The 72,089-nt window shown below is 39.4% G+C and overlaps 1 protein-coding gene across 3 annotated transcripts; it reads left to right on the plus strand.

The window, feature by feature from the left end:
• Positions 1–7,207: 7,207 nt before the first annotated feature.
• tdrd3 (tudor domain containing 3) lies at positions 7,208–42,575 on the plus strand. Of its 3 annotated transcripts, XM_007893449.2 has the most exons (14): positions 7,208–7,330; positions 11,129–11,213; positions 16,295–16,360; positions 18,517–18,677; positions 19,592–19,733; positions 20,393–20,464; positions 22,241–22,384; positions 23,305–23,451; positions 26,756–26,915; positions 28,923–29,048; positions 30,416–31,305; positions 32,473–32,598; positions 37,352–37,472; positions 42,353–42,575. In XM_007893449.2, exons 1-13 carry the CDS (start codon positions 7,293–7,295, stop codon positions 37,469–37,471), a joined length of 2,277 nt encoding a protein of 758 aa, XP_007891640.1. In that variant the 5' UTR covers positions 7,208–7,292; the 3' UTR covers position 37,472; positions 42,353–42,575. The 3 variants fall into 3 exon arrangements, with proteins under 3 accessions (XP_007891640.1, XP_007891642.1, XP_042190237.1); XM_007893451.1 differs by lacking the exons at positions 37,352–37,472; positions 42,353–42,575 and adding an exon at positions 33,550–33,743; XM_042334303.1 differs by lacking the exons at positions 7,208–7,330; positions 11,129–11,213 and adding an exon at positions 13,488–13,503 and having other exon boundaries at positions 42,353–42,574.
• Positions 42,576–72,089: the final 29,514 nt, after the last annotated feature.

The raw sequence follows: 72,089 nt of genomic DNA on the forward strand, positions 1-72,089 counted from the left end.
AGATCTAAGGTTTACAAATGATGTGTGAAACATTCAGAAGGCCCATTCATTTTATCAATTCAGAATCATTAACTGACTCTTGTTTGATGGCTTCCCTGGATTTATAAATTCCCGTAGAGAGAATAATAGATACCTGAGGGAGATTATAAAACACTAATTAACTGAGTTAATAAAATTAATCAATCAAATGGGACATGAATAAAGTTAAAACCTATAGGAGTGAAACTCAAGTAGTTTATAATTGTCAACTGAATGCCACATTAGATCATATCTGAAATCATTACTTAATATATGCCAAGATTTGTAAGAGATGCTGTTTAAAGTTCCTTAGAGGTCTCATTTTGTTTTTTTCTCACTATTTCTGCTCTAATGGGTATCCATAAAACAGGTACTGTTTGAAATTATGGTACTGTTAATTTAACAGTGTGAGCAGCATTGTGGTTGATTTTCGAGTACCAGATTTTGTATGATGCCAAACTCCATGCAGCTTGAACTTTGAAATATCAGCAGAAAAAAAACTACAGAAGTATTCAATTTCCCAAGAACATTTACACTACTCTCACAAATTTACATCTAAAATTAGCTTTACTCTATGCAATTCAGATCATACAATTGTCAGTATATTATTTGATGAATGATAGTATTGTGTATATTGCAGAATAATTAGTTTTGGCAATACGAAAATCACAAGTTTTGTTCAGATGAAGAAAATCTGGAAAACCATGAAAACATTTGATCTTATCTTTCCAGAATAGTACCCTAACCATCATGCCTTTCATTAAATATGTCCAGTATCCTGGCCTCAACAACCCTTCTTGGTAACTTATTCGGTCATTATTTACTCGTGGAGTCCTGTAGCTCAGTGGTTAGAGCACTCGCTTTGCAAGCGAGAGACCTGAGTTCAATTCCAGGCAGGGCGAAACCTTGGGCAAGTTTCCTTACTCCACACGCCTAATAATAATCCCTCCAAAACCAAAAACAATAATAAATTGGTCATTTTCAATCTACGACTGTTTGTGGGACATTGCTGTGCGCAATTGGCTGCCGCGTTCGCCCACAAATATACAGTCAATTCACTTTACAGTGTGTTCTGTGAAGCGCTTTGGGACGTCCCCCCGACGTGAAAAGCGCTATATCAAATGCAAGGATTATTATTATTATTATTATTATTACTCTCTGGGCAAATAAATATTTCTTGGTGTATGTCCTGAAAATGGCCTTTGCAATCCTAAGGCAGTGTCCTCTTGCTCTACTGCCTTGGTGAATCCAAAAACATCATTCTCGGTTCACTTTCTCTTTTTTCCTTTTAAAATTTTGCATAAGTTAAATACCCCATTTACATCCCCTCTGAATTATTTCCTTTCAAAACTGAAGAGCCCTAGCTTGTATAACCCTTGCTCATTCCTCTGGCAATGGAATCATTCTCGTTGCTCTTCTCTGCACTGCCTCTTGAGCCTATGAGCAGTCTGCAGATGTTGCAGAAACTAGAACTGTTTGTAGTGCTCTAAGTGTGGCCTGACCAGAGCAATCTATAGTTTAAGTATGATTTCTAGGGCTCTGAAATCAACTGATTTGGCAAAATAGCCTAGACTCATGTTTGCCTTATTTATTGCTGCCTTATGTTTTGACATAGTGAGTGATGAGTCAAGTAACACCGCTAGATATCTTTCAGTTTCTCTCTTGGTAAGTTCTATCCCATCCATAAATTTATTTATTTTTAATTCTTATTTCTTATTTTGAGAAACTTGCAATTAACTGAATTGAACTTCACAGCCAGTTATGAGCCCTTGTGTATACCATATCAAATGCACTTTGTAAAACCTCTGATTCCACAATTTCTCCCAACTTGGTGACACATACAAATTTAATTCCTTTACACTGTTTGTATATCAAGATATTTAATGTATACAAGGTATAGGAAAGGTACCAATACAAATGCACCCCACTTAAGACCCCATTGTGATCAATCTCATCTAACAACAAACGTCTCCTTCCTTCCCTTCAGCCAGTTCTGAATTCATGTTCATGTTTTACCTAAACTTCCCAGTGTCCTCTTTCATGTGGCACTTTGTCAGACATATTCTGGAACTTTAGATACACTACTACGTATGGCTTCCCATGGTCATTTTGGGCTGTCACCTCTTCAAATTAGCCGAAGAGCTGTCATTTAGTGGATAATTTTTACACCAGTAAAACTACAGATTTACCAAGAAAGTGTACAGTTGATCACAGTGATATTCTGTAGATTATAAATGAACCTCTTTACTCAATATATTTGTTCAACATGGAAAATAAAGCCACATTTTCCGTTACTTTTTAATTAACAGTGGCTGACAAAATTACCATTTACTTTAGTAGATTTTATTGCCAAGTGCTATTCGTTGAAACATTTGCAAGGTGACACGTTCCTAAATTAAGATTTGTGTGTCTGGGAGGTTATGGGAGGAGTGGGGAGCAGAGTTGGAAAGAAGGGGAAGCGGAGTTGGGGAGGAGGCGGTGTAGAGTCGAGCCAAGTTGGAATGGAGCAATTGTATGGAGCAGATTTAGAATTTCAGCCAAATCTGAAAGGAGGTGGGGAAGAAAGAAGATCTGACTCAGAATGGAGAAGCAGAGGGTTAAAGGTGAGGGGAATTAATGTTTCTGTAGAGCTGATTGGAGAAAAACTGAATTTCAAGAAAGCTGGAATCTGGCCATTGTAAAAAAAATCCTGAAATTACTTTAATATCTGAATTTATCTTGCTGCTTGAATCATTCCACCGTGTCACTCTAGTTTCTGTCAAATTGACATTTGAATGCAAGTACTGTGTATAATTTATCCCCTAAGGCTCCGCTCCTTGCTCTCTGGAGTGGGACTTATTCTGTGCAGTTGGCTGGGCTGCTGGTCTGAAGTGATTTTTAAGCAAATACTTTACTTATTTCCAATTGTGGACTGTAAATTTGGGAAATTTCCTGAGTGCCCCTGCAAATGGCTCCCGAATGACCCTTTGAAATTGCCTCCCAAGCCACCGACTGGCTAGGACTGGAAGGGACTCAGCCCCTCCAAATCAGAGTGAGTAGTAGGAGACTGAAAAGTGCTGTCAGCAGCAGCTAAGCCATCGTCGATCCCCAGGAATCGACTGACCAAGCGCTTACCCTTCACTCAGTCTCACATTGGCCTTTTTGGTTCTTTTGTCCGGCGCAGGCTCAGACGCTGCTACTTTCTTCTTTGTGCAGGTGCACTCTTCACCATGACTCGGCACATGGTTGGTTAGCCAGGGAGACTAAGGAGAAAAAAGTAGCCGCTGCTGTGGCCAGCAAGGTGATGGTGAATGCGAGAGCAATCTGCCACTATCCACCACCATGGAGTCTTGTAGCTCAGTGGTTAGAGCGCTCGCCTCATAATCAAGAGACCTCAGTTCAATTCCTGGCAGGGCTAAATATTGGGCAAGTTTCCTTACTCCACATGCCTATGTTTTACCTAGCAGTAGTTTGGAACCCGGTTGTTAGACGATTAGTGGATTGCTTTCCGGGATAATAATTCCTTCAAAAAAACCGAAGAAATTGATCACTCAATCCATGACTGTTTGTGGGACACTGCTGTGCCAATTGGCTGCCGCGTTTCGCCCAGAAAACATTCAGTTAATTCACTGCCTGCCTTACATTGAATACTCCAGACCTATAGACCTTTGTTGATGTTGATTCAATGCAACATGAATTTGATTTTAGGGATTTTGGACATGCTCCTGAAACAGGTTGAAGATTTATTCTTAAATTATATTGCTGTCAATTGAATAAAACTTTTCAGGTTAAAATCAATAGTTCAACATTTAACAATCCATTAGACCACTTAAGTTATTGAATGTTCCTGAAGATCTGGATGTGTGAACATATTTAAAATAATATTGATAAAAAAACATTTGATTTTGATTCGCAAATTTCTCCACATTTGCTCAATCATGTATCAGCTGGCTCAGCTGGCAACATTCGTACCTTTGTACTTCGGATGAGATATTAAATCAAGATTCCTGCGGAGTCCTGTAGCTCAGTGATTAGAAAACTTGCTTTGCAAGCAAGAGTCCTGGGTTTAATTCCCGGCAGGGTGAAACCTTGGGCAAGTTTCCTTACTCCATACCCCTGATAATAATCCCTCAAAAAAAAAAAAAATTGGTCATTTCCATCCACAACTGTTTGTGAGACACTGCTGTGCGCAATTGGCTGCCGCATTTCGCCCACAAATATACAGTCAATTCACTTTACAGTCTATTCTGTGAAGCGCTTTGGGACGTCCTCCCGACGTGAAAAGCGCTATATCAAATGCAAGGATTATTATTATTGTTATTCTGTAACATGAAATGTCCAGAAGACGTGAAAAACGCTATATCAAATGCAAGGATTATTATTATTATTAGAAGATTCTGGCTGCCTAATCAGGTGGATGTTAGAGATCCCATGACATATTTAAAAAGAGATGGGAGTTTCTCCCGGTGTCCTGGCCAACAATCTTTCAAATAATTGCTGTTTATGGGACACTGCTGTGTGCATTTGACTGCTGCATGTGCCTCCAAATTGCGTAGTCATTGCACTTTACAGCATATCTTGTGAAACACTTAGAGACTTCCTCCTAAGGTGAACGGCGCTATATCAAATGCAAGAATTATTATTGTAATTGCACATGAGGTGTATTCGACCCGTAGTGAAAGAGATTTTTCGAATGTCAGCATAAATCTGTTTCCTGCTCCTTGCCAATTCTTGGTGAATTGCTCCCAGAACACTAGCTAGAAATTCTGAGCATTGTCAAGTGTTGAGTAGAAAACGGAACATATGATGATGCAAATGAGAAAATGTGATTATTCTTTTCAATAGATGGGAATGAGCTCTGTCACATGTGTGAGAAATCCTATGTTCACTTTACTGTAAATAGTTAAGAGGAAGCCCTGTTCTGTAGCTCATCTGTCTGCTTATGTGTGATTCCCTAGTAGATCACATTGCATTTGCATCAATTTGAAGTAAGTGATTGAGAGATAATACAATATTTGGGATGTTTAAACTTCTGATCTGCATGCATTGGGACTACTGAAATATGTTTGACTCAGATTGGGAAGGTTTTAAAATATAATTAAGCTTTGAAATCTACCATGCTTAAGATCAAAGAAAGATTTTTAAACTATATAAGGTGCAGGTCTGATATTCCTGAATCTAACTTGTGGAACAGAAATCTGTATTGAATCTATTACATATAAAAGGTTAGTTCTTAGGTCATGAAGAACAACACTGCTGAAAGGTAAGAGTGAGAACTGCATATTTATGTATCATAAGAGATGCACAATTGCATTTCAAATTTTAACAAATGTGCTCCTTGTTCCTGAAGTCACAGGGTCTGCATGGAAGTGGAAGCAATACACATACCCACTTTTGAAGCGGATACAATACAATTTACAAATATAGAGCAACCTTCATGTTGGGATGTCACAAAACGCTCTCACAGTATGAGATAATTCCAGAATCTGTGATGGAAAAACTTTTACCTCAGCCATCTTCAATCTTTGCTTGTTACAAGAAATTTGGGCTATCTGCCCCAGGAATATATGCCTTTGTTTTGGAGGTATCTTATTTGAACCTATGTTGAGATTGACATAGAAGTCAAACATTGTCACTGTTTTAGGACTTGTGCTTCAAAAATTCTTGCTTTTGCTATTTACGCACTTTGAGATGACCTCCCGCTGTGAAAGGCCATAAATAAATGTACATTATATAGGATAGTAGTTTTATTGTCAAAATGCATTAACACTTGCATTCCTATCACTTTTCAATCAATTGGTTTATCCAGTGCAATGCTAAGAGTGTGCTGCATTTGTTGGAGGTGCCATCCTTCAGATGTCATACTAAACCGAGGTTGTCTGATTGTTCTAGTGGATGTTAAACATCCCATAGCAATATTTGAAAAGAGAAGTTTTATTTTTTTCCAGTGTCCTGGCCATCAACCCCCCACAAAATTGATGATTCACCTCATGCCTTTTTGTGGGACACTGCTGTGCACAACTTGGCTACCACATTAACTGACAAAACACAGCCACTTCACTATATAGTATATCCTGTGAAGCATTTTGGGTTGTCCTCCTGACAGCAAAAGGTGCTATACCAGATGTAAGAATTATTATTGTAAAATTGGTCATTCAATTGACTGTTTGTGGGACATTGCTGTGCACAAATGTGTTCACCTACAAATATACAGGCATTACACTTTTCACTTATCATTTGAAGTGCTTTGAGATGTCCTCCTGACATGGAAGGCCCTATTCCAAGTGCAAAGATTATTACCACAGATGGGTTAACCCTGCACTCTGGGTTAAGAAATTGGACATTTTGCCAGTTTTCCATTCCTGATCGCGAAGCATCAACTGGAAGCACACTTGTGTGGATATTTGGCAAGAGCAGTCCTGAGTGTTACAATCACACATCACCAGAGGTTTGGATGAAGAAGGTTGGCCCAGTTGATAATATTCTTCTAGAATTCCCTCCCTACTATCCTCACGTTATAGTATCAAGCATTTTTNAAATGTGTCTAGTATCTTGGCTTGAACCATTCTTCCTTAAGTGTTAAAAGCAGCAAGGAGGTCGAGCAAGCACAGGGAGCTCTAGTGGCACAGTGAGGATATTGCTTGTGACTGTTAACCAGAGCTTTGGTGGAAAACCCTTATTCACCGCGCATAGCACCTGGACACTTGATATCTGAGTCTTGGCTGCCACTGCAGTATGTGTGGCGGTGGGGCGGGTGTGGCGGGTGGTGGGTGGGGGGGGGGGGGGGTGCTGACTTGCCGAAGCTGTCGTTTCTCAAATGAGAGAAACTGAGGTCCAGTCTCCTGTGGTAGGGATACAAGGGAATCAAACCATAACTCTTGCACTTGGCATAGAATGTTTCATGTCAAGGGGGGCATTTCGGAGAGCTTCACGTGGTATACTGTAAATTGGAGTGACTGTATATTCGATGGGCGAAGCGCCTACACAAATGGCTTCAGAGAGTCGGTAGCAGTGTGTCACAGGGAGGCCTTGGCGTGTCTGTCAATCACAGCTTCAGGGCGCACAGGCTCCAGGAGGGGTGAAGCTGGCTGTCAATCAGCGCGTACGTCATCACGCCGTGGTTGTGCCGTGGGGTGTGACGTACGACGCGCCCGGGCCGGGCAGGCGGAGCCTTCGACTCTCCGGACGGAGCGCGGCGCCGGCATCACGTGCTCTCGGTCACTAGGCCCCTCCCCCTCCCGTGTGCGGGGCGATCGGCGGTGGCGCCGCGGTGGATTGCCCGCTTCGCTGGGAAGATGGCCGACGTGTCCTCGGCTCTGGCCCGAGAAGGCTGGTGAGTGACATGAGGGAGGGAGGGATATCAGCACCTGCCGGGCAGCCACTCACATGCCCCCGGGGGCCCCGCACCAGGCCTCGGCCGGACATTTTACTCGAGAGGCGGCTCACGCCTGGTGCCAGGCGGCCCCCGGCGCCCTGTAGGCCTCGCCCTCGCCCCCGCCCCCACTGATGCGTTGGCAACTTCTTGTCAGTCTCTCCGGACCCTCTGACTCTCCCGCTTGAAACTGTCCTTATTTGATCCTCACTCCTCCACCATCACCACCGCCACAGCAGTGGGGCGGTTCCTTCCTTTGCGAACTGCTCCAGTGGGAGAATCAATAGATACTTTTTTTTTGGTGCGCACAGGTGTTTAAGAAATGTGCTTAAACGCACATTATCTTCCACAACACGCAGTGTTGCCTACTCTCTCTTCTCCCACTCCCTTAGTCTTTCTTTTTTTTTTGAATGGGAACGTGTTAAAGGGTAAATTGGTTAAAAAAAAGAGCAGGACATTTCTGTCTTGAGATTGTTCATGTCAGCATCCTGCACCTGTTCTGGACAGTGGTTGGGGGGATGGTGAGAAGGAGGACAGTCAACAACAACAACAACAACAAGATTCCATTTATAGAGCGCCTTTCACGTCAGGAGGACGTCCCAAGGCGCTGCACAGTTGGGTCATGACCCGAGCAGGGGGGAAATGGTCAGGGTGAGGGGAGGGGAGGGAGCGAGGAGGGGGGAAATGGTCAGGGTGAGGGGAGGGAAGGGCGGGAGCGAGGAGGAGGAAGAGAGTCGAGAGGGGAGCTGAAGGCACAGTCAAAGAGAAGAGTCCTCCCCCAGATCCAGCTGTGTTCCTAAACTCAAGCACCGCTAAAGCGCTGAGGTTAATGCAACCAATCACCTTCGGAAATGCAGAACCACTTATAATTTAGTCTCCTTCTCTAAAATGGATGGAACTCGCAGTCTGGTCTCACACTCCTGTGCATTGTTGGGAGAGTGCTGCATTACCTGCGATACCCTGCTTTAAGATGAGGTGTTAAATTGGGGTCCTGTCTGCCTGTTCAGGTAGATGATAAAAGATCCCATGGCTAAACGCTCCGAGAAATTTTTTGGGGTCCAAAAGTTAAAGCCACAATTTGCTAAAGTTGCGTTTTTGGCGCATGAATAGTTTAAATGCTCTCAATCTTTGGCGCAAATCTAGAAAATCCAATCAATGTTGAGGTGACAAGTGGATTGGAACTGAAATGGGATGTAGCAACAGATACAAAGTATAATTGGTGGGGGTAATTTTCTTCTAATTCTACAACAGTTAAAGGCTAGCAATACTATAATAGGAAGAAGAGGTATTCAGGGAGGAAGTTATTGTAACACCATAAAGGACCATAAAATGAGAATGAATAAGAGAGAATAGTTCTTGAAGATTTTGTTTACCAGTGAGTAGACTGACTGAATTCTATCCATCATCCAATACATAAGGCGTCTGTTCTGGGATTTTGAGTCATTTTGAGGGAATTGATGAAACTATGAAGTTCCAGCATTCTGAAAAAAAATATGGCTCCCATATTCGGGAAGTAATGTGGCAATGATTGTCCTAATAGCCTGACCACAATAATAGGAAATCTATTGGGAACAAAAATATATGATAATAATCCTTGCATTTGATCTAGCGCTTTATCACGTCTTCGAAGCCGTCTCAAAGTGCTTCACACAATATACTGTAAAGTGAATTGACTGTATTTTGTGGGCGAAATGTGGCAGCCAATTGCACACACAGCAGTGTCCAACAGTCGTGGATTGAAGTGACCAATTCATTATTATAATTTTTTTGAAGGAATTATTTACCCCTGGAAATGCGTCCGCCAATCAACAAACATAGTCAGAATCAAAACAGAAGAACATTGATTTGAAATTTATCAAATAAATTGCAGTTTCAGAATGGACAGATCTTGCTTGGCAAACCTCAGATTTTTTCTCTGGAGATTATATCCCAAATTCACAATGAAAAGTGATGTAGGATCATTTCTGTAGAATTCTAAAAGACTTGTTCTGGATCCTCTCAAGAGCCTCTTTTGGGTCTAAAAGTTAATTTGGATTAATAACTTGTTGATGGGCCTTAGTTCAGATTTGGGGTAGGTTTTGGGTAAGGTATATATTGTCCAGATCTACACATTGGCAGTCCAAACCTGGAATTAGTAATAGTCAGTCTTTTAAAAAGAGAGCTTGGCAGGATATCCTGGACTGAATGCTGTAAAATTAAGTTTAGTATGGACAAATGCAGGACCTTTATATAGAAGTAAAATAGGAGATATGAGTGCTTCATAGATAGACACATTAGAACTTGCCAAAGTGAAGTTAAATGAAACTTGGGACTTTTTGTTGATTTTTTTAAATCCCTGTCCAAATGGTATGAGGGGGCAAAAGAAAGGTGAGCGTGATGCTGAGATATAAATTGAGTTGTAATCTGATGAAGCCACATGGTATGGATGCATTTATGTTAATCACCCACGACTGAATTGAGACTTTTATAAGAGGAGGATACTGTTGGAAAGTACCCTCTTTTCGGTTTGTTTTGCATTTCCTTCATGTTGGGGAAACAAATTTAATAGGTTTGTACAGCAGAATTAGCTTTCAGGTTGATTGATAAGTGCTTGATTAACATTAGTTTTACTCTGTGGTTTCATCAAAGTATATTTTTGTGTGGTGGGATGCCTGATGCTTGAAAAAGAACATTAATGTGGTGGAGGCATGAGTAGGGGAGTGGGATTAAATTAATTAACTCTGAGAAAAACATCAGTGCAGCTTTAATGGGTAGAACGGCCTTGTTTCAGTGCTGGAACTTTCTGTGATTATATTTCCAAAAAGTTACCAGACTGTTGCAAGTACCTTATTTTTGTGAATTGTGCTATATAAGAAAACAATTTGATACCTTAGCAATATTACTGTAAGTACAATCTGAATTTATTAAACTCCTTTCATATAATATTTCCAATGGGAGTGGTGCACACTGAGCAGTGATTTTTGAAGTGATTGATTTTGCCCACAAAATATACATTCAATTCACTTGACAGTATATTCTGTGAAGCGCTTTGAGACGTCTCGAAAACGTGATAAGGCGCTAAATCAAATGCAAGGATCATTATTATTATTGAAGTTATAGTTGAACAAACCAGTTGTTACGAGATTTCTTGAAAGCAGGGAGAGTTGTGGTAGTGTATTCGGTTCTGATCATGGAACAAAGGGAGTGGGGAACAATTGGTAAACAATTTGAGAATGGAAGATGCACTGAATCTACGGTTGGTGAATATATTACAAACAGGATATTGTACCTTCAAAATGGGGATGGGAATCTTAAATTTAGAGAGTGACAGGCAGTTTAGTAAGGATGAGGTGATTGGCATACAGAACCTTGTACAATAAGTTTTAGAAGAGTAAAGCTCTTATTGTGATTTTATTGTGAAGTGCAGTGACTTCATTTGCAAGTAAATGCCGAATGGTAAACTCAGAACAATGTTTTCAGTTTCATTAAGGCAATAAAAGACTCACTGGTTCAGAGCTATGAAAGGCAATCTTGGGACTGATAAAGTGTTATTTTTTTTATGAGCGGGATGATTAACAGGTGAAATGAGTTGCCAGCAAGGGGTGTTGTTGAAGCCAAGACACAAGACTGAATTCAGAAAGACGCTTCATGGGCGATGTTGGTATTTTGGAAGAATGAGATCAAATGCCAAAGGACCTTTCTTCATTCATGCCATTTATGATGTATGGTTTTGTCACTAAATCTATCTCTGATTCCAAGTATATGTTTTCCCTCTGCTAGGTGTCTTTCCCAAGAAGGAATTGAATCCTGCTCCAGTTCTTCCAGCAAGAGTGATGTAAAGGATATCATCCGCATCGCACTAAATGTAAGTTTGATTTGTTCTGTTCACTAAAAGAGTGATGGTTGTTCACCACTTCATTATATTCCAATGTCTGTTTATTTTAACAACTCCTGCAAGTCATGCTGTGAACAACTTTAGCCACATGATGTCACTGTCATAGGTATAACTTGTGTCAAGTGGCAAGTCTGAGAGTTTATGGGCACATACAATGTGACATTCAATTTATTTTCAGAGAAGTATTTGAGCAAGTATATTTTCTGTAACCTATTACTTAAACTTAGGATTCTTACAATTATTTTATAACATTACTAATTCTGAAGTAGTATTAATGAAGATCCATTTTTTGTCATTTGTTCTCATTCAGCTGACCATCTGATTCTGAAGTCCGATTTTACCAGACATTATTAATAGTAACTGAAACTCTTGTTCACCTCCAGGCTATGCAATCACCCTGCTTGTCAGCCTTCCCAACTCCTCCCTCCACAGCTGCAGATAATCCAGAACTCTGCAGCCCGTGTCCTCTCCCGCACCAAACTCCGTGACGCCATCTCCCCCACTCTCGCCCGACTCCACTGGCTCCCTATACTTCAGAGGATCCAGTTCCTGGTCCTCACATACAAAGCCCTCCACGGCCTCGCCCCACCCTACATCTGCAACCTCCTAACCCCCTACTAACCCGCCCGTTCCCTCCGCTCAGCCGGCTCTGGCCTGCTCCACGTCCCCCGACCTACCCACCCCACCATTGGCGGGAGAGCCTTCAGCCACTCTGCCTCTAACCTCTGGAATTCCATCCCCCAATCACTCCGCCTCGCCCCCTCCTTAGCCTCCTCAAGACCCTCCTCTTCGACCATGCCATCAGCCACCTCCCTTACCTTACCCCCCCAACCCCAGCTCGGTTCTGAAATGCTGTTCTCTGTCCAGCGCCTTGGGACGTCCTCCCGACGTGAAAGGCGTTATACAAATGTAATCTTGTTGTTGTTGTAGTACAAAAGAACATAAGAATTAGGGGCAGGAGTAGGCCATTCGGCCCCTCGAGCCTGCCCCGCCATTCGATAAGATCGTGGCTGATTTTTAGACCTAACTCTAATTACCTGCCCTATCCCCATATCCCCTCTGTTTTTTAAAAATCTATCAGTCTCAGCCTTGAGTAGATGAAGAGAATATATTTGCAGGCAAAATAATGTAATATTTTAGAAGTATTTTTAGCAGGTAATATAATATTTGTTTATACTTGGCATGACTTAGTAGATTTTATACTTTGGTTGTCAGGTTGTATTGTGCTTCCCATTTTCATTCATTGCACATCATTGGGTTCCACCTGGTTGTCAACAGCAAGAGTTATGGGAAGTGACAACAAGTGCGGAGATTAAACAGGACAACAAAGCTTCAAATAAAAAAGCACATGATACTGCCAGGTCCACTGGGATTTTTTTCCCTAGATGAAGTGAATCAAATTTGGTCCACCTCATTGGTTCAACTTTGCATTCAAATAGGAAATTAGTACCATATTACGAAATAAACATCAGGGCATTACGTTAATTTCAAAGTTCAATCCTGAATACTTTGGTTGCTCGTCCCATGCTTTCATATCAGAATGTTGTTGTTATCTGTGACAGTTTTTCACTCGGAATAATAGCAGAGATTTTAAATAATCTTATAATTGATACTTGCATTACTAATTAGAGAATACAGATTTATGGAGAAAGCATAGGAATGTAGTGTAAGCAACCAATAGTGCTGGTGGTCCAGAACTTGGTTTTACTCTGAATTGTCATGCATATTATTTTTGAGTTTCAGCTTATCTGTAACCTAAGCTGCTTGCCTGGAAATTGTTGATGCTGGTCAAGCGCTCTGGGATGCTACCCTACCTGAGGGGCTATATAAATGTAAATTGTTTTTTGAAGGAAAAAATACCAGGCCTTTCTACTTTGTAGTATATTATTGAAGCCCGAGCCCATATTACTCCTTCCAATAGCATCTGGAGTTCTGTACAACATACGTAGGTAGTTATTCCTTTCGTAACAACAACAACTTGGATTTATATAGTGCCCTCCACGCCGGACGGCGTCTCAGAGCGCTTCACAGTAACGGATCCCGGGACCGAGCCACGGGGAGGGGGAGGAAGGTGACCAAAGGCGCAGTCGAAAAGAAAGGTCTTCAGCAGAGACCTGAAAATAAGAAGGGAGAGAGCGAGGCGAAGGGAGTGAGGAAGGGAGTTCCAGAGCCTCGGGGCATAGTGACTGAAGCCACGGCCGCTGAGGGTGGAGTGGAGGACTCGGGGGATGAGGAGGAGGCCAGACCCGGAGGAACGAAGGTAACAGGTACTGTTTTGAGGAGAGAGGAAGTCAGAGAGGTAGGAGAGTGCAGAGGAGTGCAGGGACTTGAAGTCGATCCTTTCTGGGACAGGCAGCCAGTGCAGTCTGGCAAGGACTGGGGTGATCAGGGAGTGGAGTTTGGTGAGGGTGAGAATGCTGAGAATGTGAACGGCAGAGTTTTGAATGATTTGGATTTTATGGATGGTAGTGGATGGGAGGCCGGCGAGGAGGGCGTTAGAGTAGTCCAGCCGAGAGGTGACAAAGGCATGGACCAGGGTTTCAGCGGCTTTTGGGGAGAGGTATTGGCAGAGACGGGCGATGCGTCAGAGGTGAACGAAACGGTGCTGGTGAGGGACCGGATGTGGGGGAGGAAGGATAATTGGGGGTCGAACCTGACGCCTAGGTTGCGTACGGGTTCGGAGAGTTTTAGGGGGCGGTCGGGTAGGTGGAGCAGGTGAGAGGCGTGAGATTTTAGACGTTGACGAGAGCCAAAGAGTAGGGCTTCCGTCTTGTCATCGTTCAGCTGAAGGAAATTTGCGCTCATCCAGCCCCTGAGATCTGACAGGCAGCCTGACAGAACATCAGGGGACTGGGGGTCGCAAAGAGAGATGGTAAAATAGAGTTGGGTGTCGTCTGCATACATGTGGAAGTGTAAACTATGTCTGCGGATGACATCCCCAAGAGGGAACATATAGATCAGAAAGACAAGGGGCCAAGGATGGATCCTTGGGGTACCCCACAGGTGACCTGGTGAGAGTGGGAGGAGAAGCTGTTTGTGCAGATGTACTTCTGGCAGTTTGTGAGGTAGGACTCGAACCAGGAGAGTGGGGTCCCACTGAGGTGGATGACGGAGGAAAGGCGGTGGAGGAGAATGGTGTGGTCAACTGCGTTGAACGCGGCGGAGAGGACAAGGAGGCAGAGGGAGCCCTGGTCACAGATAGAGAGAATGTTGTTTATGACTTTCAGTGGGCAGAGGAGGGGGAGCTGGGTGACCAGTAAATTGGTAGGGAGGGTGTCGAGGCAGCAGGTGGTGGGTTTCATGGGGGTGATGGTGGGTGAGAGGGAGGAGAGAGATGGGGAGGAAGGAATGTAGAATGGGGGTGGTGGTAGGAGCAGCTGAGGGGGACAGAGAAGGCGTGGTGGTGGGTGACAAGGGGCAGGTGGATGAGGCTGCCTGGCTGATGTTACGTAATTTAGATGAAAAGAAGTCTATGACCTCCTTGCACTTGGCATTTGATACGAAGATTGAGGAGGCCTGAGGGGGTGCACAGAGGAGGCAGTGGGTGGTGGGGAATAAAGGATTTTAGGGTTGTGTTTAGCCTCCAAGATGATGTTGGAGTGGAAGGCCGTTTTTGCGAGTGTCAAAAGAACGATGGTAGCTGTGGAGATGCTCGAGCCACAGTTGGTGGTGAACTGTCAGGCCAGTTTTCTGCCATCTGCGCTCAAGCAGACGGGTTTGGATTTTTTGGTGGTGGAGGTGGTTGTTGTACCAGGGGGATCGGGTGGGTTTGGAGATGGCCCTGGATTTTAGGGGGAAGAGGGAGTTGAAGGTGGAGGAGAGGCGATCATGGAGCAGCTGGATGGCTCCGTGGGTGGAAGGCCAGAGGGATAGGATGTTTGATGATGAGAGGACCTTTGTGAGGGTCTCAGGGGGGTAGCCTTTTTCAAGGGCGGTAGAGAATGGTTGAGTGCTTGGTGGAGGAGAGAGGGATGTGAGAGGAGAAGGAGATGAGGAAGTGGTCCGAGATGGCCTTGTCCACTATGCTGAGGTTGGAAATGTCAAGGCCGTGGGTGATGACGAGGTCAAGGGCATGACCACGGTTGTGGGCGGGTGAATTTATATGAAGGGTGAGGTTTAGGGAGGAGAGGAGTGAAGTCGGCAGACGTGGTGCAAGGGGAGTTTAGGTGGAAGTTGAAATCGCCCATTATGAGCATGTTACCTAAGCACAAGAATGGCAGACCGGTATGAGGTTTAAAATATATTTGTAGTAATAATCCTTACATTTGGTATAGTGCCTTTCATGCCAGGTCTTCTCAAAGTGCTACACAGGAAGTATACTGTAAAGTTTGACTTATTTTTCTCTGCATGAATGTGGAACCCAATTTGCCATAGTGCTGTCCCACAGATAGGTATGGAATGAGTGACCTATTTTATTTGAGGGATTGTTGTCCAGGACACTGGAAGAAACTCCCTTTCTTTTCAAATAATGCCATGACATCTTTAACGTCCATCTGAACAGGCAGATGGGTCCTCGATTTTACGTCTCATCCTAAGAACGGCACCTAAAACAAAGCAGCACATGCCCAAGACTGTGTTGGTTTCAGCTTAGACTTTGAGTTTCAAGTTTTAATGTGAGGCTTAACCCACATTCTTCTGACTCAGAGGTTTGGGTGCTACCAATTTAACTGATCCACACACTTCAAGATCATGAGTAGATCTATTATTTTTATTTTTGGGTCTTTCTGAATGATTAGCAACAAAGAACCTTATGGTTGGTGGTAAAACCAGAATCCCCTGTGCGGTACAATAATTTGTAGAATCATCAAATAATTAACATTAACAATTAACAAAAAATTATACAGTACATTGTTCTTTTCAAAGAGCCGGCACAGACTTGATGGGCCGAATGGCCTCTTTTTGTGCTGTACGAATCTATGATTCTAATTCCATGCAAAGAAGTTAAGTTAATTCTTGTGTGCACAATAAAATGTTGAGAAGTAAATTGTAGTGGTGTACATTTGTCAGAAATATTTATATCCTGATCTTTTTGCTTAAATATTTTCCCACAGACTGATTTAAGAACAATTGGTAAGAAATTTCTTCCAAATGACATCAATAGTGGACGAGTGGAGAAGGTAAGTGGTCCATCTAAATATGTTTCTGTGGTCTGTTCAAATTGTTTACAAACAAAAGTCTCAGAACTCCACTTTTGGATATATTTTGAAGGAAAACTATGGTGCAAGATGAGTGGCTCAGTGATGATGATTCATCCAAAGTTCCTATTTTGTCTTGCTATCAGTTGGGGGGGTGGGCAATGGAGAAGTTTCTTCCGTAATCCCAACACTCCCTGCGCCACGCATGCACGACCCGAGCCGCTCCGTCCACAGTAGCGGTGTCAAACAAACAGCGCGCAGAGGCCGGGGCCCCCGGCACACTGTGTGTACAAGTTTGTATCGGAGGGGAGTGTTTGCAGAGTGCTTGTCTCGAATTCCGTGGAAAATGTGCAGCCGCACTTTTCTATTGGCCCAGAGTAACGACAGCTTGAAGTTATGTGAGGAAATTTCTTTGGTTTTTGAACAATTTTTTCCTTGTATATTTTCATTCATCCCAAAACTCTTTTTCTACACCTTTTCCCACACTCCATGATTTCTGTCCCTGCCACGAGCCCAGTGATGCTCTATTTCCAAATGCCATTACGTAGAGTTACTGAGAGTGATACCCTTATTCTGGGTTACAATTCTGCTGAACTATTTTAAGCAGGATTGTAACTCAGCCTGAAAACCTTCGACCGTGCTTAAGGCCACCTTGTTGTTGTTGTTGTACACTCGTTACCCTCTGCAGTGTTCTGGAATGATATTGTTACACAGTGTTAGCAGTTTTATTAGCCAACTGGATTGCTGCTCCAGTGAAATCAATGCACTAATTCCATTTCCTTTTGACATGTAATGAAGTTTTACTGCATTCTCGTTTATATCCCAAATTTGAAAAATATGCTGAATTATAATTTCCTACACACAAACATCATTTGATTGAACACAGTGTTGGCTTTGAGCTGAGCATGGTTTGCCCACATTTCTGCTGTTCATTTTTTATTCATAAAGCAGAACGAACAGGCAGAAATAAATTGTAATGCTGGATTACAAATTTGTGTCACTAGAGGCTGCTCTGATGTTGACATAGTTCACTAAAGTAATTTAATGGCAGAAACTAGGTTTTGCAGGAATGCTGTTAGTGGGTTTCGATGCTTTTGTTGAATTATGAGAACTTTTACGAATGTTCAAATGTTGGAGTCTTGCAGCAAAATGTTTTCATTCTGCCCACCTCCGAGCAGGGATTGACCAGAAAAAAATAGCTGTGAGTGGGGAGAAATGTCTATTTAACTAAACAGCCCCTCCTCCTGATAGAATGGAATTTAAACTAGCGAATATTAATTTGTTCCATGATATATGTATGTATCACTTGTCGGGTGTTTCAAAATAATATTAGTGTTGCTGCTACACACCCTTATCACACGTACATTTCAGATTTAGAAGCGATACTATCTTAATTGTGTTTATTTTAACCTTGATAATACATAGTTGCAGTGGAGGGGGGAGTTCTTAGTCCTGGTGCATTGAGTTCTTCACATGTAAATAAAATACTGTCATGTGAATGAGGGATTTTGATCTATTTGCTTGAACCAGAGGGTTGCCTAGAACTAGCCATCTATCATGAAGTGTTCTTTGTGGAGGTGGTTTGCTGATATTGTTGGAATCCTAAGCATCCGTAGCCACAAACCTATTTCAGAAAAAAAATCCAAATACAGCTTCAGTTTAATTCTGATCTGTTCTTTTTTTAAAAAAAATGTTTTCCCCATCTCTCCCGAAGTTAATATGTTGGTGTATAGTATTTTGCCCAAATGGTCACAAATTTGTGCCCTGGACAAAAGTATTGATGGTAAACCAACTTTCAATGGAGTCTACTATGTAGCAATGGAGGGTCCTACAGATTATCTCCTTTCCTGGGGAATGAAGACAATTGTAACGATTCTACTGCTGCAATGTCCTACAATATTTTGAAGTAACTCAACAACAACAACAATTTACATTTGTATACCGCATTTCACATCAGGAGGACAATAAATAAGACATTAAAACTGGGCGGTTCTTGCTTTGTATTTGCACCTCGGGATCTTGCTCACTGTCTGGATTTGTTTCTGTTAGAATTTGGTTCAAGAAGCATGTAGCAAACACATTTAATTTTTTTTGTATCAAATGATGTGTAAAGAGTTCATTAATATTTCTGTTTCAAGCTTGAAGGTCCATGTGTCTTACAAATCCAGAAGATAAGGAATATATCTGCTCCAAAAGATAATGAAGATTCTCAAGCTGCACCACGGATGTTGCGTGTACAATTTACAGATGGGAATGTGAACTGCATAGGAGTAGAGTTTAGCCAACTTTCTAAAATCGGGTATGTTTTTTGGGGGATTTGAGCAGGCTAGCCGTAAATGTGTATGATGGTGGGTGGAATAGAAAAAGGAATGCATTTTGTGTTCCTCCATTTTATTCCCATGCTATTCTAGATTGTCATGGTCGTCGGTATTATTACCATTTGCATTGCCTGGCCTAAGTGGCCATTTTTCCACGTGTAAGCTTGGAAGGAGAATGTTGGTAAATTCCTGAAACAATGAGTATCACAGTTGAGTTCAATCGGTCCTTACGTGATATTTACCAATGAGCACTCTTCAGAAGGGTTTTTGGATAGCTCTGAGTAATGCTGGCTAATGTTTTGCATATTTTTTTTCTCCTTGACTTCCTCCACCTTACTTGCTCTTCCATTTAAGATTTTTTTCCAGAAGCTTACGATACTTGTTGTGGTACTCCTTTCCTCTTTTTCTCCAACAGTCTGTAAGTTTTTAAAACAGAAACTTGGTATCACCTTACCATTATTTAATTTATCTTCTTTCCTCTCTAAAACTGTGATGGACCCCAGCCTTATGGGTATTAAAATAGACCCCATTTATGGACTTTGTTAGAATACATTGGCTTATGTTGACTTCCATTGATACTTCAAAACTAATTTATACTGTACAATTTCTTAATCCCTCTGGTGGTGTGTCCTGGGCTTAGTTTTATGCCTTGGTTTCTTCTCTCCTCAGTCGTAATGTCGGGAGCATAGTTACCACATCTTCAATCTTCAATACTTTACCGACTCACTAACTTTGTGTCTTGACAAACTTCATTACTCCCAATTGTGCTATGCATTTTTCTCCAACAAATTACAATGCATTTGTGAAAGCTTTAATTGTAATGATTAAGCCAATTAAGGAGAACATGATTTCTATGGTTTGCAAATGGTCCTAATCCGTATTTTCTCCTTCATAGCCTCAATACCCCACCTGGCACAAAAATCAAATGCGTTGGGACTGTTAAAATCAGAAATGGATTTCTGCTGTTGCTGGATGCCAATATTGTCGTCCTTGGTGGTGAAGTGGATCACTTAATAGAGAAGTGGGAGTTGCAAAGGGTGAGGTAACATGCTAGAATTTTTTAATTCAATATTTTGTTTATATAGACTTGGAGGTTTTCTGTTGAGCAAGATTAAAAATTAAAGAAGCACAAAAATGAAAGTAGCACCATCTGTACAAATTGTTTGAGCCAATATTATTTAGCCTTCATCCTAAGCAGTAAACTCCTGATAAGAAGACCCTGGCTTCACTTGTCACAATGCTGAACGGCTGCAGGAATCACAGCGATCCCTTGTAGGCCAGGAGTACCTGCGTCTAACTCACCACTCTGGATAATGCCCTCCCTCCTCCCCTCCGCCCCAGCAACGACTTATCAGGAGTTTATTGTAGTAATTGGTATCACCTTGCAGTGTAAAATCATTTGGGATATTCAACAAGTCTGGTGGGTAAAGTAACAGTGAGATGCTGGGAACTTAGGCAAGGGAAAGACTTGCTTCAGGGCTAAATGTTACAAATGACACCAGCCATCTTGTGGTGACTAACTCGTGTGTATGTTTGCTTGTGTCTTTGTGAGGAAATTTGTTTACCTCAATTTATAATAATAGGGACTGGGTTCCTTCAACTTAATGTAAGAAATTAAAAAAAATTCTAATTCATTGAATAATAATAGCAAGTATCTTTTTAAAAAGATACCTAAAAGAAGCTTTTGTCTTTTCAGAGTTTGGCAAAGTATAATCGAAGTAATATTGGAACAGAAGGTGGACCACCCCCATTTGTGCCTTTTGGGCAGGTATGTAAGCAATTATGCTTCACTGACAAATATCATAAATACGAGACAGATGACATTTGGTCTGTAGCATGATTTTGCTTCCAGTAAATGAGTTCAAAATAAGAATTTAAGGAGAATTTTGTTCTATTTTTATAAGTGAATTAAGCAAATTTTAATGTTAATAGACCATAAAATAGAATGGATGAAAACCTGCTTTGAAACTAAACCAAAGCAGTGTTTGCATTTTGACTTCAGCTTTACACAATTATGTTAATGTTAAGCTTCTTCAGAACTTTGCATTGTCGAGGGGCATTCAAATATATGATAGTTATTGCTGTGAGTCATCAAACTTAATTAAATATATGTTAACAATTTGAGATTTTCCAATACCAATTCAGGGTTTTCCAATTAGGGTATCATAAAACACCTGTAAATTTTCAGGTGTGAGGACATGGCTATATCTGTATCTCATTAGCCATCAACAATGTTTTGGATTACTCTGGATCTATTATTCAGGGCCAATTCAACCCAGTGAGATCTTAGCTTCCCTACTTTCTTTACCTTAGGAGGATATATTTTTAGATGTGGTATTTGTCCACCATATTACAGGCTCTCCTATAATAACATCCTTGTGTATATAAGCATGACCTCCCTAGTATTTCAACTTGGTTATTTTCACTCAGGTCTTCTTAGAAAATCTGGATATGTCTTAATAATAGACAAAATTACTATCGATGCCCCTACCACCACATACACAGATGAGCTGCTATTAAGGATTTGATTATTTTTTGCTGAGCAGTAAGGTTATTGAATTAGTACTTTTCAGCAGAAATGTTTTGTGCTGCCTTTTCAAACATTATCACCTCTGATAATAGACACTTACTTTGCTAGACTACCCACCTTCATGAGCTCTGGACGAAAGTTATGTAGTGTGAACTTAACTATATAGTACCTGACCAGATTGAATTTTGAGAAAGGAATTTTATTTGCAATAAAAGTAAAGATGAAACAAATTCAATCTTTCACTGAAAGATATTCTTCAATGAAATGCAAGTTTCATCAATAACAGTTGAACAATTATACATACATAAAGTACAATCTTCAGGCCCTGGCACTTCCCTACCATTCTGTTCACACCCCACTCCACTGTCTGCCACGGTTTCCTGAATCTCTGGAACTCTTTGCCACAATCTCTATGTCTTGCGACCTCTTTGTCTGTCTTCAAATCACACCTGAAGACTTTCCTCTTCGACTGTGCCTTCGGTCACCTCCCTTCCTTTTCCAGATCACGGCCTTGCACCCTCCTACCTCTCCGACCTGCTATCCCCTTACTTACCTGCCCGTACCCTCCGTTCTTGTTCCAGTCTGCTCCACATCCCCCGTCCTAACCGCCCTACCATTGGTGGCCGGGCCTTCAGCCTCTCAGCCCCTAGGCTTTGGAACTCTGTCCCTCAGTGCCTTCGCCGCCTCCTCCCTTTCCTCCTTCAAGGCCGGTCTCAAGACCTTTCTCTTTGACTGTGCCTTCAGCTCCCCTCTCGACTCTCTACCCCCTCCTCGCTCCCTCCCTTCCCTCCCCTCACCATTTCCCCCCTGCTCGAGTCCCGACCCAACTGTCCAGTACCTTGGGACGTCCTCCCGACGTGAAAGGCCCTCTATAAATGAAATCTTGTTGTTGTTCTTTGTGGAGATTAAATGAAGATGGAATTCTGCTTCAAGTTTGATCGCAAAAAATTGTGAATATTTTGTATCCAAATTTTACCTAGTATCTTTTTGTAAGTATGCTGTAATATTTTTCAGAAATCTGTTCGTGATCAAGTTGATGGACGAGACCTTGATAAGAGGAAAACATTACAAGTTGTTGGCGCAAATAAAACCTCAGGTGATGATGAATTTGAGAAGCAAAGGACTGCAGCTATTGCAGAGATATCCAAGAATAAGGAGGTAAAGTGCAGTGTTAATTAACCATCCAGTATCAGAGACCTTGCCCTCTGTCATGACATCCTAAACCTACCGCACTTCCTGCCTCAATTTCTCCACCTTGTCGTCTCTTTTCCTGTCTTCAAATTTCACCTGAAGACTTCCCCTTTGACTGTGCCTGCGGTTCCCTTCCCTTTCTCCCGGCTTGGCGTCAAAGTCCACCATGGTTCAGACACTACCTGTCGTTGCATGAAGGACAGTATCTAGATGAAGGTTGTTACTGTTAACAGTTATTGAATATGTTAATATTTTCATTGGGAATTGAAAGTATGTTTAGAATATTTTGTATATCTTCTGGCTTTTATTCAAAAGCTTATTATTAATGCATTGTAAAGTGTATTCAGAAAAAGAAAGGGGATGAAAGAGCCTTACAAAACAGCTTGCAATTGTAGTGGCTTACACATGGAATTAAAATCTCAAAGTGTTTCACAAATTTATTGGAGAGCACTGAGTAGGGAAACTGCTCTAAATTGTGAATAGTTTTTATTATGGAATAGATAAGTAGATATCATTCAATCTTTAAAATTGGTAGAAACAAATAATATGTTCTTCGTTTGTCTTAAAAATCATAAATTGTCTGGGAATTGGCTTTTTTAAAAAAAACTTGCAGGATAAATACCTGAGATGACAACACCACCACCATGAATTTGTATAGTACCCTCCATGCCTCCCATTGTATCTTACTGCCAGTGGAAGCTTGCTTAATTTATGGTATGCAGTGCATTGATTTTAACTGCTGTAGGCCAGATAGCACTTAAGAAAATATATCTTTTTTTTTAAATGCACTCTTTTGGTTTCTGAAAAGTATCTATCTGCATTCAAATAATAGTCAAAATTATTGATTCAGAGAATTAACTGTATCGGTTTCTATTTTTTTTCAAAAGGCAAAAACATTTGGAGGAGGCAGCAGTGCTCGAAGCAATCTAAATCCAATTAATGCAAGTAACAGAAGTAGGGAGGTCTTCCAAAAGACCCGAGAGGAAAAATATACCAGGGGAGATGGAAAACCTGATGGAGTATATCGAGAATTGGTAAGTTTTCAGATTGTATCTTGAGTCCTTCCTCTTCTCCCTCCTACTAGTTTCTGATTTTTATAATGAATCTATTGTAAGAAACTATTCATGATTCTTTTCTTCTTTTTAACTTTATTTCATTGGATGGGCAAGATCAGGATGTACTGTAAGAGCATCTGCCTGTGAGTTTATTGGTGACTCTTTAAGATAATGTTTTTCCTTCTCGTGTTCTGTATCTCCCAGTGTTTACAATGATTCCAAAACCACTTTCAGGGAATGTCAGAGGAGTGCGATTGAATGTAATAAATAATAACAATAATCCTTGCATTTGATATAGCGCTTTATCACGTCTTCGGGACGTCTCAAAGCGATTCACAGAATGTATTGTAAAGTCAATTAATTTGTGTGCGAAGCGTGGCAGCCAATTGCGCACAGCAGTTGTCCCACAAATAGTCGGGGATTGAGTGACCAAGTTATTTTTTTTTTTAAGGAATTATTACACCGGAAAAGCGATCCGCCAATTAACTAACACCCGGGTTCCTACTTACTGCTTGGTAACAGAGGCGTATGGTGTAAGGAAACTTGCTTAACGTTTCGCTCTGCCCGGAAATCGAACCCAGGTTTCTTGCTTGTGAGGCGAGTGCTCTAACCACTGAGCTACATGTTTCCACAAACAGTCAAGGACTCTTGGCTGTTTGTGGGACATTGCCTTGTGCTGCCACGTTTGCCACCACATTCGTAGTCATAACATTTTACAGAAAAACTTTCTGAAACTCTTTGAGACATTTCAGTGTGATAAGATGCTGTAGTACTTGCAAGGGTTATTATTGTATTGATTATGGGATATCTATATCACCCTTTCCACGCTGATGCCTGAGATTGTAGTTGTCTTTAGATTTTGCATAAGGTCATTTGAGACTATTTTTACATGAAAGATGCAATATAAATACAAATTGTAGATTATGGGCAAGGGATGGTACATGAATCAGTGGTTAGTTGGGGAAGGAAGATGCATGGTGAAAACATTAGGACCAACTAAGCTCACTGTCTCTAACTTTATGAAAGTATTGTTCGAGCTGTTTGACTTCTCCAGAATGCAATAGCATCTGAAAATGACTGATTATCGAGGAACAATTTCTCTGAGGAAGGTGTGCTCCATGAAATGCCAGTCAATTCAGTGAGAACTTGATATAATCAACTATCTGTTCCAGTTCATTTATGGAAGAATCTTTGTTCATGCATTGATTAGCTACATTTTTCTAGGGAAGCAATTTCAAATTTGGCAAGAATTTTAACCTGAACAGCTAAATTATCATGCATTTAACTTGTTCTGATACTCTTATCATTAATCATGAATGCAAGCATCACGGTGTGACTTGTTCCATTTGTTCAGTATTTAGACATCAAAGAAACTGTAAAATATAATTACTGTAATAACTAAGGCCAGATGTAGTCACCCTTACTTGTGGCCCTGTTGCACACAAAGTTAGAAGAGTGTAATTCACAAGTTTGGTTTGGATGTACACGGCCTTTCGGCCCATCTCATCTCTCTAGAACACTCACCCTACCGTCCTCCCGTCACAGCATTAAGCTGTATTTTAAATGAGTCGTGTCCTGGCCTCTACTACCTTTTCTGTCTGATTATCCTCTGTCCTGAAATAGCCGTTTACAACTCTTAACGCATGTCCTCCTATTCCCATGTTTTGTAATTGAACGTTAATGGAAATGTGTTTATGTAAATGTGTGGCCCTACAATGAAGGCGCATTATAAAATATATATTTAAAGTGGTACTTGTGAATTATTTGTATGATTCTTTGAAACTGATGCTGCTATTTTAACTACCACTAAAACAAGGATTTGGATGCAGATATTTTTGTCTGGAATTCAGTAAATACTAAAATTAGTGGCCTTTTGCAGACTTTGTTTCTACTTGGAACCTTGAGGACACTCACTGGTTAGCATAGCTATTACAGTTAGGACTTGTGAAGTGTAAGATACTATTTCAAACCATATTTGCTAAAGTGCAGAGAATTGTCAAATGTCAAATAAGGGAAATAAATGTTCAGGTGGAAAAAACGCTGCTCATACTTCAAATTTGCCTCATGATTTTGTTTAAATAATATGGTTGTTATATTTGCCATTGAGTCATGTTTGTTATGGGCTTGTTTGTTTGCTGTTCCTCAGCACTGACTTTCAAAGTTGGGCCTTTTTTCGCTAGAGAAGAGACGTTTAAGGGAGACCTAATAGAAATGTTTAATATCTAAAAGTGTTTGATAAGCTTAACATAAATAGGCCGTTTCCACTGGTTGGGGAGTCCATAGCCAAAGGACACAAATATAAGATAGTGATTGGTGAATCTAAGAGAGAATTTAGGAAGAACTGCTTTCTCGCAGAGGGCAGTAAGATTGTTGAACTTGTTCCCTGAAGAGGTGGTTGAATCAGATCGTGTCGATGTATTCAGGGGAAGTTGGACAATCAAGAAAAAGGGGAATAGAAGGGTAGGGAGGGAGGGAGTAAGGAATGAGTGAAGACTTGTGTACAGTATAAATACTGGCACGGACTGGGTGGACCGAGTGGCTTGTTTCTGTTTTGTAAATTCTTTGCAAATCTTCGCCATAAATGTTTTAATCTGACTAATAATATAAAGCAAGTTGTTTACTGAAAGTCCTTGGGAGAGATATCCACAAATTGGAAGCTTTTCTCTAGGTTTTTGCCAGCATCTGCTTGCCTCAGTTAAGATCTCATCAACCACTCTAGTTGTTCACTTTAGTTCACCCGCTTATGACCATTAGCTCTTCTTTAAAGCCTATATTGAGTCTTCACCTCCTTTCCCATCTCAAACTCTGCTGATCAACCCCCATTTTCACTTGAGCTCCTTAGCTCCATTTTTGACAAGTTCCAGCTCATCCGTGACTTTGCAGCCTGTATTCTTTCCCACACCATGTTCGCCTGCCCATCTCTCTTATCATTGCCTGTCTCCAATTGCCCAACAGATTGCTCTCAAGATTCTTGTTGTGATCTTCAAATCTCCCAATAACTTTGCACCACTCTCATTGCAATCTCCTCCAGCTCGTTTTACTTCCTTTGCTTTACGAACGTGGACTTTCTACATAACCCTTGCCCCCTCTGCATTTCCAAAACTTGAAGGATATTTTGTTTAATTTTTATTAAATGAAGGGATTATTATTAATAAATGGTTCAGTGTTTAAGAAACTGCGTCACCGATCATATTGTGTCCTGCAATTAAATATTGTTTGATATTGAATGGAAGTGGAGAGTGAAAAATTGTTTTCTTTAATGAGGACTTCTCTTCATTTATAGGTTGATGAGAGAGCTTTACAAAATATAATTGAGATGGGATTCAGCAAGGAAGAAGCAAGAGAGGCACTAATGGATCATAGCAACAATCTTGAAAATGCATTAAATTTTCTTCTCAATAGCACTAAACCACAACCAACTACCTATAATCCACCTTCAAGAGGTAAAGTCTAGACAGTTTTGCCAATTTATGTTTTTTAAAAATTACCCTCTTCCATGAAATATCAATGGGAGACGTTGGTCTTATGAAGCATTTTACAAAATGAGTGTTTCACATTTCATTTTCAAACTGTACTGGTATTAACTTCATGAATTATGCTAACTCCCCTAACCAGCTCAACCTGTTAAAGTATTTGCATAAGACTAGATACATTGATTGGACCTGAATTTAAATTATTCTTGAGCTTTTGTGATTACTTGATTGAGTACAGGTTATGCTGAGCATTCATATCTTTTGTATAAATAATGGTAAAAAAGTGAAGCACAGACATTTAATAACCTCCTTCTTTACAGTGTAAATTCAGTTATAAGATGGTTTCTCTGTGGATCTCATTCATTGTGCATTTATACAGCCGGACACCTTGCTCCAAAATGAACAACTTGTCAGAATGGGGCATGGAGTGTATGTCAACTCCTTGTCTTTATATAAAGGGGCTTTCATGTGAGCAGAAGATTTTGTCTAATTCATGTGGATAACATATAGAAATTATAACCTGATAGTACCACATCAATCCAATGTTTTAATAATGTGTCTTGCAGGGAGTTTATATCTTGCTTCCTGACTTTTGGAGGCTGCAAAATTACAGAAATACTCACTATCAGTGATAACATTTGGATTTCTAACCATTGGTACTACCAATTTAAGTTCTTTAAGCACATCATCAGAAACTTTTGGGGTATTCCATTTTATTACAATAAAATAAACTACTTTATTCTAGCAATGTTGTCATCATGCTTACATTTTGTATAGGGTCTTATCATGTCGTTGAGATGTTGTGAAGTGCTTCATAGAATTTTTACCATGTTTAGTGTATCGTATAGTGACTGATGTTTGGATCAACAACAACTTGCATTTATATAATCACATCGCATGGGGTTGCGATGTGATCATATATGATGTCTGACATCGAGTCCTGGACGAGAGACAACTTTCTTCAGCTTAATGTGCGCAAAACTGATTGGTTCGCGTCAGCACCTCCGCACCTCAGGCGCTGACAGCATCAGCATCCAATGTTGCACTCTCCACCTCTCAAGGCCAGTCAGGAACCTCGGTGTTCTGTTCGACCCTGAGCTGTCCTTTCTTCCCCACATCCGCGCCACAGCTGGCACTGCCTTCCACCACCTCCGGAACATCGCCAGACTACGGCACTACCTCACCCCTCACGCTGCTGAAACACTGGTCCACGCCTTTATCACCTCAAGGCTGGACTACGGGAACTCTCTTCTCGTCGGCCTTCCCGGCACCTCCCTCCACAAGCTACAGGTCATTCAGAACTCTGCAGCTCGTGTACTGTCCCGCACCAGGCTTCGGGACCACATCACTCCCACCCTCGCTCGGCTCCACTGGCTCCCCATCCCCCAGAGGATCGAATTCAAGATCCTCATCCTCACCTACAAGGCCCTTCACGGCCTTGCACCCTCCTACCTCTCCAACCTACTATCCCCCTACCTACCTGCCCGTACCCTCCGTTCCTCTGGCTCCGGTCTGCTCCACATCCCCTGCCCCAACCGCCCTACCATCGGTGGCCGGGCCTTCAACCTCTCAGCCCCTAGGCTCTGGAACTCCATCCCCCAGTGCCTTCGCCTTGCTTCCTCCCTTTCCTCCTTCAGGCCGGTCTCAAGACCTTTCTCTTCAACCGTGCCTTCAGCTCCCCTCTCAACTCTCTACCCCCTCCTCACTCCCTCCCTTCCCTCCCCTCCTCGCTCGCTCCCTCCCTTACCTCCCCTCACCCTGACCATTTCCCCCCTGCTCGGGTCCCGACCCAACTTGGGACGTCCTCCCGACATGAAAGGAGCTCTATAAATGCAATCTTGTTGTTGTTGTTGTTGCATCTTGGAGCGTTTAGAATTAGTGGATTGCTCATGAGTACACCTATGCTTCAGAAATATGATTTTTTAGACTATTAGGTTATTTAACTACATTTTTTTCTCTTGGTGTTTTCTTTATTAGGAAGGGGAAGAGGCAGAGGCAGATCAAGAGGAGAAGAAGAGGATGATTTAACGAGTGCCAGGCCATCGGCTCCCAGCACATTGTTTGACTTTCTAGAATCAAAGATGAGCTCGTTGAGTGTTGAAGGTACATTTTGTGTTTTATTGGAGGGAAAAGAACCAGAGCAAAAAGAATGTTTCAAGTCATTTCCATTTTGATGCAATACATATTATTACATATCTCATGGGTGGGTTGGGAGATTGAAGATTTTGATAGTAACGTGCTTGTTGGAGAGTGAACCATCAATAAATGTAATGTAAATAGATGTTTTGCAGAAGAGGTTTATATGAAGAAGGCTTATTTCCCCCAATTTTATATTACCATTCCATAATATGTATCCTACCTTATGATTGGCAATGAGTCCAGTGCTTTGGCCTTTTATCAGCCTTTCTGGTAACCCAATCCAGCTGTTGATTATCTTCTTGGTAAAGAAACATTTCATGGTGTTTCATAGATGGTTATCTTGACTCTGACATATCATTACCAAATATCACCTTGTGTGCTCAGCCACAATTTGCCTTTCCCTTTCCTTCCGCCATCTTCCAGGAGGATAATTAATAGTTAGTCGTTTTGAGTTTTAGGTGGATAGCAGGTACCATCTTGAGTCTTGAAAGAGTGGATTATTTTATTATGCTTTTTGTTGGTCAGCTGGGTGTCTTGACACATACAGAAACGCAGAACCAAGCTTCAAAGTATCCAATTCACACAAGTGAGTTCCAAATATGTACGTCACCTACATGTGGAAATTTCTGTGTCTGACATGTGCCAAGGCTTGGGAATCCCAGAATGTGTGTTGGTGTACTGTTGAAGTTCAACCACTTAAACTGCATAGTTTTCCATTGAAAGCACTGGCTGGGAAGTTTCCTGTTGCTTTTTCAGCTTGGATCATTTGACCCTTTAGGGCTTTGGCTTGCAGGGTTAATGGGAGTGGACAAAATCCTGCCCCAATGACCAGTCTGCCCCTCCCAAGTTCTGCAGATGAGGCAGCCTGGCTGACCTGTCATCAGTTGTACCCTTGAGTACTGCAAACCTGTTTGGTTCAAAAACTAGAACTACCAAGACTGCCACAGAGGATTGATTTGATTCTGACGCTCTGTTGCCACCTTGGATCCAAGGAGACCCCAGTTTCCCCCTTCCGCAAAGGAAGATCATTTTCAACTTCCTTTATGTATTTGACATTGCCTCTTTCTGCATGTATTTAGCTGTTTGGGTGCTGTGATTTTTATTATGAGTTCATTCATTTACATCAGGCCTTCATGGTTTATTGCATTTTGGATTTATTTTTATTGGCTGACAAAAAGCCTTGGCTTAATTTGGGGTTTGTGATTAGCCTTGGTGGCATTGCATCATTGTACAATGCTGAAATAAATTACATTTCAAAAACAGGAAGACCAAACTATGAAACACTGCTATCTTTCAATGTTAGACTGTAATATTTGTATTTATTTCCCCAGAATCAAAAAGTCATCTCCCACAACAGCAGTCAAGTTCTGATAAAAGTGCTGGTGCTAAGGGCATTCATCAGAAGAATCCATACTGGAGCAATGATAGACAGCAAAAGCATGACAGACCGCCTCGCTTCCAAAGGGAGAATCTATTAGCCAAAAAAATTCAAGAGAACAGTTGTCCACTCAGGGGTAAGGGCCCTGAGAGGCAGAACTCAATGGGGTTCAGCCCATGGTTAGAGGAAGGGAGAAGAGGTGGCAGACCTTATACTGGTAATGAGAGACCAGGAGACCATGGGCAACAAGTAGCACATTACTCGTATAATGAGCCATCTAGAAAGAGTAAAGTGGAGAGCACTGCAACTAACAAATTGGGAGATAGTCTGAGTTTGACAGAATTTAAAGGGAATCTGGGTCTAAAAGATAATTCAGATAACAGTTGCCAACTAAGAGGAAAGTATGAAAACCAGACACATAATTATAATATTTGTAGTGAAAGAAAAAGTATGAATTTATCACAAGTGATGGGTGGTGGAAACCCTGGAATTGTGAGAAGAGAAAGGGACTTTAGCTCTCACATTGAAAATATTAGTGAACGACAAATTCCTGATGACCACAACATATCAAATGGACAGGCAGAATATCCTCCTCCAAGAAAAAGAACAGGACCTATAAAATCCACAGAACCTAGTCGGCCAAAATCTACCGAATATTCTCAGAGCAATAACGGAATTTACGAATTAGATTCAAAGAAAAGAACTGGACTGATTAAACGAGAAAAAACGTGGGAACGATCTTATGAAACTGTTGATCCTTCTTCAACAATGTCAAGTAAATCACAATTTACTGATTGGAGACCAGGAGATCCATGCCTAGCCCTCTACTGGGAAGATAATAAGGTAAGATTAAGTGTGCAGGGTTTTAGCTACTAATCATGCAGCAGATGATTGTAAACTTGGTTTAATATTTTGTTTTTTAAAAAAAACTCTTGAAATTTTGTTTTCATCCCAGAGTGAGATGCAAGTGATGGAAAATCTCTTAATTTCTTTTAAATCTCTATTCATTCCTTATATTTACAAAGATTCTCTATCAGAATTAAATGGCCTGCAGGTATTGATTGAATGAAATTATCGATGAATTCTGTAACATGGGAAGAGGTATTTCGCTCAAGGCAATTGTTCAGATACCTTTAGATTTAATTCCTCAGCAAAACAAACCAAAAAATTCTGCTTAAGTGAAAGTCCATAAGGTTTTAAATTTCTATCTAAAAAATACGTATGCATAACTGTGACCGAGTGACAGTTAGTACTTCAGAATAATCTTACTTAGCAGAATATGTTAATATGCTAAAAAAAATGTTTTTGAGGAATGCAGAAATGTGTTCCACCAATATCAGCAGCAATCAAATGGATTCAAGAGCAACGCCAAATCACTGTCATTGTTTGAACTGGATAAATTTAAGTGCAGCTGCATACTTGATGGCTCTCATCTTTTCTATTCAATAATTCAGTTACAAGAGTCTTACTTCCATGTTTACTGATGCTATTTGTAATAATTATTACTAGTTCGCAACCCGATCAGTCTAATTTTGGTTTATTATGCCTCAGTCCTAAGATAAGGAAAACTCCTAGTTTTTGAAATTTGTTTCAATTAATTTCTGGTGTTGAGTAAACTTTGAAAGTGTGAAGTCAGTTTGTGACTAAACTTAAAATCTAGTGACGAGAACATTCTTTGGTAGGGAACTAATTTGCCAAAAAATTTAAAACTATAATATACCACAAGTCTAATTATCAAATTTCCCGTTTTCTGAGATTAGACAATTGTTCTGTCCAATCTCCTTAAGTATTTGAATTGAGCAAAATTGTGATTGTTTTCATGACTTCTTGTAGGTTGAGGAGGACCTGATTCTTGGCTTTCCTGGCACACTTTTAATGTCATCATTGGTGTTTTTCAGGAGATGGAAATATTAGTTTCACACTTCCGTTTGAGGGTAGAGGAGCCAAGAAAGAAACTTAGATTGGTCTAATTTTGCTGTTTTCAGTTTTGGACTTTCCCTTTTCTTTCAGTTTTACCGAGCAGTCATCAAAGCAGTTCATCCCTCGGGGGCGACAGCAGTTGTTGTCTTCAGAGGCTATGGAAACTATGAGGAAGTGCTTCTAAGAAATATTAAGCCAGTTCATGATGAATTCAGGGTGGGTGTTGCTTTTTTCTAATTTCAAAATTAAATTTGAATATCTGCCTATCCTTTTTCTTCCATTTTGGAGTGGGAACAATTTTTAGGCTCATGAGTTATGACTGGCAGAAAGTGTGCTGCTGAAAGTATGTCAGTCTGCTCTCCCAGCATTTTAATGCCTGAATGAGCAAAATTATCAATAGCACTTGATGAGTTAACATTTGAAAGAATGTACTCATTTGATTAGGTATGGAACCACATTGACATCATTCAGAACATTATTGGAAAAACTACCACTTTTTTATAACTTCATGTTGCAAAAGATTACAAACCCATTACTTATACTGATGTGGTGTATTGAATATTACCAGTAATTGATTTTAATATACAGACTTTGCTGTGAAAATACGACTTTTACCCTTTTGAGAGAAAGAGCAGCTTGTGAGGATAAAGATTTAAAGTTATACAAAGACCTATGTAGAACTAATAAATAGCCCATGTCCATGATAAAAAGTGCTAGAAGCAAATTGCAAATAAGCAATGATGCTTCGAAAATTACAACTCCTGAGTTGAGTAAAAATGAATATTTGTTTGGCTATTCATGATTGGAGCTATTTTAATTTCCATCCTATTTGGGTTCAACTAAAGTTTACAGTAACCAGATACTAACGTATCTAATTTCTCGTGACTTTCTTTAAATGAACTGTTGGAAGTATCTTGCATGCAATGTTTAGTCAATTCATTCAATGCTATGTTCAGCCGTGAATAGAGATTTTTCTTTGCTGGTGTCTAAGATACCTTGCACTGAATAGAATTCTGCCATTATTAGTTTGCTGGTTGATCAGAAATATGATTAAATCATGGTAAATATAGAAAAGCACGTTGCATTTGGGATATTAATCATTCAGACAGCTAGTTACACACAACTAGCTACAGCAGGTAACATTTTATTTTATTTACCATATTTTAGAATGCTCTAATGGAGTGAAGGACCCCCATTGTTCCACCATATTGGAGTGAGCACCGATGATTGCAGCCCATAAAAGATGACCCAATTTCACATCAAAGCACGATTGCTTTAAAATAAACTTGAATCATTTAAACAGTGAAAAATGTATTAAAATGTATTATCTGCAATAAAAGTTTTATACATTTTGTCACAAACGTTTGTAATTTCTCTTCTGTTCCTGGTCTCCATTAAATACTCACTGTAGCAACTGATGTGTCTTCTTATTTACCTGAAAAATATGGTCTATCCTTTATTCAGTGGCATGAGGTGTGAAACTCAGTAAGGTCTTTATACAATGTAAGATTCCAACATAATGATATCAAGATTTATAAATTGTAGAATATAATTAGCTGTCAATCCATATACACCCAAACCAAGAATATGAACATTCCTTTCTTCATTCTTGGGTGAATTTGTCCCTTCCTTTTTTGTCTGTTATATAAGTTACAGTTAATAACTAAGGACTCTCTGTTTCAGGTTAACGTCTATCTTAATTCTTTTTGACCTTCCTTCTCCATGATTTCCACTTTGTTACCAGGAACTGACTCCAGCATTAATTCTTAATTTCAACAAGAATTAAATCTAATTCAGCATACCTGTGTGCCATAGATTTAAGTTGAAATTCATTTTTGCAGAACACGGTTTACTGTTGCTGTAAATATTTTGTATATTAACACCGTACCTGGAAAATATTTATAATTTGTTTGTTTGATAGTGCTATGGTTTTGATTTTGTACGTAAGTATTCTACTTTAGTTTCTAATTATTTGCCCCAAATTTCCTGTTTGTAGTTTTGGAAGTCAAACTATATTCTCCTAAACTATATTCTGAAGTAAAACTTCCCAAAAGACAAACTCATTGTTTGCTCAAGTGTTTTTGCTGGTGGCTGCACACATATTTGATGTTATTCCTCAATTTCAGAAGATGTTTAGTTTATGATGATACAGAAGGATAGGGATGAATTACTTTGAATTGAAAGTATTCTTTTGTCTCTTACAAGATTTCAGGTTAATTTATTAAAATAGAAAAATGTATTCTGAGAGTGTACTTTGGGGGAACTTACCATAATTTGCATTACCAAATGCAACGATTGTTATCTTAAAAGAAATCAATATTTTAAAAAGTGTTTTGTTATCAAATCTAGTGTAGTTTGTGAACTGTATTAAAGTTATGAAATTGTTGCTGTAAGTAATTTTTATGGTCAATAAGACGATCCAATTTAAATTCATATAACAACTGTACGATAAACTTTCAGGTTAGCAACTAAATATGCAATTTGAATGCAAGAAATGGCTATCGTTCTCATTCAGGTATTTTTAAGAAGTAGCGAAGGGATTAAATCTGTATTCGTTAGTTGGAAATTTCAAAACTTATTCGGTAATGATGTTGAAGCTGAGGCATAAATTCAAATATGCATTTTTTTTGTGAGGATTTCCAAATCCAGTTCAACATATCTTAATGTTAAGGGATGCATGCACCATTCGTTTGAATTAATCAGCAATCCAATATTGTAAAAATAATATTTTCTTAAAAAATCCAAAAAGATTTATAAACATTGATTTCATTTATTCCCCTGGAATCAGAGCAGATTAAGACGGATCTGATATTCTTTTATAAAATCTAATGATAAAGTTGGATGAGCATTTATTGGATTGATAACATCTAATTCAGTTTGTGGATCAGTAGTTTTTGTTTAATAACTTGAGGCAAGTTACTCTGGAGAGGAACCAGAATCCTAAACTATTTGAAATGCTTCCTGTTTCTTGCCTTCCTGGAAGCACCAGATTACAGTATTAGTTTTCTGTCAGCATTAATCTGGAATGATTAACATTGGATATTGAATATTTTGTGCTCTTCATAGTTTGAAATTGAAATTGAAATCAATAGTTTTGCAAGAATACTTAATTCAATTACTTCTTAGTTTGTAAAAGGTTAAGTTAAATTCTCTACTGATCTTAAGGGTGTCAGCCTGGTTTAGTTGGTAGCAGTACTTTCACCTCAGTGAGTCAGAAAGTTGTGGGTTCAAGCTCTGTGTTGGACTTTGACCTCACATAGTCTTGGCTGATACTCCTGCCAAAAATTCCCCTGAATAAAATTGATCATTCATTTTTAATGGCTGTTTCTGGGATATTTCTGTGTGAAATCTTTGCCAACTCTCTTATGTGGTACCTTATCAAATGCAATTTGAATTTTGAAAATTCATATTAACTACATCCATTGCATTTTCTTTATCTGTCCTTATTTCTTTAAAAAAAATTCAATAATATTGGTAAAGCCTGACTGGCACCGATTAACTTAAGTTTCTCCCAAGTGCTCAGTAATTTCAGTTCATTTTATAGATGCTCAGAAGAGAGACATGCAAGAAATATACATTACTCTTAATGCCTATTTAAAAGTTGTCTGCTTTCATTAAGTTAATATTTGTGACTGTTGCTAGGATTTCAGATTCTGTGATGTATTATTGGTCTGCAGCCATACCTTATACACAGAATCTTTATCTACTTATTGGAAAATTTCAAAAGTTGCAATATAAATTAAAAACGTATTTAATTTCAAATCACTGTGATAGATTGTGGCTATTTGTGTTTAATAAATAGGATACTACACGTAAATAGGTTTGTGCACATTGAAATATTATTCATCTTTAACATGTTTGTAAAGTATGTGTCATTTTTTTCCCTACAATATAAATTTGATCCAACCAAGTGAAGTCCATCAAATAATAAGATGCAATATTGATTATCTATACATGGAAATTGTCATGGGAGCCTAATTTGTTAGTGTTCTCACCATTTATACAAAGTAAATTACAGGTGCACTTTATAATACTACGAATAATAAGCTTTGCAATTGGTATACCGCCTTATCACATCTTAAAGACGTCTCAAAGCGCTTCACAGAGTATACTGCAAAATGAATTGACTGTATATTTTGTGGGTGAAACATGGCAGCCAATTGTGCACAACAGTGTCCCACAAATAGTCGAGGATTGAGTTACCTTTTTTTAAGGAATTATTACCCCTGGAAAAGCGATCTGCCAATCAACTTATAATCGGATTCCTACTTACTGCTATGCTAACAGGCGTGTAGAATAGGGAAATTTGCCCGATGTTTTGCCCTGCACGGGAATCAAACCCAGGTCTCTCGCTTGCGAGGCGAGTGCTCTAACTCTAAGATACAGGACTACACAGTTCTGTCATTACTGTGATCCTTTTGATTGCTTATTCAATTACATAATTAAGGGCAACTCTACATATCCTTTTATTCGGTTAGCACTGCAAATTAAGATTCTTTTCAATTTTGAAAATACGGCATTTAGTTAAAAATTACACTATTGTGAGGCAAATTGAGAATTATTTTTATTTTTAAAAAAATGGCAAGAATTAATATACACACTTCTAAAGTAAATACATTTGAGTTTAATAAATAGGAACATTTAACATGTGAATGTGAATAGAATTGTGCATATTGAAATATTATTCAATGTTTCACCTAAACATTTTTAAAAATCCTTACATTTGACCTACAAGTCCTTTTCAAAAGGACTTTGTGCGCATATTTAGATTGGTTCTTTGTAGGTCTTTCAGTTCTGTTTACCAATTACTCTAGCTGAAGGAAATTGAGATTACCACTGTTTTTTTAAAAAAAATAGAGAACTGGTGCTCAATATGCTGAAGTTAGAGAGAAATGATAGTCCATGTCACTATTGCGGTTTAGTCTTCTGTGGTATGTTTTTGATTGGATTTTTAAATATATGCAAACAGGAAGAGGAGGACGAATCATTTGAAAGCACACTAGAATTTCGCCCTGGTGGGGATGGCCAGCCAAGACGCTCAACAAGACCTACTCAACCTTATTATAAACCGCCTGGAGCAAGAAGATGATGTAGGTAAAGCTACATGACTGATGGAATTAGTGGCATACCACAGTGGGGCCAACTTAATATACCTGGCTTGATCTCACGGAATGTCCATTAAAACTGAATGTGTAATTGTGTTATTACCAGGAAAGATAAAAAATGTATTTTTGAGTAATATATTTAAATATTTAGCTTTTATGTGAACTCAAATGTTTTGAGAAACATGTTTTCCCTCTGGCATAGCATTTTAAGATTTTTTTGAATGTTATAAGGAGAAACATACAGTATTGATAGTGATGTGACTGTGGTCTGTATAACATACCAGTAATAACACAAGCGTTCAGTTTTGCGAGATCTTGTTGCATTCTACTTCCAGTTATGTATTCACAAATGTTGGGAATATTTTAGAACGTTTTTCCAGAATTGTGCAGAGCTGATTTAGATTATTGGACTCTATTTGGTAAAATCACCTTTCTCCCCCAATCCCCTTCCCTCCCCGCCCACTATACAATTATACATTTATAAATTATAAATTAAATTATAAGTTTTGCACACAAAATGTACAGTCAATTAACTTTGCAGTATATTCTGTGAAGTGCTTTGAGATGTCTTAACGATGTGATAAGGGGCTACATCAGATGCAAGGATTATTATTATTAACCTTCATTTGACAGTTATCAGCCTATACGGTTAAACTATCGAGCTGTCTGCTGTTTCGTCTGATTCCACCCCTCACTTAGTGTCATCTGCAAATGTAACTATCTTACATTGGGTCTGCGATTCCAAGTCATTAATATATTTGAGGAACAGGAGGGGTTCCTGAAACACCCCGCTTAATGTCTCTACCCATTTTGACCTTGCTCCCTAAAAAGACTTGCTTCCTTCCCTTCAGCCAATTCTGAATCAATGTGCATGATGCCCAGTGATCACAGTTTATAAAGAAGTCCTTGAGGTACTTTTTTTGGAAGTCTCCTCAAAGTCTTATGAGGTTGGTTAGATGAGACTTTCTGAACCAGTGTTGGCTGTCAATATAACTCCAACAATGCAGTGCGCACCCAGTACTGCATTAGAATATCAGCATAGACCAGATGAATTACAAGCCCTGATGTGGGGCTTTGAATCCACATCTTTCTGAATCGAAAGGTGAGAGTGCTACCTTCAGAGCCAGGGTGACCTGTTAGGGCAATAAGTGGAAGCAACTTTCCCTGATCTTCTGCGAACATTAAGTTACATAAAGTGTACATAACCAGGGATTTGAATCCTAGATGTTTAGACAATGCTCGTTGTTGTGGCGGCAAAACTTTCAATTGGTTTAAAATGACTAGAGTGCCATCTAGAGGAAAAACAAAAAAAGACAGAAATTAAAAATAAATCTTGCATTTGATATGTGTATAATGTTGCCTCAAATTGTTTCACAAACTTTCTGTGAGTGGACTGACTATATTTGTAGGCGAATGCGGTAGCAAATGTACGCAGAGCAGTGTCCAACAAACATCCATGAAGTGAAAGGCCAAATTTATCTGAGATATTATTTTCCAGGACACCAGGTGAAAAACCCTCTTCTTTTTCAATTGTGCTGTGGGAATTTTTAGAGTCACCTGACATGCGATCTGCTCCTCCAACAATGCAGTATTCCCTTGTACTGCATTGACGCAACAATAATTTACATTTATATGGCCCTTTCATATTAGAAGAACAGCTAATTGGGTACCTGAAGTTGAGGAGGGTGGTTGTTGGAGTTGGAAAGATGTCCGAAACCATGGTTGAAAAGGTAGGTCTTAAGGTGGGGAACGAGGGGGTCAGGTTCAGGGTCTCCAGGGTGGATTTCCAACAACAACAACTTGCATTTATATAGTGCCCCCAAATGCAGGGTAACATCCCACAGCTCTTCTAGCCACAGGGGCAGAATGTTCAACCAAATGAAGTCCATCAAATAATAAGATGTAATATTCATTACTGATACATGTAAATTGTCAGTGGGGTCTAATTTATTTGTGTACTCACCATTTGTACAAAGTAAATTACAGGTGCACTTTATAATAATAATCCTTGATATACTATTCACTTAGTCTTCCGATGGTGGGACAGATACCGTAGGTGACGTGAGGCAGGCCAGTACTCACTGAGCGAATGGAGCGGCCAGGTCAGTGTGGTTGAAGGAGATCCTTGAGATAGACTGGCACGAGACTGGAGAGATTTGAACGAGGATCTTGAACTTGATCCGCTGGGGGATATGGAACCAGTTGAGCCATGGGAGGATAGGAGTGAGAGGCTTGCGGAGCCTAGTGAGGAAGTAGACATGGGCTACAGAGTTCTGGATTGTGTGCAGCTTGTGGAGGGAAGAGCTGGGGAGTCCAGCAAGCAGAGCTTTGCTGTTGTCGAGCCTGAGGGAATAGGCATTGCGGGAGGGGTAATGTTTCTGAGGTGAGGAAAAGCTGTGTGGATAACAGCAATGGTGTGGGAATTGAAAGACAATTGGGAGTCAAGCAAGACAATGAATGTGCATCCATGCAGTAGATCCTTTTAGTGCTCGACGTGAAAAGGTGCTGATGGGAGCCAAGCAAAGAATACTGTTTCTCGTCAACATTCAACTGAAGAGAGTTAGGGCTCACCCAGGACTTCATGTTTGACAGGACATTGATTGGACAGAACAGCAGTGGTATTGAAGTCTAGGCTCGAGACAGGGAAGATGTTGGATGTCATCTGCATACGTGTAGAACTGAATCCCATATTTGCTGTTAAGTGGAAGTCGTCAAGTGGGAGCATATAGATAATGAACAGGAGCGGGCTGAGGGGCCCTGTCCTTGAAGATATGTGAAACCAGCAATGGGATGAAGTGCCAATCAATTTGGGGGGTGAATGTTGAATTAAGTAGGCATATTGGTAAGAGTAATGGAATGAGTTCCTGTTGTTCAAATTAGTGCCCCAGGAATTTTATTATCTAAGAGACGTTTTTATTTTTATGCACATTAACCTGTATTTGCTATAAGAGCCTTATCATAAAGTCTTGAGGGGTTTATTTGACCTAGATATGTTCAGCTGAAATTAAACCTAGCTGAATACTGTTCTATTTTAAGGTGTGCGTGTGTGTTGGGGGAGATAAGAAATGCATATGAAATGCAAATAAATTCAAAGTTTTGGTCTCTGAGCATCAATTGCTGAGAGTACATCAGAGAAATATACAGGACCTTAAAAAAATTAGCTGGTCCCAATTTTTTTTTAAATGCACTTAATCATCATCGGCTTTCCATTTGATATAGCACATTATGTTGTTGAAACAGCTCAAAGCACTTCATAGAATTAAAGGCTAGTGATTGCATTTTCTCAGTCAGTTTACTCAGGGCTGTGTCCAGAAACAGCCATGAAGTGAGTAACAAATTTTATTTGAGGGATTGTTGACCAGAATACTAGGTGAAACTCCCATCTATTTTCGAATAGCGCCATGGGATCTTTAATATCAACTTAAACAAACACAAGACTTCATGTCTCATTTGAAGGATGGCACCTGTAGCAATGCAGTGCTTGTCTAGACTATGGGCTCAAAATCCTGTCGTGGAACTTGAACCAATAACCTTCTAACTTGGGCCAGAGTACTATCAACTGAGGCAAGTAGACACCTCCCACTAAGAACATAGGAACATAATAACAGGAGTAGGCCATTCATCCCCTCGAGGCTGTTCCGCCATTCTGTAAGATCATGGCTAATCTGTATCTCAATTCCAATTACCCGCCTTTGCCCCATATCCCTTGATATCCCTACCTAACAAATATCTGTATCTTTAACTTTCATTTACTATTTATTCCGTTTGTTTTAAATTCCGTTTACTTTCATTTTTGTAAGTATTAGTTTTCCGCTCTTTTTAGATTATAATAATCCTTGCATTTGATATAGCGCTTTTCATGTCTTCTAGATGTCTCAAAGCACTTCACAGAATATACTGTAAAGTGAATTGACGGTATATTTGTGGGCGAAATGCGGCAGCTAATTGCGCACAGCAGTGTCCCACAAACAGTCGTGGATTGAGCGACCAAATTATTATTGTTTGGTGGGGGGGTGGAAGCGGGGGGTTTGGAGGGATTATTATACCCAGAAAAGTGATCCACCAATCGACTAACAACTGGGTTTCTACTTACTACTTGCTAGCTAAGAGGAGTGTGGATAAGGAAACTTGCCCAACATTTCACCCTGCACGGAATCGAACCCAGGTCTTTCGCTTGCAAGGCGATTGTTCTAACCACTGAGCTACAGGAGTCCACAATCATGATACAAGCAAATTGCTGACAATATTCTAATATATTGAAATTGTTCTTGTGTTAGATTTTCTTCTTTTGTTGTCAATATTATCAGTTTCATAATCAACTTGAGACACTCTTGTTATGTGAAAGTCTGATTTGATAGGTTGTTATCTTTTGATTGTCCACTGATTGCATACAGTAAAATTCCACAGAAATTTTGTAATACAGTATTTATAATATGCGTCTTGTATTGCTCTTGCTGAAACTTGTTTTAAAAGGCACATTCTGCTCCTTCTGTTTAATATGGATAGTACTATATGTCTGCAAGTCCCATTTTTTTTTACTTCAATGTGCGTTCAATTCATGTACCAAGCCAATCTAACTATACTCTTAAAGAGAGTCTTAGCATTAGCAATTTGGATAAGTTATTTTTGAAATTCATGCATGATTAGATCATCTTTGCTTAATACATGCATATGAATTTAGAATGGTAGAGAAAGAAAACCAAACACTATAGAATTTGTTGGCTTAAAGTAAATTCTTTCATATTTTTTGCAAAATTATTGTGCTGTAGCAGTAATAGCAACATTATTGTATTTGTTTTACAATGTTGGGAAATGCAGTGATAAAATACTTAATATCTAAATGTTTGAGTCTATTTTTCATTTAGGTACACATGGAAAAGGGATTGCAGCCACACAGCCTGGTTTCAGCTGCTTCTGTTTAAAAACGCAGCATATTCTGGATGGGAAAAGCAAAGAAACTACTGAACCCACAATAAATGATGGTGAAGGAAAATGTAAATGTATTCATGTCTTTAGATCTATAATGTGCAGCATAAAAATTGTTTTGTATCTTTAACAGTTTTGTTTCCAACCTTGTTAATAAATAAAGTGCAGTGTACTGTGACTATTTTTTGTAGCATTATTCTGCAGAAATTCTCCATATCACATCAAGGCTTCTTAGCTTTTTAATGTGTTTTCTGTTTTTACTGAATGAAGCTGATAACAGACTGTTGAAAGTGCAATTATTTTTAACAAGGTTCCTTAATGGAGTCCAATGGAGTCCTGTAGCTTTGTGGTTAAAGCACTCGCCTTGCAAGTTTGATTCCCGGGCAGGGCGAAACGTTGTGCAAGATTCCTCACTCCACACACCTCTGTTTAGCAGTAAGGAGGAACCCAGTTGTTAGTCAAATGGCGGATCGCTATTCCGAGGGGTAATAATCCCTTAAAAAATAATAGCAATAATTGGTCACCCAATCCACGACTGTTTGTGGGACACTGATGTGTGCAATTGGCTGCTGCGTTTCACCCACAAAATATACAGTTAATTCACTTTGTGAAGCGCTTTGAGATGTCTCAAAGACGTGACAAGGTGCTATATCAAATGCAAGGATTATTATTATTGGAAAGTACTTTGAGTTGCGCAAATGTGAATTTCTTCCAGGTACCTGAAGTGTATCTATGATACACACAGGAATTCTGCTTATATATATTATCCTTCTTGAGTAAACTTCCTACGAGTCAGTAAGAAATCCATTTGGAAGGAACCATATTTTCAACCCCTTTATGTGATGTCAAATTAATTCTGCAACAAACTTATGTGTACAGAAAAATATTAAATACAGAAAAATAGGTAGAGATGAAAAGGAAAGCATTTACACTTTTTTTCTTAAGGCTACATTTTAAAGACCGATTTAATAATGTTGACTGCTTAAAACTAATTCATAAATAAATTGTTGGTTTAATAAAATAGTATTTATCTTGATTTTATCTTTTGTATTGCAGCCAATGTGTTTTTTTATACAAAAATATCAACGTTGAATATTATATTGCATTTTGACCAATTCTAATCAAATATTCATGCTTTATTTATTTTCAATTCTAAAATTTATCAGAGTGTAGAATTGCATCAGTTTGGTTCCACAGAAAAAATATTTGCAGGGGATATTGTTTTTCAAGACTCAAGAAAGGGATGCAAAAGTATATATACAATAAAAAATTACACTTACAAAGCGTCTTTCACGTCGGGAGGATATCCAAGGCGCAGAAACAGTCAGGAATTAGAAACTGAGCAGGGGGTGTTGGGATCAGGAAGGGTGGAGGGCAGAGAGGGTAGGAGGTTGGCTGAAGGCATGGTTGAAGAGGAAGGTCATGAGATAGGCAAGAGGGAGCGAGGCAAAGGGAATGTGGATGGAGTTCCAGAAGGTGGGGGCAGAGAGGCTGAAGGGCTGATGCTGGTGGTGGGGTGGGGCAGGCCAGGCAGGGGACACGGAGCAGGCCAGAGCCTGCTGAGCATAGGGAGCGGACAGGTTGCTGAGGGGTTAGCAGGTCGGAGAGGTAGGAGGGGGCAAGACCATGGAGGGTCTTGAAGGTGCGGATGAGGATATTGAACGCAATCCTCTGAGGGATGGCGAGCCAGTGGAGCCAGGCGAGGGTGGGGGTAATGTGGTCACGGAGCCTGGTGCGGGAGAGGACACGGGCTACAGAGTTCTGGATGATCTGTAGCTTATTGAGGGAAGAGTTGGGAAGGCCGACAAGCAGGACTTTGGCAAAGTTGAGCCTGGATGTTTCGCCCACAAATATACGGTCAATTCACTTTACAGCATATTCTGTGAAGCACTTCTAGAAGACGTCTAGAAGACTTGATAAGGAGCTATATCAAATGCAAGGATTATTATTATTTTTATTATACATCATGTAAATGGACAAACAATTTCCAAAAACAATGAGCTTATTATTTAAGACTTGTTTTCAACTATCAGGCCATAGATATTCATTTAGTTAAAAATGAAAAGCGCTATATCAAATGCAAGGATTTTTATTATTATTATGTAATGAAGGCATGTATAAGCGTTTTGGCGGCCTGAGGGTTCAGGGAGTGGTGGAGTTGGGCAATCTTGCGGAGGGGGGAAAGGCAGAGCAGGTCATGGCATGGACGTGGAGGAGAAAGGACAGTTGAGGGTCGAACAAGATGCCTAATTTCCCGACTGGCTTGTTGAGGTGGAGTGTGCATTCGTGGATGCTGATGCTGCCAGTGCCTGAGGTGCGTTGGCGCTGGCGTGAGCCAATCAGGAGAATTTCAGTCTTGCTGATGTTCAATTGTAGAAAGTTGGCTCTCATCCAGGACGATGTTTGACAGGCGGTCTGTCAGGATAGCAGTGGTCCTGGAGTCGAGAGTGGAGTCCGAGAGATAGAGTTGGGTATCATCTGCACACATGTGGAAGTTGACCCGTGTCTGTGGATGATACCACCAAGAGGGATCATGCACAGGTTGAAGAGGAGAGGACCGAAGACAGCCCTGAGGAACACTGCATGAGACAATGTTGGGGCTGGAGGAGAAGCTGTTTGTGGAGACAAAGTGGAGCCGGTGTGGGAGATAAGGATCTGAACCATTCAAGGATAGAACCTTGAAGGTTGAGGGGAGAGGCAGTGGAGAAGGATAGAGTGGTCCACAGTGTCGAGAAAGACCAGTGGTCCACAGTGAAATAGGAAAGGAAGAATTTATGGCAGTGGATGAGTGGTGTTTTGAGACCTTCACTCGATATCAAATCTTCTCATTAACTGATGCAAGTATTCTATTTAAAATTTTTGTAACTTAGTTTCCATATAAAAAGATATTTAAGATACAATATAATGAACTTTGTGATCACTTGGAAAGCTGGAAACAATTTAGAGGAATGAATGTTTCTCTTTTGGTGTTTTTTTATGCAGTGCCTCTTACACTAGAAATTGCACATGATTTAAAAAACGTTTTGGGATTAAACAAGGTTGTTTAATTCTTTTAAAAATTGTGTTGATTTAACAGTGCATCAGAAATGTGCTCCCGGAAGGCCATGCATCCAATTTGGGTATGTTTCCTGAAGTACTTGGATCAGATAAATTCCCATAAATGTATAGTGATTTTTCTTTTAATCTATGTCTTCAACATGTTGTGAGATCTGATCTGTCTTCAATTACACGTTTGACATGTATTCTTCAAATTATTATTCTGGCTAGGTCTTTTCCTCAGCTTTGTAATTTTAGTCAGTACTGCTGTGCACAATTGGCTGCTGTGTTTCGCCCACAAATATACAGTCAATTCACTTTACAGTAGATTCTGTGAAGCGTTTTGAGACATCTAGAAGATGTGAAAAGCACTATATCAAATACAAGGATTATTATTATCATTACTGTTGTATAGAAATCTTTAAAATCTCCATTTTCTGAAGCGGTCATACTGGTAAAAGAGGATTAAATATCCTCCTGCATTACTGATTAAACTGTTATCTTTTGATATCTTTTATCAATCTACGAATGGCCTTACCCACTCTTCTGTTTTTAGTCCGGGTTGCATTTGACTTTAATGCAACAAGTGCATCCAGTATTTTTTAAATTTATTACACATATTTTACTCCAAACATCATCTTTAAGAAACATAGAGGTAAAAATCCTAACTGTGCCTGTTCGTTGAACTTTAAGAATTTGATTTGATCTGGTAGTCCAAGTGGTCCTAGCTTTCATTGAACGCTAGAATGTATTAATGGCGAATGTCAACCCACATGATCAATCATTACATAAAGTTAGAGCAAACAGTGCAGGGTATACTACCCCTTCTGTTACACAGTGATATAAAACCTGATATCACTTGAGGTTAAATCTTTTGATTCAATTAAGTGAGGCTTACATCTGTCCTCTATCATAAGATCTGCCCAAGTAAGAAAAGAACTTCAGAAAATGGAGAATAAAATAACCTACAATTTGAACATGATTTAATGAGGCATTTTTGGATTGTGATAACATTAATGTCATCTCAATCCCTTGATGTGTGGCCGGCTTGTGACATAATCCAGCACATATACTTGAATAAGTGTACTGTGTAGAATATTTAAAGCCTTCATACAGGGTGGAAAGGTTTGAAGAGCGACATCTTGGCAACCAGGTTTGTTCTTGTGGTCACTTTACACATATGAAGCATTTTTCCCTTGGAAAATTCCTTTACCTAACCTTTTGGCAAGCCTACTTCCTCCTTGTTGACCTAATGTAAAATCAGAATTATGTTAATAATATTGCATCATTGGCTGTTTCATTCAGTGACTTCACTTGCTGTGACCCGCTGTTGGTGGTCACGATCAGCAATTATGCCTTTGCTTTCTGCAACTTTCCAAAATATCCCTGGATTGCTTCCTCTCTTAATGCCTTCAAGACTCTTGGAGCAGATCACTGACTGCTGTTGGTCAATATCCTTAGCAGAGATATGAGCAGAGAGCCCACCAGAGGAGGCTGGGAACAGAGTGAGCTGGGAACAGAGTGAGGCCTCTACAACAGGAATTTGGAGAGAGTGGGGATTTGGTGCAGAGGGGGAAGGATAGATGCTTCACATCCTTAATTGTTCCTTCTGTTGCCTGCCTAGGTGCTGATTAAAGTTAAACAAATTGCAGTACAGTAGGTGTCCATTTGACCCATCGAGCCTTTGCTGGTACCAGTTCGTCCACTGAAATAGCCAACTGCTCTAATTCCAGTTCTTTGCTTTTTGCCCAAACCCTTTTATAATAATAATAATAATAATCCTTGCATTTGATATAGCGCTTTTCACGTCGGGAGGACGTCCCAAAGCGCTTCACAGAACACACTGTAAAGTGAATTGACTGTATATTTGTGGGCGAACGCGGCAGCCAATTGCGCACAGCAATGTCCCACAAACAGTCGTAGATTGAAAATGACCAATTTATTATTGTTTTGGTTTTTGGAGGGATTATTATTAGGCGTGTGGAGTAAGGAAACTTGCCCAAGGTTTCGCCCTGCCTGGAATTGAACTCAGGTCTCTCGCTTGCAAAGCGAGTGCTCTAACCACTGAGCTACAGGACTCCACATATTTTTATATTTATATTTTTTCTATGCAAATATTTCTCCAATTCTCTTCTAAAATGCTTATGGCTTTAGTTTTAATAGTTATTTGTAGCAAAGGATTTCATGTTCTAATACCTAACTGTTGGAATAATCTTTGAATATGGTAATTGTTGCTTCAATAGGTTTATCTTATTTAAATTACCGACAAGCATCAAAAGGTTTTCATTTGTATTACCATTTTTTAACAAATGCTCTGGAGATTATTTTAAATGATCTGAAGAACAACCTTTTATACCAGTCTGGATACTTTTTCTGTGGCACTGGACAGTTTATTTTTCCTTGTAGGGTTTTCATGGGCATCATTCTATTGATCTTAGACACAATACACTGGTAATGTATCATGTTTTATTATGTGCACATCACAAAGTGGGTTACACGGTGGGAAGGATGTGTACACTGGAGTGTCATCTGCAGCGAGACAGGATTGAATTCCTGGATTTTTCACTCAAGTGCCTTCAAGAATGAAGGTGGAAATTCATAGTTTCATCTCCAAAATGTTAGTTTATATGCCTCCCGTCACATTAAAAATTTAGGAAAAATATAATGATGTAGAATGACATGGCTTTTCACATTTTATTTTATCAATATAACACACCATCTCAAAAATGTTTGTGTGATAGTCAAGCTTACAGAGGACTCTTTTTATGGTATATTTTTGGCATGAAGGAATGTAAATCTGGCAATGGGACAGTGGGATAAAGGAGAAGAGCAAGAGGAGGGGATCTTTCTGACCTGATGTTCCAGGTTTTCAGATGCTTCTCTTGTCCCGATGGCAAGAGCACTCCCTCATAGAACATACTTTAATAAAACTATTTGAAACCAAGCTTGTACATGTACTCAAGAAATATCAGACCCCCTTCCCCTGTCGAAAAGCAGACAAATTCCCTTTAATTTCCTATTTTATAAGGAAGCTTAAAAAAGTACCCGAATAGAATGGACTTCAAGGCCTAAGTAGGATTCAAATTTGATGCTCAATTAACTCTGGTGCCTAAAATTTCTTTCTTGAAAAACATCTTTGCTGATTGCCTTAATGAACTTGTTAACAAACTCTAAGCATTAGTAGTCAATACACTATATCTTATCTGGCAATGTCTTCGGCATCATGACTTTAGAACTTGTAAACTTGTTAAAAAAGGCTCAATTGCATCTTTTGAAAGAGATTACTATGCAGTCTGTCCCACACTTCATATCTCAGATATAAAACCCACTTGTATTTCTGTAGCAGCAAATGTGCTTTAATATATCAAACTGATTCAAGGAAAGACTTTATATAGATTTTACAAAGTTGTATTTTTTATTGAAAGCTTCTTGCATGTTAATTAATTGAGTAAATGTTTAATCAGCCTCGTTTCTTTCTACTACTTTGATTTTCTCCTGAAGACGCTGACTCAATCTAGGCCAGTAACTCATCCAAATAGCCATTCTTTATCTGAGAACTTGGGCATTGTGTATTAATAATCTATTTTATTTGTGTGTGGGTAGGAGGGGGAAAGTGAATAATTACAGTCGAGCTCCGAATCTGTCCTCATACGACACTTTCATTCAGAATTCATTAAATAATGATCGGGACAAAAGCCTTTGTTAATTTTTTTCAACACAGAACACTCTGAGGCCAATTATAGAAATCCTACAGGTGCTTCATCCGAGATCAACAAAAACAACAGCATAACATGAAGGCAGAATTTTGATCTGAAAAAGATTAAACATATTTTCTTTTACTGCTCCGTGAGCTTTTAAACTTATTTCAATCTGAATCTGCTGTTGTGCTGAGCTGCAGTCCTTGCAACCCTTCCTAATGTGGTTTCATGAGTGTAAGTTGGAATGAAATCAATGCCTTTTAAACCTGATTTATTTTGCACTTTTAATGTTGAATTTGAAACTCACTCTTCAGCATAACTAGGACATTGAGTTATTAGTATTTGACACAACACATTTTATATTACTAAGCAAAACTATTTTAATGTTTAATGTTTTAGAAAAATATAATTAAACATGATTATAATGAGAATAGCTTAAAGCTAACACTCAATAAAAGTACCCTGGCTCTGATGCAACCTTAATATAGCATAAGTTTAACTTCTATCCTGAAAGTGGTACCATAACAACTCTTACAACTACCACTGTTAGCTCCACATATTAAATGGTATTGCAAGAAAGGCATATGACTTTCCATTAATCTAATGCCAGATTAAAGGACATAGAGAAATGGTTCAGGTATGACACTATCTGCCTCTTGTGAAGATGAGCAGATCCTTTCTGTGGTTTGGTGCACTGGGTCAAATGCAAATGTAATGTAGAATACTCCAGAGTAGTTTGTTTTCTGTCACCCTGATTACTAGGTGTTAAGGCTGATAAAAGAGACACAACTCAAATTTGTTTATTTTTCTATTTAAAACAACAGTTTATATGTAAATCATGGCTGAGATATATGCTTATTCAAAGAAGCAAGATGGAAATTGCAATCTGCTTTCAAAAGGAAATCTATTTGTATATAGCCTGATGCTTTGTTAAAGCTGGTGCATAAATGCAGATAATGAAGAAAGTATATATTAATGTTGTGGTAGAAAAGTGGTATTTTGAGGAGTGATAGCTGGAGTGTTTGAGTTTAGTGAAGCTATAATTTAGCTCCCTATATATTCGATTGATGTGATTTAATAAGGTTGGGTAGAAGAATTGCACCAAAGTTGAGTGTTGATCTAGAACTTTACAATACGGGAATTTATTAAGTACATCATATTGAGAAAAGTGTCTTCAAGTTAGAGATAAATGCAACATATTAGGCTATATATTGAGGCTCTGGATGTTGTCCCCTTCTTATTACATCAATATGAAGTGTAGGGAGTTAAATTAAAGTTTGAACCCATTAGTTCGAATCACCAGAGAAGCCATTCCATTTCTTTCAGCTATTTTTTAACTATCAGTTTCCATTCACTTCATATTCTCACCAAATAATGGTAGAGATCTTTATTGCCCTGTTCATTCTTATTCATTCCAAAAGGATTTGCAGTATTCCCAAACCAGACTTAATGTGTTAAGCATTGGCTGTGTGATTGACGTCAGAATGTTGATCTTATTTAGAAACCACTTGACTGAATGGAAGCTGCCCAGCTCTCAGAGGTAGCTTAGAGGAGAGCAATAAGGTTAATTTTCCATAATAGATGGATGAGATACATGCAACAATTAGATAAGCTTGGACACTCCAGCTTCCAGAAGTAACAGATGCCGCAGAAGCGACCATCCTATAGGCATTTTAACAGGCTAGAAAAAGTAAATCTAGAACAATATTTTGATAGAAGGAAATGGTTCAAAGTTGTGAAGAACAACATGAAATCAGAATTCAGAAAAAATTTCCTTGCATTGAATGTCGTCAACAGCTCAAATGATTATCAGAAAGTGTGGTTGAGTTCAGTACATTGAATTTATTTTGACAGCAAGATTGATATTCTGGAAGGATGAGATCAAATGCTCACAAAGAGCCTTCTTCATATCAGTGATGGTCTGATTTCTGTGTTTTCAGCTAGTCTTAGTAAACACTAAAGAAAAGCAATGACTTGTATTTATATTGCACCTTTCACATAGAATGAATATCTCCAAGTGGTTCATTGAGATAATAATAATCTGTGCATTTGATATAGCGCCTTATCATGTCTTTGAGACGTCTCAAAGCGCTTCACAGAATATCCTGTAAAGTGAATCGACTGTATAATTTGTGGACGAAACACAGCAGCCATTTGCACACAGCAGTTTCCCACAAACAGTCGTGGATTGAAGTGATCAATTTATTATTTTTTTGAAGGAGATGATAGAGAACACTGAGCAAGAAAAGGAAGGAAAATAACTAAAGGCATCGTCAAAAAGATTTTTTAAAAGAGGATGTTGAAGGCAGAGAGAAGGTACAAGGCAAAGGGATGTTGATGGAAGGGAGTCCCAATGAATGGAGCCAGAGTATCTGGTTCACAACTGATTACTCTCAAATGTAAAGACCATTTTTGTAGATAAATGTGACAGCACTTGCCCCACCAAGATCCCACCAACATCTGTGAGATGAATGATCAATTTATCTTGTCTTTTTTAATAGTGACATGAGATACTTGAAGTCCATTTGAACAGGCAAACAGGACTTCAGTTTAATGTCTTATCCAAAAGCTGTCTCTTCCAATAATGTCATGCATTGGAGTGTCAGCCTTGACTGTGAGCTCAAGCTGTGACGTTCTCGTAAACTCAGTAGTGAGGTTTATGTTATGGAGAGAGGTTGATTTAAAGGGCAGTAAAGTAAAAACCAAAGCAAATTTATGTTGAACTGACAGCTAGATTAATCCACCCATGTCTTCGCAGCTTGTGTTCTTATGTCATCATGCATGGTCTGATGCCAATATGCAAGCATATGTGAAATATTAAATAAATGCTTGGCTGTAGAGTTGTTCCACTGCCAACAGAGTCAGCAGTTTAAATAGGCCATCTCCACTGAATATTTAAATAATGAACCAGATTAAACTATTGGGACTAGTAAAAACCTAATGGGGGAGAAGTTAATAATTTAGGGAGAGTTGTAATCTAAATCTTCTGTTTGTAGAGGTGGGTGAGGATTTAAAAGAATATGGATTTGCACAGAACTGTGGTTGTGAGATCTGTTGCTAATCTGTTAGTTATAAAGACTTACTATTTCAGTTTGTGGTGATAACCGCAAAGAATGGGCAGGATAAGAATGTACCAGTTAAAAATTACAACTGAGCTCATTCTGAAGCCAAAATTTTATGAAATAAACTTGCTGTAAATTTGTGTAGGAAATCTTCATGTCATCATGAAGCTACAACTTTGGCATATGAAGCCAAACTGAGGATTGGAACATAAAGACTGTGTGATACAATTTGCTGTAATTCGTCAGGAAGTTGATTAAGAAGAAATCTGAGTTGTGGAAATGCAAGCTTCTAATATCTGCAAATATATGAAGCTTATCTGCAGTTTGGATTTGTATAACAAAGTTGTTTCTTCATTATGACATAAAGATTTGCTACACAAACTTACAGCAAGTTTATTTCATAACGTTTCAGCGTCAGGAATAGCTCAGCATGGTTGTAATTGTTAACTGGTATGTTCTTATCCTGCCCATTCATTAAGATTATAACCACAAACTGAAATAATAAGTCTTTATAACAAACAGCTTAGCAACCAATTTCACAATCACAGTTCTGTGCAAATCCAGATTGTCTTGTGGAATTCTGTCTATATCAAAAACCTGGTTTCTGATCCAATGATAAAAATCCTTACATTTGAGATATAGTACCTTTCACATGGGGAGAATGTCTCTAAGTGCTTCACAGGATATGTAAAATTGAGCCATTGTGTAGTTTCGTGGACAAACGCAGCTGCCAATTTGCACACAACAATGCTCCACAATCAGCCATGAAATGAATGATCATTTTTATTTTTTGGGGTGGGGCAGGGGTTGTTGACTAGGACACCAGCAGAATCTTCACTTTTCATATAGCGCAATGGGATATTTGATGTCCACCTGTACAGCGAAACGGGACCTTGATTAACATCTTATTCAAAGGGCAGCAGCGCCAACAATACAGCACACCCCCAGCACTGCACTGGAGTGTCAGTATAAACCAGGGGTGTCAAACTCATCTGGCCACAAGGACCATTTATGTTCACACTGTTCACTTGATGGGCCACATCATAAAACAAGTTATATATAATATGCCCGTTTGTGGAACTTTGCTATGTGCAAACATCTAACACTTTCCCCTATAAAGCACAGTCACCACACCTTACAGTATGGGCCTTGAAACTGTGACAAAATACTATGTGCAGATTTCTATTTAGGCCTTAGGCTCCACTAAGATTGGGTTTTGTGTTTGATATATTTTATCGGCTGCAGAAATATAAAATGCTTTTACTCCCAAAGAGCCCCAGGAGCTCTGCAGGATGAGCAGCTTGAGCCAGGCTGTGGACGTGCTCAGCCACTGGGTTCAGGTTTACTGGTGTGCACTAGGCATTCCCATCATGCCCTCCCGTCGCTGGGATCCTTTCCCATCAAATTGCTGATTAGGGCATCTTAACATTAGGCTCAACACCAAGTCATAATGAGCTCCTCCCAGTCTATTAATGTAAAGCCCGAGCTCAGGATTAAACCGCTTTACAGAAAGTTCTTCAAATCAGAGCCTTGGTCTGGTAACGTCACCGAGTCTCGTGCTGTGTGGCAGCTCAAATCGGTGGCCAGCTCCTGCATGAGAGACAGAGATATTGGGCCTCCCTCCAGGCCCAGACTAGGCTGACACATAGCTTTGGAAAATAGGCAGAACTTCTTCTCAGCTAACTTAGGTTGTTTTTTCAGACTGATTAAATCACTCTACATAGTTCAACTGACAGTGGGTTGTTTGAACTCTTTAGATTTTATTTTACTGTGTGAAGCTATTCATTTTCTTTTCCAGCCTTAACCCAAAAACCTCAATCAAGCATCAATTAAGTCCGAGAGTAAAGTCACATTCATTTACTTAAATTCGAAGATTACAGAGAGAAAATAGCACACCATCCAGAGATGTTTGAAGTTTATTTATGAGCACTTTAAAACCATTGCTTCCAAATAAATTAAATGCACATCAGTGCTTCTTAACTAAAATTTCTCTCTGCACTTATTTTTCATTTATTTAATTTTCATGTAAATCACTTATGTATTTGTCAAGAGCTCTGACACAGAGGTGGATACCGAGTGTAGAAATCATTTAAAAATCAATTTGCAAAAGCTATGTTTCTAGGCGAGTGTTGAAGACAAGGAGAGAGTGAGCATGAGAGAGAATGGACCAAAGTGGGAAGAAGAGAGTGTAGGGTGGAGTAACCTAGAGGAGATTCCAGATTGGGTGGGAACCAATGGAACGTCGGAAGGATAGAGAATACTTCTCGAGCTGCAGAGTTCTTGATCAGTTGTGTCAACTTCTGAATAGTGGAGATAGGAGATAAGCAGGCTGACAAAGAGAGCTTTGGTAAAATCTATCCTTGAGCTGACAAAGGCATGGCTAAGGGTAATCCTACATTTGGTCCCTTTCACATCAGAAAGACTTCTCAAAGCGCTTCACTAGATTTACTGTAGTAAGTGGTGTGACTACAAACCTTTCAGTGGGTGGAGGTCAAAACCTAAATCAAAGTACACCTTTAAAACTTTGAGCTATTAATCTGTAAGAAAGGTGTTATATATGTACCAATCCTGAACTCAAAAATGATGCTGAAATCCTGGTATTTGTGTTTCAAAATGACCAAATATCACAAGTGAATCTTGTCATTATTTAATGACAAAAATACTGGTGGTCATTTCATCAGATCATGATCGACCCCTGAAATAACCTTAAAATAGTTTTAGTTTGCATTTTAGTAAACATTGAGTATTTCAGTATTTCATTAAATATGGCATGAAACATGGAGACTTATGTAATTAATGTGATTGTTGGATACTAAAAAAAATCCTTGCATTTGATATAGCGCTTTTCACATCTTCTAGACATCTCAAAGCGCTTCACAGAATATACTGTAAAGTAAATTGACTGTATGCTTGTGGGCGAAATTCAGCAGCCAATTGCGCACAGCAGTGTCCCACACATAGTTGTGGATTGAAGTGACCAATTTATTATTGAGTTTTTTTCGTTCTTGAGAGATTATTATCAGGCATGTGGAGTAAGGAAAGTTGCCCAAGGTATTGCCCTGCCGGGAATCAAATCCAGGTCTTTCGCTTGCGAGACAAGTGTTCTAACCACTGAACTACTGGACTCCAAGGCCAAAGGCAACGTACTTTAATTAGTGGTGAATGTCTGGTAATAACATGACACAGTATAATGCAGGAATAAAAGCTAAACCCTGCTTAAAAAAAAAGGGCTTTGAAATTATATCCCACCCTTACTTCATCATCCCCCAAAATATTGACATCAACTCTGTTTAATAATTAATACATTAAACTTTTTTGAAATTTACAATTAACATGCACAAAAAAGAATTACTTTCTCCTGCACAGAGGACATGTTGGAAGATTGTTAGTGTATCAGATTGTTTAATATGTTTAAGGAATGAGACCTCTCCCCATTTTTACCTAGTTCCCCTAACAAGAGTGCTCGCTTTCTTCCTTCAGCCAGTTCTGAATCCATGTCCATATCTTGTCCTTGAGACAGCGATCACAATTTGTGAAAGAGTCTTTTTTGTGGTATGTTGTCAAATGCCTTTAGGACGTCTGCATATACTACATTATATGGCTTCCCAGTCAAATTGGGCTGTCCGTCCTAAAAAAAATCGATGAGATTGGTCAGACACCTATCCTTTGAGAACCCATATTGGTTGTAATTAACCAATTTTATTTTACACAATTAATCTTTGAATTACATTCTGATGATTGACTCCATCAGTTTTTGAAATACTTCAGTCTAATGAGTCTATACATAGTTGCCAGGTACATTTCTGTCACCTTTCTTGGAATATGGGATCCACATTTGTTTGCTTCCATTTGGTTGGAACTGCTTCAGTGATGATGAACTCCTTTATAATGAAGGAACTGCAGGGATTCTAGGACAAATTAAAATGTACCCACTAGTTGGAATATTAATTTCAATTATTAAAAAGAGCTTAAGAAAATTAAATGAAATCTAGAAAGTAAAGAGTTTAAATCAAGCTTGTCAATTGAGAAATTTATAGTCGTGGGTTTCCAGTATCAAACCTTTGCATTCTTTCTTTCTGATAGGTGCTATTCCTAATTTTAAGTGCTTTCTTGTAAATGGGATCTGTTTTAACTATTACACTGATGACTTCTTTTAGAACTATAAGTATAATACAATTTTGATTGTAATGCTGATGAATGTGCCGTGCTCTGCTACCGTCAAGTGCTCTGGGACTCTACCTTGCGTGAGGGGCACTATATAAATGCAAGTTGTTCTTGAACACTTTGTAAACTGCCAAGCATTTACTACATTTATTTCTTTGGTCTCTTACTGAACATTGACCAGAAAAACTGTCAAAGCATCAAAAAGTAATAACTTCAGGAAAATTGTATCCATGCAGGCCTCATAGGAATGCTACTTTTATTAAATCACTCAATTTACACTTAAATGGGGGACATAAAGGGATTGAAGCAGAATGAAATGAAACTAATGCAATTCTTGAGTCATTCCCCCATTCTTCATGCCAGGTATGGTTGATTTTCACTTGACTGAAAGCAGATGGGCCAAACATTAAGCCAATGGTGTTAATCTCCAAGGCTTCAACCATTCATCCTCCCATCTGTAACTGGAAATATTTTACATGAACAAAATGTTATATGCAAACACAGCTTTGCTGTATTCAGTATAATCACAAACATCTTTTAAACTCGACAGAAAATTGCTTGGAAAATTGGACACGTATCAGATGTGGTCTCCAGTTTAAGAACAAAACATTTACTGTGGTGTAAGAAAAAAGAAATCGACTTAATTTTATGCAAGTTAGAAAGAAAGAATGTACTTTTTTTAAATCACAGTTTATATGTCAAAATCAAAAAGTACTTTACAATAATTATTGCCAAACTCCATTGCCAGAGTTTATGTGGACCGATATGACAGCCACGATATTTCATGCACAGCAAAGTCTTTTAACAATATAATTTTCTTCTTGTATTTTATTTGCATCACCTTTGCATTTCTAAGCACTGAGTTTTATTTGTTAATCATTTGCCTGATTCATATGCCTCTGTAAATTAGTTTGAGATGTATACATTTGTCCTGAATATTTCACCAATACAACTTAGGAAAAACAGTTCCACCTATTGCTACGACCGGATGGGATGGGGGTGGATCTGACACTGTAGGCACAGCCCTGAACTGATAACTAGTGAGAGTAAAGAAAGGGTGTGAAATAAACCTCTAAAACAAGGAGCTATAGAAACAGGAAATAAAAACGTAACAGAAAAAAAGTGCGTCTGTTCTCCAGTATATCAAGAATCTTCTATATATATTTTGATATTGTAACGAGCTGTGATTTTGGTCTTGGAGCATATTTCCACCTGTTACATCAGAGCTGCTGCTTTAAGAATCTATGATCAGATCTGGTCTGTCTGCCTGTCTGTTGATAGTGAAGCAGTTTGCAATTTAGCATTGTTAAATGGCATTTAGGTTAAACCATTAGCAACAAGAATGAATTGTCAAATGCATATGAAATTCATAACAATTACCTGAGGAAGGTTGAAGTTTCTTAGGACTGCTGATGCATGACTTAACAAAGCACTTTAAACAAATACAAGTGTGTATGACAAGAAATTAAAATCACTATCACAATTAATTATGATTAATATCAGGCTGTAGTCAAGGAGCAATCAGTCAGTCCTCAGAACTGTTGCTACAATGTAAGAAGCAGAAGCTCAGGGCCAGCCAAGGAGATTAACCTGCACTCTGGAAACAGAGGCTTTACTACTTAACCTATATTGGTTAAAGTCAGTATAATTAAATGGATTATACTTAAAAAGAAGCTAGTGACACAAATGTATTGATAGGGGGCAGCTTCAGGAAGAAAAATATTAAATATGGTTGAGGTAATATGATCTTTCATTTTACAGTGATGATTCCTCACCTGTGCTCATATTTTCCTTCATTGTATTTGTAGTGCTTTGTGGATGATTTCCAAAACCTTTTCTGTCAGACATACTGTAAGGGAAGTCATAGTTTAACTCTTAAGCGCTCCTAAATTAAGCAGTGATCACTTTACTGATAACACATGTGTGTTACTGCTGCCTGTCCTTGCTGAGAGAATAAAATGCATTCAGATAATATATTTCATGTAAACAAAACACAAAATACTGCAGATGCTGGAAATCTGAAAACAAAAACAGATGTTGCTGGGAACACTCAGCAGATCAGGCAGCATCTATGGAGAAAGGAAAGTGAGTCAACATTACGGGTCCACGACCCTTCGTCAGAATTGGGGCATGTTGTGTGGGAGAGGCTTTTAAGGACTAACAGAGAGGGGGGAGGGCAGGGCAAGGATGATAAAGGAGAAAATGGAGTAGAGGACAGGGGATGATCGGTTAAAAAGGTGTTAATAATACAGAACAAAGGGGGGGTTGCAACAAAGCAGGGGAATAGAGGTGTTAATACTGCGGAACAAAAGCGGGGGGGAAGAAAGAACTTGCAACAAAACAGGCAGATCAGGGAGAGAAAAGATGTGTCTGGGACCAAGATGATGTGGTAATGGTCACAGAAGAGGGGGAAGTCCCTAAAACCTGAAATTGTTGACATCAATAGTGAGACCAGAGGGCTGTAAGGTCTCTAAAACTTAGAGCCCTCTGGTCTCAATATTGATTTCAACAATTTCAGACCATAAAGCTCATCTTGCCCTCCCTCCCTTGTAAGAGTCAAATGGCACAATTTAATCTTGTTAAGGCCAGGAGAAGGTTTCAAATTATTTGTTGTAATGAACGATGTACCTTCTTTAACAACAACTCCTCACACAGGGTAACTTGACAGTGACGGAGCATGCGCCGAGTTGGGGGGAGGGCGAGATGATTGTAGAAATGAAGAGGAACATCTTCGGGTGTGACCTGAAGATGGGGAAGCAAGGGGAAAGGTGGAGGGATAGAGAAAGAGTGGTCCAGAATTTCGGGGCACGGTGGTTGAAAGTACAGCCACGAGTGGCGGAACGGAAGGGCACAAGGGACATGCTGAAGGATGGAGGCAATTGAGCGGAGGCAGTGGATTGTGAGTTTGGGGTTAAGCAGGTCGGAGAGGTTGGGAGGTGCTACGGCATGAAGGGACTTGAAGACGATTGTGAGGATCTTAACATCAATCATCTTGAAATTGTTTGTCATCTCAACTGAAATCAAGGTGATGAACAACGAGTGTTAAGATAGGGTCGGAGGTGGGCAATGTGGCGGAGGTGGAGGAAGGTGGTCCTAGTCAGGGACTAGATGTGGGGAAGGAAGGACAGCTGTGGGTTGAATCTGACGCCTAGGTTTGCACACCAGTTTGGTGAGTTGGAGGGATAGGCCGGGCAGGTTGAGAAGGTCAGAGAGTTAGGATAGAAGATGTAGACGGGAGCCAATGAGTATGGAGGATGGCTCAAACATCTGTTGTGTCTGTTTTAGTGCCTTAAAAACCATCAACATCTCAGCAATTGATTTTTTAAAAATGAAAATAGCAAGCTTCAGCTCATTGAAATACATTTGCATATCATTTTCCTAGATAAATTCTCAGCAAAAGAAAATCTAAGCTGCAGTTGATGGAAAACTTTCATCAAGTTGGCCAAGCTGGTTAATTTGCAAGCTTGAATATTATGTTTCACTGGCTGGCTGGAATTACTGCCAATGTTAAATTACTATACAAGAATGCAGAAAATGGCATTTGCACAGCTCAGTTGAAACTATTGTTTCTGAGACCATATGCTGAAAAGCATAAACATTTTTTTAATGGCTAATATTTTGGCTACTTAATACACAGTCATTACATGTGAATGTGAAGTCATTCCTGTGAAGCACTTTGCCTTTCCTTGTCCTTCTCCTCGCCTATCTTCAGATCGAATCTGAAGCCCTTTCTCTTTGACCATGCCTACATTTACCTCTCTCTACCCAGCTCTGCATCAAGCTCAGCCACTGATAAGTGCCCCGAAATGCCACCTAATCACAGACAAGAAAATTCCATCCTGAATCATTGTAGTAAAATTAAGTAAGTCAACAAAATATCATTCAGAACTCAAATTATATCTTAAACTTGTTCTGGCAGTTTTACAGTCTGTTCTTGGTCTCTTTCCTACTTACGGGCAAGTCATTCTGGGTGTGCCTGCTACTTGAAGCAGCTGGTTCAGCATCACGTTAGAAAAATCTCTCAGCGTTCTCACACACTCCACCCCTGATCCCTCTAGTCTAGACAAGCCCTTGCTACCTTTATTGAAGCACTGATAGATAATGTGTGTGAAAATAGCTTTCGATATACACAAACCTGCTTGCGAATTTCAACAAGTAATTTATCAAAATAAAATAAATAAAACAATAATAAGTAATCATGGCAGCTTAGAGCATAAGCATACTTATTAATTGTGCCACAATAATATATTATTAACAATTAATAATTCTTACATTTGGTACAGTACCTTTCACTTTGGGAGGATAGCTCAAAGTGCTTCACAGGATATACTATAACATCCAGCGACTGTATTTTGTAAGCAAAATACTGGCAATTGCAAATTTCTTATGGTTCTTAACGTGTTTTCTTGGGAATATTAGGGTACATTTTGAGGTGTTTTCAATCCTTTGCTTGTTAAATTTAGCACAAGGAATAGTTGAGAAACACCACAACCTTTACCCCAGTGTTGCTTCTCCTTATAAACATATAGAGGTGGGGGAATCAGTGAATGATTGTTTGGGGGATATGGAGGTGAACAGTGCCTTTGTACTAAAGAGATGCCCAGGACGTTAGCCTTTAATTCATGTAGAATTTTGAAGTAACATTAAAATTAATTCAAATGCTCTCAACTATCCGGTCCAGGTAAAAATAATTACCCTTCCTGCTGATCTAAAGGTAGTCTCCTATTAATATGTAACATTTCAGTACTCTTAATGTGAAGCCTACTGCCCTGATTTTATGTATTATATTGAGAAAATCAATCATTTCTGGATCATGAGATTGAAAATGTCACATTATAACTGATAGCAGATTGTTGCAATTGAAATCAATTCACTTCAATTATCATAATATTTGAGGTAACCAACAGTACAGACACAGGCTCTATCTGTTGAGGTTTGACTTTGATCCCACCACCTTCATACATTCAATGGTAGCTGCTTTCTATTCAAAAAGTATGATACTGGTTAAGAGGAACAAGAGGAAATGATTAATTATTCTCTCCAGTGGGACTTGAAATTCTGGAAAAGAAGCAAAGACAAGATGAAGGAGATAATTAACCTTTTTCTTCTTCTCAAATATGATTTGCGTTGATTTATAGTGAACCTTCAGGTATCAAAATTTGGTTTCAAGTAACTTTTGTACAAATATGAGTGACTCTACAAAGTTGGTGAGGTAATCATACTCCCCACTAGTTTTAGACCTTGGTGGTATGAATTTATAATGGAATAAACAACGGATGGCTTCTTTCTGATTGCACCTCCTATCTCAAGGATTCCTCTTATAGCCATGTTTTTAGCAGATTGGATTGATGCTTAATTATAATGTATAAATTAGTACACTAATAATTAACTCCTGAATGCAAGGTTTAACAAGAGCCTCATCGATATCTTGTTGCTTTCACTCTTCTATCTGTCAAATTTTCACTCGGCTTTATTTAATCCTGACAGTATTCTTTCATGACCATCTGGTGTGATCTTTACATAGACTTTAAGATGTGGAGCAGTTCCTTTCCTATCCAGTTATTTCTAATCATTCACCTTGGACCTGAGAAACATGAATGCTAAACTAATGCCTCATTTGGCTCTTTCTTAAGCCAATAGATTTTTAGAATTGGGTTAGATTCAGTTATTCCTCAGTTTCATGTTTCAGTTGTAAACAGTTCTATTAAATAACAAGTTATATTTGCATAATGCCTTTCACGACGGAAGGATGGACCAAGGTTCTGGACATTCAGGGATTTGGATCAGAGCAGGGGTTTAAGAACAGGAGGGATGGAAGGCAGGGAATGTAGGGGTAGGAGCGTTGCTGAAGGCGTGGTTGGGAGGAGAGTCTTGAGACATGCCTTGAAGGAGGCAAGAGACAGAATGAGATGAAGGCACTGTTGGATGGAATTCCAGAGGGTGGGGTTAGAGAGGCTGAAGGTCCGACCGGCGGGCCGGTCAGAGTAATCTGTAGCTTGTGGTGGGAAGTCCAACAAGTAGAGAGTTCATAGAATCACAGAATTATACAGCACAGAAGGAGGCCATTTGGCCCATTGTGTCTGTGCCGGCTCTTTTAAAAGAGCTATACAACTCAGTCCCAATCCCACTCCCCCGCTGTCTCCCCATAGCCTTGCAAACTTGTCCTCCCCAAATAATTATCTACTTCTCTCTTAAAAGTTGTTATCGAATCGACTTTTACCACCCTTTCAGACAATGCATTCCAGATCCAAACAACTGTTGGTGTAGTCGAGCCTAGATGTTACAAAAGCATAGATGAGGGTCTTGGTGGCCTTAGGGGAGAGGCAGTGGCGGAGCCGGGTGATGTTGTGGAAGTGGGGGAAGGCAGAATGCATCATGGCACGGATGTGGTGTAGAAAGGACTGTTGAGGCTGAGTGAAGTTAAAGATGCATCCATGCTGCCAGTGCCTGAGGTGTAGAGGTTTTCTTCTCAATCCAAATTACCTAATTATTTTTGCTGCTGAGGTCTACACAGACATTGAGTATTATAACATTTTGTGTAATAAGGTGATATGATTTCTGTTATAAGATATTTGACAAAACGTATAAGAATCTTCTAGAACTGAAATATTTTGTAAATTAGCAATAGAATCCAGAACTCTGCTTGACTTGTCTGAAATTTGGCATTCAAGCGGGTATGTAATTGCTTATTTAAGGCATTGTGTGTCAGCCTGGCTCAGTTGTAAATGGGATTTCAGGAAGAAAGCTGTGCATGAAGCAAAAAGCATCAAAATATTAAAGAGGAAACTTGATGCATACAGAAGGGGGAAAAGAATAGAGCATTATAGGAAAGGGGAATAGCATGAATGGAGGCTCATGTGGAGCATAAACACTGGCATGGACACGTTGGGCAGAATGACCTGTTTCTGTGTCATATCATTCTATGTAATGATGCTCCACACAACTCAAGAGTTTAAGCCTGCCGAAACATATTTTCCACGCCCACATAAAGTTCAGATTTTTCAAACACACATAAACAAGTAGGTATGCATACAAGAGACTGTCTTGCTGTTTCATACAACCTTGTTGTAAATACCTTTTTAAATACTCACTCATAATCCGTATAGAAAGATGATTTCATGTTGGCTTCCTGCTGCTCATTTTTTTCAGGTCACAGAAAGTGTATGCAAATTTCTTCTACAGTACTTGTACTTCTCTGGTGAAATCGCTAGATGGTCACAATAGCAAGGAAAGTCAACCTGAGGAAGTAGTTCTTAAGGCCATGGCCACTGTGAGGCTTGTGTGCAGACCAGAATGGTTCTTGGTTGATTCTTAGGTCCGTGCTGTTAGTTGTTAGTAGTGGGAGTTAGGAGTTCCATAAATGGCTTTATTGTCCCTTGATTTCAGCTATACTGGGTGTGAGGTAAGGTTGGAGATATGGTCCCACAAGATTCTATGATGTAAGTGTGACTTGTTATTGGATATGGAAAGCATGTAAATGAGAAAAAGGAAGGGGACCAGGACTGAAGCTTAGGGTTTGCTCCAGGTGACTGTGCTGAACGTGGAGACAAGTGCTGGTGGTGGGTCAGGTAGGACTTCAACCAGGAGACTGTGGTCCTACTGAGATCAATGAGGGAGAAGAGGTGATCAAGGAGGATAGCATAATCGACGATGCTGAAAGTAGCAGAGAGACAAGGAGGCAAAGGAAGCTCTGGTTGCAGAGAAAGAGAATGTCATTTGTGACTTTGACGAGCCTCAGGGCTGTCTGTCTTTAACCAGGACAGACACCAGACTGGAGTGACTTGAGTATGGAGTGGGAGGAAACGTGTGATCAATTTGTTTGACGACAAATAATTAGAGAAAGAAACGAGAGCTAAAGATGCTTTGCAAAAATTTACATTCTGGCAGAAAAATGTGTGAATGGGTCCAATAGCACGCTGGAGTCAGTCAAGCTGCCAAAGCACATATGAATATCAAATGCTGCCAACAAAAAAAGAGAACTGTGGAAATTAGCCTTTGCTACAGTTTATGGTATTTAGTAACAAATCTCCCGGGGTACCACAACCAGAGATGCATGCAAACCCCACTGTTTTTACCAGTACAGGAAATTAATCAGTAACACCACAAGTGGATTGGGAGGCTATATTGTTAGTAGATTATTATTAGTAGTAGATGCCACATAATAGGGCTGGTCTGGCACAGATCTGGGACCTTTAGGAGTAAAGAAACATACTTCAAAGCCATGGAAACTTTTTTGCTCTATTAAATTGGAGTACACAGTGGGTCTCGGTTGGGGTGGTCCGACCTTTTGGCTGCTGAGGGCTGGATGCTCGATTTGAGAAACCTCTCTGGGCCACATAAACAATATTTTTGCATTTCCCTTCCAGAATCGTAACCCAGAAGAATAATATGGAAATTCTATATTTTAAATTGTGTAACTGTATTACTTAATGTTGGTTACAATGCAAACTTTAAGTAGGCAATGTAAAATTTCAACCAAATTTTAAAACAATAATATCCTATTACACAAGAATAATTGCATATATGCAAGAATAATCATTAAATCTAGAGAACAACAACAACTTGCATTTATATAGCACCCTTCACACAGGGAAGTGTCCTGGAGCACTTGAGTAAACAATGAAAGTGAAATAAATAATTTGGTAAATTAAAATGCACATAATTTACTAGTCCAAACAATGAACAAAATAATGTTAATCTCAAATGGAAATAATATATGCAGCATGTTCACTTTTATGTATTAAAATCAAAACACAAGGTGTCAAATCAGCATGTGGAAACAGTCTATGGAATTGCAAGGCGCTGAGTGGAGGGTGGGCGCTAGGAGTTGGGTGGGTGCCACTTTGCCATGTACCTTTGTAGCCCGACACAGGGAGTGAGGAGCCGGGCACGGATCAAGAAGCACATGGATTGGGGTCGCAGATACTGAAATTGGGCACCTAGTTACAGAGATTGAGGGCCGGGGAGATTGATAATGGGACACCCGGGCAATAGGAGGGGCAGAATTGTCGGGACATGAATAACGGAGCCACGACTACTGGGTGCAGAAATGGTCATGGGCCTGATTCAATCATCCACCGTCTGGATCCGGCCTGTGGGTCGCCAATTGACCACCCTGATATTGCCCAATAAAATATAGAAGGATTCCTGGACTCTAGATTAGAGTTTCAGAAACCAGGGTGTAACTTGGTACATCCACTAAATCACAACTGTTGCTCCTTCTTAAACCTAGACAGTCTTCTAGGGCTATTGATCTGAAGATGCCAGGTGATTCTCCTGGCTTGTTTCTTTCATTTAATTCAGACCCACTGTAGCTAAACCCATGATGATTGAGGTGTTTGAATCTTTTTCACTAAAATTCTGTCTTAGTTTATGAATTACTAATTTCTTGTAACCAGCATATTTAAATAATAATAATCCTTGCATTTGATATAGCGCTTTTCACGTAGGGAGGACGTCCCAAAGCGCTTCACAGAACACGTTGTAAAGTGAATTGACTGTATATTTTTGGGCGAATGCGGCAGCTAATTGCGCACAGCAATGTCCCACAAACAATCGTAGATTGAAAATGACCAATTTTATTATTGTTTTTGGTTTTGGAGGGATTATTATTAGACGTGTGGAGTAAGGAAACTTGCCCAAGGTTTCGCCCTGCTGGAATTGAACTCAGGTCTCTCGCTTGCAAAGCAAGTGCTCTAATCACTGAGCTACAGGACATAAATATGTCTGAATCACTCAGATCTGATGATCCGTTGTAATGATGCAAGTACGATATTCGTATTTGTTTGAACAACAAATTACACTTTCAGTAGTAACACTTCACTGGATATATAGAAAGCAGTGGCGTGTTGGAATGTGAAACGGCCCAATATGGGGGGTTCGTCACGAACAGGATTTCATTCAAATTGTTTCCTCGTCAGAAAAGTATTTAATAATGACCTTGCTAGTTATGTGAGCAACTATGTTGTTGGGCTGGATATCAAGTCAGATTGATAAGTCGGCTGAACCTTTGTCATGTTTCACCTTAGGTTTTACAATCTCACTGAAACTATCCCATTCTTTTTTATTGAATCACATTATTGTGCAATAGTTTGAACACATGTGACACTTTGTATTATAAATTGTATTACTTAAGCATTTAACCTCAGAAAACATTCAATAAAACATACGTGGCTTGATACATAACAGAATTAAAGTTTTCACTGGAGAAAAAATGGTTAAGAACAAGAACGTATCCAGGAACCTTCCAATGGTTGCATGCAAACAAGTTATTCACTGAACCCCTGATTGAAGGACTAGATGATATGTATGCTAAGTGTCATGACTTTGTTTGTAATGTTTGTATTTGTTTATTTGTAACGATAGTATTGGTTGAGATCAACAACAACAACAACAACAAGATTACATTTGTATAGCGCCTTTCATGTCGGGAGGAAGTCCTAAGGCACTGGACAGAGTAGAGCATTTCAGACCCGAGTTGGAGTCGGGGTGTGGGGGGGAAGGGGGTGAGGGGAAGGGCGTTGGCCGATGGCATGTTTGAAGAGGAGGGCGAGGCAGAGTGACTGGGGGATAGAATTCCAGAGGTTGGGGGCAGAGTGGCTGAAGGCTCTCCCGCCAATGGTGGAGGGGGTTGGGTCAGGGGACGTGGAGCAGGCCAGAGCCGGCTGAGCGGAGGGAACGGGCGAGTTGGTAGGGGGGTTAGGAGGTCGCAGAAGTAGGGTGGGGCGAGGCCGTGGAGGGCTTTGTATGTGAGGACCAGGATCTTGAACTGGATCCTCTGAAGGATAGGGAGTCAGTGGAGTCGGGAGAAAGTGGGGGAGATGGGATCACGGGGTTTGGTGCGGGAGAGGACACGGGCTGCAGAGTTCTGGATTATCTGCAGCCTGTGGAGGGAGGAGTTGGGAAGGCCGACAAGCAGGGCATTTGCATAGTCGAGCCTGGAGGTGATGAAGGCATGAACAAGAGTTTCAGTGGCCTGAGGGGTGAGATAATGGAGGAGTCGGGCGATGTTACGGAGGTGAGGGAAAGCAGAGCGTGTCATGGCTTGAATGTGGGGGAGAAAAGATAGTTGAGGGTCGAACAAGACACCTAGGTTCCTGACTGGCTTGGTGAGTTGTAGTGTGCAACCAAGGAGGTTGATGTTGCCAGAGCCTGAGGTGCTGAGGTGCTGGCGCGAGCCACTCAGGAGGGCCTCAGTCTTGTTCACATTCAACTGTAGGAAAATTGATGTCCGACAGGCAGTCTGTCAGGACAGCAGTGGTCCTGGAGTTGAGGGTGGAGACAGAAAGATAGAGTTGGGTGTCATCCACATTCATGTGGAAGTTGACCCCATGTCTCCGGATGATGTCACCAAGGGGGAGCATGTAGATATTAAAGAGGAGAGGGCCAAGGACAGAGCCCTGGGTGATACCAGACGTAACAGTGCGGGGGCTGGAGGAGAAAACGTTAGAGACAATAAAGTGGAGACGGTGAGAGAGATAGGAATCGAACCAGGCAAGGGTGGGTAAGCGAAGATTGAATAAAGCGGAGAGGCGGTGTATGAGGATGGAATGGTCAACAGTGTCGAAGGCGGCAGAGAGATCAAACAAATGTCAGCCTGGATCAGTTGGTAGCATTCACCTCTGAATCATAAAGCTGTAATCTCACATAATCTAGACAGACAATCCAATGGTATATTGGGTGTGCTGCATTGTTAGATGTGTCATCCTTCAAATGACATGTTAAACCGAGGCCATGTCGTCTGGTGGACTTTAAAGATGGTACTGTTCGAAAAGAGAATAGAATTTCTCCTGGTGTCCTGGCCAACAATACTCCAGATAAAATTGGTTATTCACCTCATAACTTCATGACTGTTTGCGGGATATTGCTGTGTGCAAACTGGCTGTCATGTTTGCCTGCTAAAATGTCATTATACTTTACATTTCTGTGGGACAGTGCTGTGCGGATTGGCTGCAACGTTTTTCCCACAAAATATAGTCAATTCTCTTTATAATATATACTGGGAAGTGCTTTTGAGACATCTCAATGACATGATAAGATGCTATATCAAATGCAAGGATTATTATTATTTACAGTAAATTCTATGAAGCACTTTAAGGCATCCTCTCAATATGACAGGAGCAGTATTAAATGCAGGGATTATTAACAATTATTATTATGAAATGAGCCAAATTGCCTCCATGCAAATCCTTGTTGTGATCTTGCAAGAATAAATATTTTCCTACACAGATTATTAACTGTATTTAACATTATCTAATTTTAAGGATAATGTCTATTAATGTTGTACTAATATGGAAAGCCATATTGTAAGGTCAGTGGATTAATTGAGGTTGGTGGGCTGAATGTTTTTCCTTCTATTCTTTCTCATACATTTTTGTTGGGGGAAAGAAAGAAAGTGTTGACTTATTTCATAGTAATTAATTTTTGGCACTGTTCAATGTTTGAAAATTGCCAGTAACACCCTCCACAAGAATATGTATTCAATTAGTAAAGACCTAAAAGAATAGTTAAAACGTAACATTCTCGACTTCATTTGTAAAGCTGTTCTTGAATACACAATGGTTGTGATATATTTAGATTTTAGTCCCAGATGCAAATTCATCAACAAGATTTAATTTTGAAAAGTAATTGAATAAATAACATACTTCAGGGACAATTTGATGCATACATGAGGGAGAATGAGCATACATTTCTTAACTCGGCAGGTTAAGTAGCATCTATGAAGAAAGGAAAGTGAGTCAACGTTTCAGGTCCACAACCCTTCATCAGAACTAGGTTCTGCTGCCTGACCTGCTGAGTATTCCCAGCGACTTCTGTTTTTGTTCCATTCAAGTAAAAGTCTGTTGTTGTTTATGCAGCATATTTAACTTATTTATGTTACTTACTGTCATTTTTGGCAAAGCACATTTCTGCTGCCATATTTACATGGCTAATTATATTTTTTATTTAGTTAGAATCTAGAAATCGAAAAGTATAGAATATGGAATTAATTTAATTCATCTTTTCAAGAGAAGATAACTATTTAAATACCTTTCCAAATGACTAATTAATTGTTTATGCACATACTTGGCACAGTTTAATTTTATATTTATGCTGACAGTTTTTCATATATTGTATTTGCTTACTCTGTGTGGATCCAAACAGCTGCTTAAGAGTAATGGCTGGGATCTATTCAGAGGGACTGCCCATGTTCACATCTATCATGGATACTTCTGGGTTGGAATGTGAAGTAGCAAAGAAAGTTTGCACACACTATTGTCCCACCAACAGTCATGGAGTGAATAAACAATTTTGTTTGTGGGATTTTGGGCCAGGACACCAGGAGAAACTCCTTTCTCTTTTAAAATAGGATCTTGAATTCATTAGCATCCACCTGAAGAGGTGGAAGGGACCTTGGTTTTATGTCTCATCCAAAGGATGGCACTTCCAACAGTGCAGCGCTTCTCAATTACTGGGATGCAGTATTAATACTTGACTAAATCTTGTCGGGAACAAAATGGCTTTTTGGCCATACATGCAAACTAGGAACTCTACCACCTGATTTCATAGCTACACAAAACAGCATGAAGACCTATACTTATTTGTTTTTTTTGTGCCAATCAAATGGTTGCAGGCAACTTATTTAGCAACTTTTCTGGTCGTAGGGCAATCAATCAACTTGCATAGCTCAGAAGGTATTTTAATACCTTGGATGTTGAGATCTGAATTCAAAACTGTAGTGATATGATCATAACACTTCTTCTCTCCTGAAATGTGTTTGAGAAATATCAGGCAGATAAATTAGTTTTTCAAGAAATGAAGGTGGGTTTATTTTATTTATTAAGATGAAATTCTGCCCCTCTGCAGTGCATCAGTGCATCAAAGAGATTATGATGAAATGGGATTTGAATAATGTTACAGGCTGGGCCTTTTCTTGGATTACTGTTTTTTATTATTAATTATCACCTGTGTTCTTTACCATATGAATTTACAGTGTATTCTGTGAAGTGCTTTGAGACATCTCGAGGACATGATAAGCTGCTATATCAAATGCAAGGATTATTATTATTATATCAACTGTGTTTCCCATACTCTTGACTCTCCAGTGTTTTTTAATCCTTAAAAGACAAACCTGCTTCCAATTATGTTTTTTAATTGAATATGTGTCCAAAATTAATTCTGTGTGGTGCTTATCATTTATTTCTTAACTGTGCATTTTTTNCTTCTTAATGGATGGATGCAGAAGCACAAATTAATTATTTCTTATACGAATATTTCAAACTATTGAAGCACTAATAATTTAAAATTCAACCATCCCTTTAACCTGGAAATTCCCCTTGAATTTTAATGACTTGAAGGGTGATCAGTATCGCTGAATGGTTGATAAAAGTGCCATTATTTTAATTAACATTGCTTTGCAGGGAAAAAAAAACAGTTGAAAGCACTGCAATAATATGTCATGTAGACCAAACATTGTGTTTTGTCTGTAGATGGATGTGTCATTCACCTCTTGGAAAATTGTAGAATCATAGAATTATGCAGCACAGAAAGAAGGCCATTTGGCCCATCATGTCTGTGCTGGCTCTTTGAAAAGAGCTATCCAAATCATACAGAAATACAGACATGGAACAGCTTCACTGTATAAGATTATAAGATGTGAAAAGCGCTATATCAAATACAAGAATTATTATTATTTGTTTCTAAAATTTCTACACTACATACATGAAGAATAGAGGAACATAGTACCGCAGTGTAAATACAAATTGTGTGTTAACTCCTCTTGACTCACCTAGTTTGCTTTTGTCATACCACTTGTGGTTTACAGAACTGAGTGTTGAAGCAAGTTCCAAATTGGATTTCGTGTAAATTTAGCTAAAAATTCAAATATTTGAGAAAGAAATTAGTTTCATCTTAATTAAGACCTTTTGGATTTAGAGGGGGTGTATTTACCTCCATTGACTTAGATTAGGGAGAGTTCTGCCCAAAATGCAGTTTTTTTGAAACAATGCTACCACAGAAACAGCTTTTCACCCCAAAATAATTTCAAGCTTTTTGGAATTCAGACATTAGGTTGAATCTAACTATAGTGAAAACGGAATGCATTACCTAGTAAAGCTTTTTGGTACATCTTGGATTTTAAGACTAAATAACTCAGTGAACAATATCTCGTGCAACACAATGATAACATCTGGAACAAGTTAAGTTTAACTAATACTTGACTTAAAAAATAACTGTGTGGCAATGCATGACAACAGTATAAGGTATGTACAATCATTGATAAATTAATCGTATCCATGCAATATACCATCAGGGGCAAGCTAAACAGTGTGTTTATTGTAGGCAAGAATTGCTGAGGCAATTTTGACTTGTACATGGCTTTACTTTACTTTAAATACTTTACTCCTTTGCTCTACTATTCTATTCTATTCTGTACTATTTCACTTAGACACCAAACTGAATTGATATTTTATTGTTTTAGCTTGTGCATTTTTTGTCAAAATAAAGAATACAAATTTAGGTTATAGAAATGTTATACAAATTGAGAGCAGATGCACAGCAATTCATGTGAATTACACACATATTGAGGTGTATTTGCAACTGAATTTGAAAATAATTTGTAAATATCACATCCTGCTAATAACCAGATATGCGAATACAATCTCCTTCTGGGTGCATTGAATAGACCTCCGAATGATCAGGTTCACAAATCTGGTTACCTGGAGTATTTGATATTGATG

Source organism: Callorhinchus milii, unplaced genomic scaffold (assembly GCF_018977255.1).
Source record: "Callorhinchus milii isolate IMCB2004 unplaced genomic scaffold, IMCB_Cmil_1.0 Scaffold4, whole genome shotgun sequence".
Taxonomy (NCBI): Eukaryota; Metazoa; Chordata; class Chondrichthyes; order Chimaeriformes; family Callorhinchidae; genus Callorhinchus; species Callorhinchus milii.

Excerpts from the sequence above, each read along its gene's own strand:
- tdrd3 (XM_007893449.2), top strand. The coding sequence starts at position 7,293 with ATGGCCGACGTGTCCTCGGCTCTGGCCCGAGAAGGCTG. Across the intron at positions 11,214-16,294 it reads TCATCCGCATCGCACTAAAT|ACTGATTTAAGAACAATTGG; the intron begins GTAAGTTTGATT and ends ATTTTCCCACAG. Across the intron at positions 32,599-37,351 it reads CAGTTCATGATGAATTCAGG|GAAGAGGAGGACGAATCATT; the intron begins GTGGGTGTTGCT and ends ATATGCAAACAG.